This window comes from Miscanthus floridulus, chromosome 3, assembly GCF_019320115.1.
Source record: "Miscanthus floridulus cultivar M001 chromosome 3, ASM1932011v1, whole genome shotgun sequence".
Lineage (NCBI taxonomy): Eukaryota > Viridiplantae > Streptophyta > Magnoliopsida > Poales > Poaceae > Miscanthus > Miscanthus floridulus.
The window spans coordinates 6207229-6279317 of NC_089582.1; the positions used below are offsets into that span (position 1 = coordinate 6207229).

Sequence of the window (72089 nt, forward strand, 5' to 3'; positions counted from 1 at the left end):
GACCCCCTAAACCCCTTTGCAATAGTATCCTCCATCTCTAGTAGAAGGAGATCCCAAATGTCAAACACTATATGCTACATCAGAGAGTTCAGTAACCATAACTGTATGCGAGTCAAGCCCTCGCGATACCCCATCCTCGGAAGCAGTGTCCTCCTCATAATAGCATCTAGCACTCTAGCTATAGGAGTGAGATCACTGGGTGTCCTACTCGACCCCTCGCCGAATGGCTCTATAAAGCAATGGCAGACTAGATTTGTAGGGGGCACAATACGGCCGTGAGGGCATCTGGGAGGCGCTGTCTGTCCATAGCAAACCTCATGTAGCCAGATGGGCTGCTCCTAAAGTCTGAGTATCTCTCTGACCCTAGTGCTCATCAGCCTGTAATCTCCGCCTCTGAAAGCAAAGTGAATGAATCTATGCTGTGGGTCAATCCAGAGTGAAGCATAGAACTGACGGACCCAAGATGAAACATATAAGCCAGTCCATCCAAGTAAATCTGTCAACCCTGGTAGGTAAGATAGGTAAGGGCGAATATGCTTTCCAGCTGCTGCTACAATGGTCGCATTGTTACACACTCTCTGAGATCTTAATACTGCCCCACTGTTAAGATATGCATTATAAAAATCTTCCTACAGAGGTGTGTAGAAACCCTCTAAAGCACGCTCATCCTACCTCGGCGGGAACCACTGCTCAAAGTCCATAAATCTGAGCTGCTGAACCTGCTTGGCCGTGGCGGCCCTCAAATCTAAGTGAGTCACTAGAGGCAGACCCTGTGGTCTAGGCGGTGGACGTGAACCTCTCCGTTGTGTCTTTGACCTCAGTGTGACTAGACGACGAGTACGACTAGAGCGGCGAAGTTGTGGCTGAGGTGCCTGCTCTATCTCCTTGGCCTGCTCTCCCTCCTGAGTCTGCTCTGCTGGCTGTGGCTGCTGCTGAGGCTCCCCCTAAGACTAACTATCATCAATAGCAACATGCCGTCCTCCAACCATGAGAGTCCCAGCTGGACCACCAGGACGGTGCTCAACCTGCTCAAGTGCAGCCCTTGTAGATGGAGAAAGCTGATATGCAATAACAACACCACTCCGAACACCTCCTCTCTCTGTGCGCTTTGCTGCCTCTGCAACTATGGCTGCTCTCGCTGTATCTACATTAGGGTACTTGCGCTTCCTCATTGCTAGCTTCTTCATCGTCTTGCCTTTTGCATCTATAGGCTGGCGAGGTGGGGGCCTCGGATCCTCATCGCCGGGACCACCTCCGACATTCTTGACACGAGCCATATGACAAAGCTAAGAAGAGCAACTACCGTTGACAAGGATCAACTATCACTTTTGAGGCTTGGCCTCGATCCGTACTCACGAGCTTGGCCCCGAGTTAAGTGACAACTGCCAATGGGACCACAACGACACCGACTCGCTGCACGATAGAATGGATAGGATATACAAATAAATACAATATATCTAGAGATATGAAACCCTAAAAAAGCAAGCAATGAATATGAATTTGGAAACGAGGGCTTGCTACCTTACGAACCGGCGAATCGACGAGAAGAGGAACGAATCGGGGAACCACCGGGACGGCAATGCGAGGCTAGGGTTAGGGTTGTGGCGAAGTTTGGCGGCCGACCAATGCAATGAGGGCACTGGATGCGGCGCTGATATCCAGATCCATGGAGGATAGGGATGACTAGCTCGGCGACAGGTGGGGATCCATTGTGTGGCCTACCAAGGCCAGTTCCCTCCCTGGCCGACACCTCCACAGAACACGAAGAAAAAAAGAAGGCAAAGAGGGAAGGAGAGTTCCATTGACAGGCAGGTCCCATGTGTCAGTGGCTATAGGAAGGAATTTGGGGCCTTCGTTTGGGTGCTATTGCTGGAGTGGAAGCACAAATCTGGACCAACAAAAACGGAGGTGGGGACCCCAAATAAAAAATTGGGGCCTTCATTTCGGTGGTACTGCTAGAGTTGCTCTTAGGGATGCGAATTGTTGTCCTTGTCCACCCCTAAGACTATAGATTCAGTAGCCGTCGCCTAAGTCAAGGGGTTTTACTTTAGATCAATCCATCTTCGGACAGTCACCGTTACAGGTTTATATAAAACCCCACATCCCAGAGCTTAATCATACATATGTAATTGTCACTTTAGTTGAGTTGCATTTTACCTTGTCCTTGCCTGTGTTCTTTGATTCTCAGTAGGGGCAACAAGTTTTGGTGTTTATACCTTCTCGGTGTGGTCAACCGGATTGTGCCATGGCTGTTAACTAGAGGAGACATGGTGCTAAGGTTGCAGTGTTCAAGTCTTTTGATCTGAAGATAGATTGGTGTGTCGCATCTCCACCCAATTGATAGTTATCTCAACCTAACAGAAGATCGGCAACCCCATCCCCATCGAATATTCCATGGGATCTTTCATGGTATAATTTAATTGTTTCCACTGCACATGAAATTTTTACATTTTCTAACACTGGACATGAATATTGTGTAATAATACCATTCATCCGAACATGGAAATTTGTTGTCCTATATCTGGAATATTATAATCTTATGAAGATAGGTATTTTTTCTTGTGAAGACCAAACATTGTTTCCTAGATTTAGAACATTACCTTGCTAAAGGACAGTTGGAGCTTGTTTGGTTCGCGTATGAACTCAACCTAGCTCGTATGGGAGGAGCCTGGCTCCTAGTAGCCAGGCCCAATGCATGAAAGAGTGGTGTTTGGTTGCCTGTTTGCACGAGCTAGGTTGTCCCAAGATCTTGTTTGGCTACTCGCATGAGGACGGATTGCATGAGATAAAAATATATAAATAATCATCATCATGACATTTATTACGGACAACTATTATCTTATAGCCCTTAGTTTATCTTATTACTCCTTAATATTAATCGAAATATGTTAATATCATCTAATATGGGCTAATAATGTCATTAGATGGCAAATTACCCACACCACTCAAGCCTGGCCCTGCAGAAACGGCTGATTTCTGCGTTCCTCCAGAGCCTGGCTGTGGGAGGTTCCTTTACGTGCAGAGCCTGGATCGACGGATACGTGAAACAAACAACGTTCTCGCACCCGCAGAGCCTAGCTGAGGGACGATGCAGGAAACCAAACACGCCCTTGGAGACTGAGGCGGAGCGATGAAGGGTTTTGGTGAGAGGAGGGTGCCTGTGTGCTGGTCCATATAGGGAACACGGGAAGACAGCGATTGGCCGCCAAGTAGTGCCCACCGTGCCCATTCGCAGTCCAGGAACGCTCAGTCCCTCACAAAAGACACTGCCACACAACTACACTGGTGGCCTTGTTTCATTGAGCATATTCTAGGAGAGACTACAGAAGAAAACAATGGTTCTGGTTTTTTTATGAACCAAAACGTGGTTCTCATGCGATGACTAATTTGGAGTTGCACTTGAATTTGGTTTTTTAAAACAAACTAGAAAAGGATTTAGAAAAAAAGAAAACCCTCTCTCCTCCCCTCTCTCCCTCTCGGCCTGCATGGCCCAATTTGTTTTTTTTTTTCCGCCGGCCTGTTCTCCTCCCACCAGCCCACCATCTCCCCTCTTTTTTTCTCTTCTCCACCGCTTCTCCCGCGTGGCCCGTTCTTCTTTTTCTCGCTCGCGGCCTGTTCCAGTCCCATGGCCAAGCTTCCCCACGTTGGCTAAACAGCCGCGTTGGCCCAGGTCTGCGCTGTCCACGCCTCTTCTCCCTCCTACCCGCTGACGCACCGGGCCCGCATGTCGGGGTCTCCTTCTTCTCCCTCACGTAGCTCCGTCGGAATCTACCGCCGCCGCCAAACGCTCCGTGTCTGCACCGCTCCCGTCTCCTCGGTGCCATGCACGCCAAGTAGCCCGGTCCCATATAAGCCGAGCCTGCGCCGCCTCCTTACTCCGCCCTCCAGTGTCAAAGCTACCCTCGTCGATCCACCGCCTAGCCCTAGCGCCACCGCCGTCGGGTCCACGCAGCCGCAGTGCGTCATCGTCGATTCCTAGCTCTGGATTTTGGACTCGGAGAGTTCGCTTTGAGTTTCTATCTCTCCCTGAGTCCTTGTTTCCCTCAGTAGTGTACTGTAGGTCGAGAATCAAGAACGCTGCCCGCTCCGGCCATGGCGTTGCCGTGCCACATCGGGCCACCCCGATGCCCTCATAGGGTTCTCCATCTCCTCCTCTTGCTCCCGGTCCTCTTCCCATGTCTCATGGGGCTCAGATTTGCCCAAACCGAGCTTGCCGCGAAGCTTCTCGTCGCCATCAATGGTGGGCCGCCGCGCCGTCCCTGTTTCCGGCCGGCCGCAGTCGTCGTTTTCCCCTCCCAATCCAATCACGACCATCCAACTCTAATCCAACGGTTCCAGATGGAAGATACCCCTTCGTCTTGGACTTTTTGCAAAAGAGCCCTTACAATTACTTGAGGTTTAACCCGCCATCCAAAACGTTTTTTTCCCGACTTCGTTTTGTTCTTTTGAAAGTGTATTTTGTTTCGGTTAAGTCTAAAATACGTTTTCAGCTATTTACAGATTTGCCACTGATTTTGTTTTAGCCATAACTTCTCCGTTTTAACTCCGATTTGACCCGTTCAAATTGCGTTAGGTTCGTAATTTCATAATCTATATGTTCATAATACTGTTAGATATGTTTTCAATTTTTAAAATTCAAGGTTAGATTGAATCTATTATTTTATTAAAGGAAATCTTGTTTATTTCATATCTTCTATGCTTTAACTCTGTTTTAGTCCATTCAAGTTGCGCTAGATTCATAGCGACGAGATCTACACGTTAGTAATAGTGGTTACCATGTCACTATTTCTAGAATTTCATGGTTTAAATTCTAATGTGAATAATAATTATGCAACTGGGTTTTATAAATAAAATATGATTTGTTTTACTTTAGTATTATAATTCAAACTTAAATTTGACTTAAATTATATTATCTATAAGATATCTTATATATGTTTTTATATAATTAAAACACATGAAGCTAATAGTTTTATGAGTAGATCTCTCCGTAGTTGTATTTTTTCAACCGCAGCTCCGATTAGAGTGCTTCTTGCGACTGTGTGATCGTAGCGATGCGTAGAATCGTGTTTCAAACTCTTTTACTTATTTTTCTATGATTGGTGTACTGTTCTAATTTATATCTATTGTTTGCTTCATGTATGATTGCATGAATGCTTGTGTGGTGCTTTATGATCATGTCCAGTCGGTGAGTTATACGTGGTGAATCAAGAAGCAGATCTTCAAAGTTTTGGACTTTGAGAAGGATCTAATTTTAAGGCAAGTGTAGCATGGGATCATCCTTGTTGCCTATACACCTTTAATCATTTAATTTATACTGCATGTGTCTACATTGACTGCCACTAAGGATTTCCTAGTACTTTGTTACCATGTACCTTGAGACCTTTGGGTTATTGCATTGGGTAGTATGATGCTAGTGCTCAATTGAAACCATGATCTTGTAACTTGACTAATGGTATATGCAATAAACACTAAAAGATGTTTTTAGCAACATGGAACAAGGGGGCTAGAGCATTGGGCTATTTATGGTGCTCTAGATTCCTCTCCCTAAGGACTTATCTGTAAGTGATCGTCCGGGACTTACAGTACAGCTATGAGGGCTACATTGCTCTGGCTTTAGCTTAGTATGAGGACATTTTCTAGCTTATTAGTGGTTACCTTTATTGGCGTAAGAATGGCTTGCCGAATCGGATATAGTGCGGCCTTTATCCCCTTGTATATAGGTTGCGCGTCATTGTACCATCGGGAAGGGGGGCTCTACATCTGTTTGCCAAGTGAATCTAATGCCCTAACTTGTTAGACGAACCTTTGAAATGCTTCATAGTGAACCCTATCGACCTTCCTTGGAAGTGGGTCAAGAGATTAGCTACCTCGGGTGAAAGGGTAAATCTCGACTCATAGTGAAAGTGTACAACCTCTGCAGAGTATAAAACTGGTATATCAGCAGTGCTCACTGTCACGAGCGGCCTTGGAACCCTTATAGAATAGATGATCACTAACGGTTAATGATGATGAACATGGATGATACTAATGATGAATATGCTCATTCGTTTTTACCTGATCATGTGTTTATGGGCTTGTGATAAACTTGTTGCTACTCCTTTGCTAAAATTGTGACCATTAAAAGCTAATCGCAGTTAACCAGTGTTAGCCTTTTGAGCCTCATGAACCCCATGTTATATTTGTTGAGTACGACATATACTTACGCTTGCTTTATTTTTCAATTATTTGGATAAAAATCCTGGATGGGTATCAGATTGCTAGAGTTTGAAGGAATTAGGCTTGTTATCAACCAGTCAGTTGTCCCTGTGGATTTGGAGTCTTCGCCTGAAGATCGGAGTTATCTTTCCGCTGTCTATACTCTGAGGTTATAATCTTTAATCTAATACGCTATGTATTTAAGCATTGTCTTTTGATATTACCCTTATTTGTAGCTATATGTGAGTTTGACTTCCTAGGCTCACACATGGTGTGTATCTGGTTTTGTTCTTAAAACCGGGTGTTACATTTGCACATTACTCATCAAGAACCACTCTGCCCAAAGTGACTTGTACCCATATAAGACATTCATTCTCATATTATCTTCATCCGATTTTGAAATGAGTATCTGGGACCCTAAACGAATTCAAATAAAAAAGTTTTTATCTGCAAAGTTGAAGATATCATAAGTTCTGCAACTTTGGTTTGTCATTTGAAAATTTTGAATTTCAAATGTGAGAAATTAAAACATTATTTTCTCTAGATAAATGATTTCAAATGAAAAGTTGTAAACTATAAAGTTATATAACTCTTCGACATCTACAACATTGATTTTAGTCATTTCTCCATCCAAGATCGTTTGAAAAATTAAAATTTTACTGTGCTACACCTATTTTTTAGACATGGCTCTAGGTCTAGTCGCCTCTACAAATTGTTTTTTAGAGGCGTCTCAGCCGCCTGTAGAATCCATTTGTAGAGGCGTCTAAATCTAGCTAGAGCCGCCTCTAAAGATATGGGCATTTGTAGAGGCGGCAAAAAATACCAATCGCCCCTACAAATATATTTCTAGAGGTGGCTCAGTTTGAGACCGATTTGTAGAGGGGGCTGTAGTTTGAGATACCTCTATTAAGAAGAGAAGGTTACTAAAAATGATATCTTTAGTAGGGAACATTTACAGCGTGTTTGGTTTGCATCGCCGCATGGTTTGGAATAATCTCATCCAAACACCAAAGCTAGCCGCACCATTTGGTTTGCATCAGCATTCGGACCGATCCATCACCGACTAACTCCTCGTTGGCTTTCCCACAAGTCAGTTTCTGTGACCATCCGGCTCCCCAGCAATCAGCGGATGATCATGTTCCCCTCATGTCTGATCCTAGAATAGGTGAACCCCTGAAGGATCAATTCATTCGGCATGAGATCATTCCTTAAACCAAAGGCGTTGTTAATCCCTCGTCTGCTGTTTGATGCATGAGATGGAGTGCAGCAATCTGTTCAGCCAAATTAAATTACACAGCATCAAGGAATGAGGACCGGGTAAGCACATTTTACCCTTGTTGAGACCAGTTCTTTCACACCCCTCACTGCGTCAGTAAATCCCTGGCCTGCTGTTTGATTTTAACGTCCCTAGTCTGACATCATCAGACTAGCACATTCATTAAGTTTACAGAGACATGCAAATTTGCTTCATCCACAAAAAATTGCAAGTGTGAGCAATGGAAGCCGCACACGCAGGTGTGGATGTTTCATGTGGTAAAGATGGAGCGACTCTTCTGGTTTCTGAGTTCCATATGTATGATGCTGCATTGATCAAAGGCCTTCATGTCACTTTGCTCTCCAATCAAACACATCAGTTACACGGGCACCCTCCGAATCATTTGATGTGGTGGCGACTATTCTGAAGACCTTGTTTGAATAATGATACATTGATGGTCTTCACGTCACTTCACCCCACAAAAAAAAGTTGTAGGTTTGGAAAACATTGAGACACTTCGATGTAACAAACCTTATATATGATTTTATTTTTAAAAATTAATATGATATTCCTAACACTTACATCAGATGGAGTTTTAGCAACTCCACACATGGTCTCTTTTTCCCCCCTAAGAGCAACTCCAAGAGATCATGGAAATTTAGCTCTCTAAACTGGCTTTGTAAAATAATATAGACTCTTAAAACAAATATGGTTCGCAATAGACTCGCTAAATTAGACTCTCTATTTTTTTAAGTGACCACGTCATCACTAATTCAATCAATTTTGGTTGGATCCGTCACTCTTTTTATCCTTCAAAACAACACGATAAGTGAGCCCTTGTTTAGTTTCTCCGTCAAAACTTTACACCCTGTCCCATCGAATGTTTGGACACATGCATATAGTATTAAATATAGACTAAAAATAACTAATTATACATATTGCAACTACTTTGTGAGACTAATCTTTTAAGCCTAACTAGTCCATGATTTGATAATAAAGTGATACAGTAACACATGTGCTAATTACGGATTAATTAGGCTTAATAAATTTGTCTCGTGGTTTACAGACAGATTCTATAATTTATTTTTTTATTAGTATCCGAACACCCCATGCGACACCCCATGTAACATCCGATGTGACATCTGATGTTTTTACACCCTGCCTAAACACCACCTAATTTGTGTTGCGTTCTTCATCACCATCACCAGATGTGAAGACATGCATGATACGAGCAATAGAGCGGTCACATGTGCCGCGCTTGATTGCTTTTATTGATTGGACACGTGAGTGATGAACGGTGCAGCAAAATTAATTGTCCCTGTCAGCCGAGTGGAGGTACAGAGGGAGGGGAAAAGGAGGCCACGAGGGCCTAAGAAATGGCCGGACAAGACGTATGGCTAGCGAAGCCCGCTGGCTTAATTTGTCGACCGGGGAAAACGGGATAGCTAGTAATGTATTTTACAAATGCTGATAGCGAGTCTCTTGGATCCTCTTTTTTCTTTATTTTGCTAATGACAAGTGAGATACAATGTCCCTTGGAGTTGCTCTAAGCTGTGGTTTTTTCACATCTCTTGTTTCTAAAGCTATAGCTACATGATACCAACCAGGGTTTTCTGAAACTACTATATCCAATTGACCTGTTCAACTTTTCACCATCTGATTCACGCTGGCCAGTTATGTTTAGACACATAATAAAACAAAACAAACGTTCCTGTCGGGGATGCCACCATTGGTTATGCTGTCACAATCCCCGCATCTGACGAAGAGTCGCTTTGCTTTTTTTAGGTTGCAGGGACAAATAAAAGGACGTGCAACAGCGGCGAAAAGGTCAAAGTACCTTTGACCTCCTGTCTGAATAGCACCTTCGCACTGCACAGGAAAGTACCTTCGCGCTGCAGCCACCAATAAGCTCCAAGGCAGCGATGTCCATCGCTGACGGGGTCTAGCCCATGAAGGAAGACTAGGGCAGACATAACACGTCATAGAGCTTGTAGTAGGTGATTCTACGATGTAAAATGGCTAAAATGCCCGGAAACCCTATAAATAGCCCATTAGCCCCCTAAGCTGTTTGTAACAACAGACTTATGGTCCATTTTATTATGTTATTGTTCGATCGATGTTTTGTCTATTGAGATGTCTCCCACCTCTTGATCCCTTGGGCACCTCGGGTGATTCAAGCGAGGATCCAAACTCAACAATTCTCGAGTTAGTATTCTTCCCCTATGAAGATTATTTCTTGCATAACCCTTGCTATTAGTCCCATAAATGTTCATGACCAGTTTACCTATCTTTGATGAAACGACCCTCCTTATTAATGACCTGCCTACCTTTTCGTTAGCTCTTATATGTTCTGATCTTATATTATCCCACGGTTCAATTTAGCATCCAGAATATTGCTCTCTGTACCCAGCATAGCTGCCTGGCTGTCCCTACTTTTAATGCAGTTTGGTCGAGGGTACATTCTTACAACCACTTAGCATACTTTCATTTATTGATTTTTCTTACCAGGTAATCAAAGCTATAGATTCCTGAATCCTGATGGCTGAGATGGTCAGTTCTGCAGTTATCCAAGAGTCATTTGGCCAGATACTATCTGGCCTAGTTAAAAAATATGATGGCAAAGAGGAAATAAATGGAATCAGAAACATAGAGAGGCTAGAGATGGCACACATCAGGCTGGAAGCTGCTCTTGAGACTTCTAATAAATGGCAGATCACTGATACATCCATGTTGCGTTGGCAAAAGAAGCTGAAGCGTGCTGCACAAGAGTGTGATGAGAAACTGCACAAATGTAAGCAGAGAATCCTCGAAGAAGAATGCATGGAACAGGAGGTAATGAATTCCTCCATTCCTAAACGGATTGGACATGCTACCAAGTCATTTGTTTTCTCCATCTTTAACCGCAACAACGATGAGTTGAACCCATCTGTTGTTAAACGATTTGAGTGGTATGCAGATGGTGCTAGTGAATTCCTAAGATTCATTGAGCTTGGCGGCACACCCCTTTGTCACATCATGCCCTCTTGCTCCCTTATCAAGAATCTTTTTTCAGGCAAGCAGCTTCACCATAAAATTGTTCGAGGAAGCCAACAGCCTTTGTGTCAACTATGGTTGATCCCCTTTAGTACTGCAGAGCGAAGAACAGAGGTTGCCCTATTTTTTATCAAGAAAGATGGTACAACAGAGGGTAATATCTACTTTAGTATGATAGTGCAGCTTTCAGAGAGTACAGACATAGTAGGGATTGCAGTTAGGAGTTTGCAGTTGTTTGCCCCTCATGTCAAATTTATAGTTGAAAATATTACCAATGAACTTACTCAACTACCTACTCAAGACTTCTCGTGGGCGCCATTTGCTTATTCATTCCGCAGAGAACATTTGTACAATCTTCACAGCATTGCATCTCAATGGTTTCGCCCGAAACCATTATGTTGCAAGCAACAGCAACACCATGAGGTTCCACATTTTAGCAACCAAAACATGGCAGAATTATCAGATGTTTCGCTAGAACCAGTAATTGAATTTAATTTGCAGTGGCAAGTCTCAAATTCAGTTTACATCAAGCGAAAGACCTCACTGTCTCAAGGCACAGTGTCTCTACAAAATTCTCCATATCTAAAAGCTGGAATTGCTTTTGCACCCCACGGCTGTTCTGAAGACATGCTACCAGTGAATAAAAGTTCTGAAGCAGTAGAGATAGTTGGTGGTCAGCAGCATATCTTGCATACGGACATCTCCTTGGAGCAACTGGAAGAGATTATGCTAGCAAAGGCCGTAGATTACTTCTGCCACAATGGCGAAGCATCCATCTACCAAATGATTTGGAGGTCTAAACATGGGGCTGCACGGATTCATGTTGAGAAGCCAAGCATAAACAAACAGAGAACAAGCATGAGAGCACAGAGAACTTTCGGAGGGCCTACAAATAGAAAGCGGCTTCGAGGACAGGGTCAGAACATTGGGAAATTTCTAGGTGTTCTCACTCACTTCCTCGACTTATGGGGTGCCCATGTACCCATCCAGCTGCAAAGTTCTCTCATGGGCTGGATGCAGAAACAAAAGGAAACTCATTTACCAGAAAGAAAAGCAAGACCTGTGAGAAACATATAAGCATAGATATCCTCGAGGTAGAGACTTATTGTTAAATGCTCCAAATACAAAAGCAAGAGGATCGAGCGAAGCTATAAATAGCATAAGGATCTGAATTTTACATTCTAATAGTCTTTACTGTTTGTCTTTGTAAGGAAGTAGTGAAGTACGTATGTTCTACATCAGGAACTTACGCAACTGTGTCTTAGTTTAGTTGTGTCACTGTCTCGTATATGAGATATTGTTTGTATGTCATCAGCTGAGATATGCTCGGAATTACTCAATCACATTGGAATCGTACTGCAGTGGATTTAGTGGAAGGATAAAATGTTAGGAATTTAGGCATTTTCATGTTAAAATTAATCCAGAAAAGTAATAGCAAATTTGTGATGACAAATATGTGCACGTGTGTGATTTTACTACTACTCAGATTAGCAACAAATATATTCGTGAACAACATACTGATCATAGCAAAAAAGAGATTGAATTTAACCAATTTGATAATAGAGATGTATCCTGCATAGGGACCCAAGCTCAAGGCACCGGTGGCTCCAGACCCACTCATGGTGAGTTGCTCGAAGTCGCGGACCACAGTAGGTGCAGGAAGATGTACGCAGTGCCGAACCGATCCGAGGAAGAAGGGGCACCATGATCCGATGAAGAAGAAGATGGCGAGAGGTGTGGTATGGCCGTAAAGCAACAGGGAGATGGGAGGGAAGCTTATGCCGGAGGGATCAGGGAGACGAAGAGTTGAAGTGATTACGAGTAATCACCGCCGTAGTGGATGGTAACTGACCTGTAAGTAACTCCTCCACATTAGTTCCTATACCCCTTCCTCTTCCTTAGCCAACCCAAGTGGCAAAACCAACCCACACCCGTGCTCGAGCAAGACACGACACGACATGCATGCATCGCTCGCTTGCTTGCCATGCCATGGCTCGGCTCGGCGGCTATGGCGGTGTGCGCGCGTGTGGTACGCCTTTGGTCTCTTTCAACTTCTCTATAGGTGCACACGTGTGTAGCCTATTTAAGTTGAGTCAACAATTAGTCAAAATCCCATACGGGACTAAAACTATATTGTACCACAATATTTAATATGGGCCTAGAATTAATTGATTTATTAAATAAAATATGGGCCTAAACCCATATAATATTCAACAATCCCCACCAAATTCTTGGGCACATTAGAAATGCTCCCAATTCTCTCTGTCGTTTGATACAGCAGTGTTTCAATAAAGACTGTTAAGTTGAACTTCCACCTAGAGCAAATGTTACGCTTACTCACAACTATACAATGGACTATGTCTTGAATTGACAGTTTTGTGCGAAATAAGTTTCACACAGGCCCTTTACTGATACTAGGTTGCAAAATGCATCCCCTCTGGTTGGAGCATATAAGTCATACTCATGGCCCATTCATGAGTATCTAGAGATCACCCAAATCTCATAGACTGTGACTAGCAGTCTAACTCACATAGGTGTGTTTCTCAAAAGATGTTCTATAGGACAACATCTTTGCTTCAACAAGCCACTTTGAAACACATTAAGGTATAAAACCAACCTGCCTTATAGAAAAGGAAAGAAGTGCATCTGACATGGGTTTAGTTAAGGGTCTTTCCTCACTGCCTACCCCTGGCTTGTTTCACCATCCTACTTCACAGGATCTTCGATCACATAGAATAGGTTACCACCATGATAGACTTCATGTGGGTCTCAAGCCCATTTCACTTGATGCACTATCTATCACATTACGTGACAGTCCCTTAGTGAATTGATCTACTAGATTTTTAGATGTGTGGACATAGTCCAACACTATCACTCCGAAGTTTCTCAATTTTCTGACAGATTTTAATCTCCGCTTAACATGCCTCGTAGACTTATGTTATCCATAGAACTGTTTACCTTAATTATCACAGTTTGGTTGTCACAGTTCATAAAAATAGTCGGTATATGTTTCTCTAAAACCGGTAAATCCAAAAGGAGTTCACGAAGCCACTCGGCCTCAACGCCAGCGGTGTCTAATGCTGTGAATTCTGCTTCCATAGTTGACTTTGATAAAACAATCTGCTTGCAAGACTTCTAGGAAACACCGCCACCTCCAAGCAAGAACACATATCCGCTTGTGGCATAAAGCTCATCAGCATCAGATATCCAGTTAGCATCACAGAAACCCTCTAGTACCTTTGGGTACCCAGTATAGTGAATGCCATAGCTCATAGTACCTTTGAGATAGCGTAGTACTCTCTCGAGAGCACACCAATAATTATCTCCCGGATTTGACATAAACCGGCTTAGTTTGCTCACAACAAACAAGATATCAGGCCTCATAGTGCTAGCCGAACACATAAGCGAACCAATAATTTGGGAGTATCTCAATTGATCCCTTGTTATTCTTCGATTTCTCCTTAATAGCACACTAGGGTCATAAGGCATAGGAGCAAGTTGATAGTCACTAAACCCATAGCGAGTCAATACCTTTTCCACATAGTGAGATTGTGAAAGTGTAATCCCACCATTGCCTTCTTTTAGCAGCTTGATATTAGGAATAACATCAGCTTCTCCCAAATCTTTTATCTCAAAATTATTAGACAAAAAGTTTTAACTCCTTAATCACATTAAGGCTGGTTCCAAAGATCAGTATGTCATCAACATATAAACACAAGATGACTCCTTCACCCCACCATATCGATAATACATACATGTGTCAGCTTTATTCACAACAAAGCCGGCATATGTCAAAGTTCTATTAAACATCTCATGCCACTACTTAGGAGCTTGTTTCAAGCCATATAAGGACTTCAATAACTTACACACCATGCCCTCTTGACCATTTGCTACAAATCCATCTGGCTGGTCCATAGAACCCCTCTTCTAACTCTCCATTTACAAAAGCCATCTTTACATCCATCTAATGAATGATAAGACCATTTGCTACAAATTTATCTGGCTTATCCATATAGAACCCCTCTTCTAACTCTCCATTTAGGAAAGTCGTCTATACATCCATCTGATGAATGATAAGACCATGAGAGGTAGCCAGAGAAAGTAACACTCGAATTGTGGTCAATCGAGCAACCGGTGAATAAGCATCGAAGAAGTCTTCACCTTCTTTCTGGGTATAACCCTTGGCCAAAAGCCTTGCCTTGTACCTCTCAATTGTACCATCAGTCCTAAGCTTTTTCTTGAACAATCATTTGCATCTTATTGGTTTATATCCATAAGGATGTTTAAAAATTTCTCAAGTTCCATTGGACATAATTGAATCCATCTCACTCTGTACTGCTTCCTTCCACAAGTCAGCATTAGGAGAGGAACATGCGTCTTCTATGTTTCTTGGTATATCATCCACAAGGTACACAATGTAGTCATCACCAAAAGACTTTACAGTCCATTGTCTCTTACTCTTTCGAGTGACTACAATGTCAACCCCCTCAAGATTGTGCACAAGGGGTTCCTCAAAATGTTCTATCGAAATAAATTGCTCATGGGGAATTATAGATTCATGACTAGTTGTGCTAGGTGCATTTTTCATATGAAATTCACTTCAAAAAAATGTAGCGTCTCTAGACTCCATGCTACTACCAACATGCATGTCAGGTACCCCAGAATTTATAATTAAGAATCTATATCCAATGTTGTGAATAACATAACCAAGGAAAACACAATCAACAGTTTTAGGTCCAAGTTTGCGCCTTTTGTTAATTGGCACATTCACTTTGGCAAAACAACCCCAAGTGCGCAAATATGAGAGATTTAATCTTTTCTTTTCTCATTCCTCTAATGGTGTGATTTCTTTATTCTTTATAGGAACTCTATTCATGACATGACATGCTACCAAAATAGCCTTACCCCACCATTCCTTAGAAAGACCCACTGTCTCCAACATGGCGTTAACCAACTCAGTTAGAGTGCGGTTCTTTCTTTCGGCAATCCTATTGCACTGTGGTGAATATGATAGTGTCCTCACATGAATAATTCCATGTTCTACACAGAATTCAGAAAATTCACTTGAAAAGTATTCTCTACCACGATCAGACCTTAACCGTTTAACTTTCCACTCAAGTTGATTTTCTACTTCAGCTTTATAGATCTTAAAATAATGCAATGCTTCATCCTTTGTTTTTAATAGGTACACATAGCAAAATCTAGTACAATCGTTAATAAAAGTCATGAAGCATCTTTTACCACCTTTAGTCAACTCTCCATTCATCTCGCATAGATCGGAATGGACTAGTTCTAATAACGCCAAGTTCCTGGACTCCGCAGCCTTATGAGGCTTACGAGGTTGCTTAGATTACACACATAAATGACACTTAGAACCTTTGACCAAACTAAATTTTAGGATTAAATTCAGATTTGCAAGCCAGGATATACAATCAAAATTAACATGACAAAGACCAAATATTTGACTCATCAGGGATAATAGCATTGTTCACAATCTTATTACACACATCATGCAAGGATAAGCGGAACAAGCTTCTGCAATCATAACCTTTACCAAAAAAAGATCCATACTTTGGCGGTACATATTTATTGGCTTCGAAGACAATTTCATAACCATCTCGACGACATTGAGAGCCACTAACCAGATTCTTTTTGATGGAGGGGACATGCTGCATGTTCTTCAGTAGCACCATCTTTCCCAAAGAGAATGACCGTACCAACATCAAGAACACACGCATGGGACCCATTCCCCATCAACAAGGCGCTAGACCCACCGACCTGATAAGAAGAACACAAAGAAGAATAAGCACACACATGAATATTAGCCCAGTGTCCATCCACAACTCAGGCAAATGACAAACTAAAAGAACAGTAGGTAATGAATTACCATACTCAGATGTTCCTCCTTCAGCCTCGCTAACAACCATGTTTGCAGATTTCTTCTCTTTCTTAAATTAGCTGTCTGGGCACAAACTTGCCCAATGCTCATCACTCCCGCAAACAAAGCAACCACTATCTTTGTTGTTCTTTTTCTTCTTAAAAGTGGTTGTTTGTTTAGGCTTCGAGTTGTTCTCTTGCTTGCTCTTTTTCTTCTTATTACGAGATGCATTTGAATTTTTCTTCTGCACCATATTGGCACTAGAAGACTCAACGCCTTTCCCACGCGTGTCTTTTGCTCTCGCCCTCTCCTCAACATCAAGAGACCCAATAAGCTCAGCCATGCTAAACTCTTGTCTCTTGTGTTTTAGGGAGGTAGCAAAATCCTTCCAAGAAGGTGGTAGCTTGGCAATAATACTACCGGGGACAAACTTGTCAGGCAACACACATGGAAACTGTTTGAGTTCCTTAGCCAGTGCATGTGTCTCATGAGCTTGATCGACCGCAGAACGGTTGTCAACCATTTTGTTGTCAAACAGCTACTCCATGATCTACAGCTCGCTACCGGCATCAGAAACACAAAACTTTGCATCAAGTGCATCCCATAAATCCTTGCCTGTCGTGCAACTGATGTAGTTGTTCTCATACATGCTATGAAGTGCACTAATCATGACGCCTCAAAACAGGTTATCGGCTACCAAGAACTTTTGCTCCTCCTCAGGAGTAAATTGTTTAGGCTTCGCCTGTGTGATGTGATAGCAGTTCATAGCAGTGAACCACAACACTATCTTAGCACGCCATATCTTGTAATTTGTTCCATCAAAATCATTTGGCTTCAAAGCAGCAGCAAAACCATTAACACAAAATTGCCTAATATCATATTTTTGGATTGTTAGGAATTTAGGCATTTTCATGTTAAAATTAATCCAAAAAAGTAATAGCAAATTTGTGATGACAAATATGTGCACGTGTGTGATTTTACTACTACTCAGATTAGCAGCAAATATATTCATGAACAACATACTGATCATAGCAAAAAAGATACTGAACAATTTGAGAATAGAGATGTATCCTGCGGAGGGACCCATGCTCAAGGCACCGGTGGCTCCAAACCTACTCATGGTGAGTTGCTCGAAGTCACGGACCACATTCGGTGCCGAAGCCAATCCGAGGAAGAAGGGGCACCACCAGGAAGGAGATGAAGATGATCCGATGAAGAAGAAGACGGCGAGCAGTCGCGGAGACGCTACCATTATAGAGATACACATGCATACAAGATCCCAAATATTTTGTCCTGAAATACTACTACTAGGAACAAATTGTTGTCCATAAATCAGGAATCTTAGGCAGCCACACGCGCATTGTAGCACCCGATTTTAAGAACAAAACCAAATACACACCATATGTGAGCCCAGGAAGTCAAATCTCACATATAGCTACAAATAAGGGTAATACCAAAAGACAATGCTTAATATATAATATATTAGTATAAAGAATACAACCTTAGATAGTAGATAGCGGAAAGACAACTCCGATCTTCGGGTGAAGACTCCAATTCCACAGGGACAACTGACTAGTTGATCACAAGCCTAACTTCTTCAAACTCTAGCAATCTGGTACCCATCCAAGATTTTTATCCAAATATTTGAAAAATAAAAACAAGCGTAAGTACATGTCGTACTCAACAAATATAATATGTGGTTCATGAGGCTCAAAAGGTTGACACTGGTTTAACTGTGATTAGATTTTAATGAGTCATCTTTTAGCAATTGGGGCAACAAGTTTATCACAAGCCCATGTAAACACATGATCAGATAAACATAAATAATGAATAGAATAAATAGTAATCATTAATGAGCATTTTTATCTTCAGCATCATCTGTGTTCATCATCTATTCCGTAAATGTTCTAAGGCCACTCGTGATCGTGAGCACGACTGATATAGCAGTTTTACACTCTACAGAGGTTGTACACTTTCACTGTGAGTCATGATTTACCCTTTCGCCCGAGGCGGCCAACCTCTTGACCCACTACCAGGAAGGTCGGTAGGATTCACTATGAAGCCTTCCAAAGGTTCGTCTAACAAGTTAGGGCCATTAGATTCACTCGACAAACAGACATAGGAACCCCTTTGTCGAATGGCATAATTCCATCATGGCTATACACATAAGAGTAGAGGTTGTCCTATACCCGATTCATCAAGACATTCTTACGCCAATAAAGGTAACCCATAAGAAGCTAGAAAAGGTCCTCATACTGAGCTAAAGCCAGAGCCATGTAGCCCTCACGGTTGTACTGTAAGTCCTAGATGATCACTTATAGATAAATCCTTAGGGAGAGGAATCTAGAGCACCATAAAAATAGCCCAATACTCTAGCCCCTTGGTTCCATGTTGCTAAAAAACATCTTTTAGTGTTTATTGCATATTCCATTAGTCAAGTTACAAGATCATGGCTTTAGTTGAGCACTAGCATCATACTACCCAATGCAATAACCCGTAGGCATCATGGAACAAGGTACTAAGTACTAGGAAATCCTTAGTGGTAATCAAGGTAGACACATGCAGCATGAATTAAATGATTAAGGGTGTATAAGACAACAAGGAAGATCCCATGCTATACTTGCCTTAAACTTAGATCCTTCTTCTAGTACAAACCTTCAATGAATTGTTTTTGGATTCACCGTGTATGCCTCACCGACTGAACATGATCACAAAACACCACACAAGCATCCATGCAATCATACACGAAGCAAACAATAGATCTAAGTTAGAATAGTACACCAAACATAAGAAATAGCAAGTAAAAAGGTTTTAAAGATGTTCTGCACATTACTATGAACACACAGACATGAAAAACACACTAATCGGAGCTACGGTGAAAAAGATACATCTATCGATAGATTTATTTTAAAAAGAAAACTATAGTCTTTATTTATTTTAGCTATATAAAACATGTATAAAATACTTCAAAGAAATGCCTTAATTGAGTTAAGTCAAATTATATTTGTATTAGAAAACCAATATAAGATTAATCTTATTTTATATACAAAAGACATAGGTGAAAAACCCTAAGTTACTTTTAATTAGAAAAATCCAATTGCAGAATCATTATTCAAGTTAGGCGTCAAACCATGAAATTCCAAAATTGGTAATAAAATTAACATTGTTACTAATGTGTAGTTTATGTCGTCACAAATCCAACACATCTTGAATGGATCAAATCGGAGCTAAAACAAATAAGTTACGATTTAAACAAGAATTCCTTTAATAAAATAATAGATTAAATCTAACCTCGAATTTTAAAAGTTAAAAACATACTTAACAATAGTATGAACATGTAGATTATACAATTATGAACCTAACGCAACTTGAACGGATCAAATCGGAGTTAAAATGGAGAAGATATGGCTAAAACAATGACAGTGGCAATTTTGTAAATAGATGGAACTTAATTTTCGAATTAAAATAAATAAAATCTGATTTTAAATCTGCCAGTGGACCACGGGCACTAATAGGAAAAAGGGCGGGGGCTAAAATAGAAAAACCAAGGGCCTAGATTTAATTATTTTCTCAAGAGATGGACTGTGGGTTTTATATCGCAGATCTATAGGGGCTTCTGTGCAAAAGAGTAGCGGTAGCCGGCGGTTGACCTGGTCTCCGGTGATGTGGCAGACCGGGGCTGGCTGGAGTGTGTGAGCCAGGTTTGGGCAAGGCAGAGATCGTGGCCTCGGGGTTGGGCGAGGTAGAGCCCGCCCCCGGAGGTCAGGCGAGGCAGAGATCATGGCCTTGGGGTCGAGCGAGGCGGAGCCCGCCCCTAGAGGTCGGGCGAGGCGGAGCCCACACACCTGGGGTCGGTTGGAGCTATAGGCGCGCTCTTGACTGCTCGATTGAATCAATGTTGATGCCCATTAGCTTCTCGTCTTTGGGTACCCTAGTATTGGTCCCCGACAGTAGCCCTCGAGCCTGTGGAGGAGTAGAATACTCCTTTGGAGGCTTTTCCAAATGGGAGGACTCTGAGGGCCTTGGCCTTTTCTTGTCGCCCAAGGCATGTCCTGGGGACGGCGATTGCCTTTTGTCGTGATCAGCTATTCTCAGATGGACGACTGAGAGAGGTTAGTGGGGATGGGGTTGCCAGAGCGGCTCTTCCAGGCTGTGCAGCCATGGCCGGTGACGACTAGAGCTCGGTGAAAACAGCGCAGAGGCCATCATTAACCAAACTAAGAGCTCCGGGAGACAGAGCGGAGCACGGAGAAATCACCTAGGCGCTTCCCGATGTCGGAGAGGCTACCGGGGTGGAGACGGAAGGCGGCGGGTGAACACAAGCTCGGTGAGATCCGAAACGCAGTGACAACGCAAAGCCAAGGCTAGAGCGGCGGTGCAGATGGATGCAGAGGGGCGAGATAGGAAGGTGGCGCGGTCATAGCCACTACTTATGGGGCGATTCGGCTTGGGCGGCACGGCGCGGCGTCGGCGTCGCGGCGGAGTCCGGGGTGGACACGCGCAAGGAAGATGGCACCGACAAGCTGGCCAATCGTACCAGCGAGAGAAGGGCACGGGGCCGCTGTGTCTACGGGTGAAATGGCAGGTCCTGGTTGTCAAACAGAGAGAGAGAGAGGGGAGGTGCAGTGGGGACGCATCCCCGTGGGCCTCAGCTCCGCTTGGGCCGGGGTGGCACGTTGGGCCTGCAAGGAATGGAGAGGGTGAGCAGGCTAGGCTGTGTGGGCCAGAGATGAGAGAGGGAGGGTTTTCTCCTTTTTTTATTTCAAAACCCTTTTTAAAAGCATTTGAATTCATTTACAGTTTTAGATAAATCCACACATTACAATAATTTCAATGCACCAGCATGTATGCACAAACAAGTTGCTACACCTTCTCATGAATTTTAATTTAATGAAAATGTTATTCTCCTATGTTTTCATCAGCATAAAATTTCAAAATTAAAATCATTTTATCTCTATTTCTAGAAATTCAAATTTTAGGGTGGTACACGCCATCACAATTCACAAGATTTTTTGCACGAAAAACATGTGCTTCGCAGCCGCGGGGGATTGAACCCACGACCTCAGGCTCTGCGCATTACTCATCGAGAACCACTCCGCCCAAAAGTGACTTGTATCCATATAACACATTCATTCTCATATTATCTTCATCCGATTTTGAAATGAGTATTTGGGACCCTAAACGAATTCAAATAAAAAAGTTTTTAACTGCAAACTTGTAGATATCATAAGTTCTGCAACTTTGGTATGTCATTTGAAAATTTTGAATTTCAAATGTAAGAAATTAAAATGTTATTTTCTCTAGAGAAATGATTTCAAATGAAAAGTTGTAAACTATAAAGTTATATAACTCTTCGACATCTACAACATTGATTTTAGTCATTTCTCCATCCAACATTGTTTGAAAAATTAAAATTTTACTGCTCTACATCTATTTTTTAGACATGGCTATAGGTCTAGTCGCCTCTACAAATCGATTTTTAGAGGCGTCTCAGCCACCTCTAGAATCCGTTTGTAGAGGCGTCTGAATCTAGCTAGAGCCGCCTCTAAAGATAGGGGCATCTGTAGAAGCGGCAAAAAATACCAATCGCCCTCACAAATACATTTCTAGAGGTGGCTTATTTTGGGACCGATTTGTAGAGGGGGCTTACTAAAAATCATATCTTTAGTAGGGAACATTTACAGCGTGTTTGGTTTGCATCGACGCATGGTTTCGAATAATCTCATCGAAACACCGAAGCTAGCCGCACCGTTTGGTTTGCATCAGCATTCGGACCGATCCATCACCGACTAACTCCTCGTTGGCTTTCCCACAAGTCAGTTTCTGTGACCTTCCCGCTCCCCAGCAATCATCGGACGACCATGTTCCCCGCATGTCTGATCCTAGAATAGGTGAACCCCTGAAGGATCAATGCAGTCGGCATGAGATCATTCCTTAAACCAAAGGCGCTGTTAATCGCCCCTCGTCTGCTGTTTGATGCATAAGATGGAGTGCAGCAATCTGTTCAGCCAAATTAAATTACACAGCATCAAGGAATGAGGACCGGGTAAGCACATTTTACCCTTGTTGAGACCAGTTCTTCCACACCCCTCACTGTCGTCAATAAATCCCTGGCCTGCAGTTTGATTTTAACATCCCTAGTCTGACATCATCTGACTAGCACATTCATTAAGTTTACAGAGACATGCAAATTTGCTTCATCCACAAAAAATTGCAAGTGCAAGCAATGGAAGCCGCACACGCAGGTGTGGATCTTTCATGTCACTTTATTCTCCAATCAAACACATCAGTTACAAGGGCACCCTCCTAATCATTTGATGTGGTGGCGACTATTCTGACGACCTTGTTTGAATAATGATACATTGATGGTCTTCACGTCACTTCACCCCACAGAAAAAAAGTTGTAGGTTTGGAAAACATTGAGACACTTCGATGTAACAAACCTTATATATGGTTTTATTTTTAAAAATTAATATGATATACCTAACACTTATATCAGATGGAGTTTTAGCGACTCCACACATGGTCTCCCCCCCCCCCCCCCCCCCCCCCCCCCCGTTTTTTCACATCTCTTGTTTCTAAAGCTATAGCTACATGATACCAACCAGGGTTTTCTGAAACTACTATATCCAATTGACCCGTTCAACTTTTCACCATCTGATTCACGCTGGCCAGTTATGTTTAGACACATAATAAAACAAAACAAACGTTCCTGTCGGGGATGACACCATTGGTTATGCTGTCACAATCCCCGTATCTGACGAAAAGTCGCTTTGCATTTTTTAGGTTGCAGGGACAAATAAAAGGACGTGCAACAGAGGCGAAAAGGTCAAAGTACCTTTGACCTCCTGTCTGAATAGCACCTCCGCACTGCACAGGAAAGTACCTTCGCGCTGCAGCCACCAATAAGCTCCAGGGCAGCGATGTCCATCGCTGACGGGGTCTAGCCCATGAAGGAAGACTAGGGCAGACATGACACGTCATAGAGCTTGTTTAAAATGGCTAAAATGCCTAGAAACCCCTATAAATAGCCCATTAGCCCCCTAAGCTGTTTGTAACAACAGACTTAAGGTCAATTTTATTATGTTATTGTTCGATCAATGTTTTGTCTGTTGAGATGTCTCCCACCTCTTGATCCCTCGGGCCCCTCGGGTGATTCAAGCGAGGATCCAAACTCAACAATTCTCGAGTTAGTATTCTGCCCCTATGAAGATTATTTCTTGCATAACCCTTGCTATTAGTCCCATAAATGTTAATGACCAGTCTACCTGTCTTTGATGAAACGACCCTCCTTGTTAATGACCTTCCTACCTTTTCCTAAGCTCTTATATGTTCTGATCTCATATTATCCCACGGTTCAATTTAGCATTCAGAATATTGCTCTCTGTGTTAGCCCACAAGATCACCGGCTCAGGTGAGTCAACCACTCACCAATCTTGCCGACCACGGCCGAGCACGACAGACGTTGTTCGACCACACACTATGGTCAGAGGTAGAAGAAGAAAGGGAGAACAGAGCACACACACAGTACAAGCACCAGTGTTGGCCAGAGCTATGTATAGGAGATGACAAATCTAAACTCTCATTACTGAGTTGCAGTGGCAAACTATATATATAACTCTATCCATCTAGTCCTAGTACAGCTGTCATACTACTACAGTGACTAGATAAACACATTAGGACTGACTTCTGCGTCTATCCCTGCTGTGGCTACAGTGCGGCTGGTGAGTCGTTCGGCGTCTGCCTCTACAGCGGCTATAGTACCACTGCAGGGAGCCTTTTCGGTGCCGCCTTCTCTTGCTATGTGTTCACACAAGGAAGCAGTAGATTATCTAATAATTCTTCCCCTAATCATACTGCTATGCCTTGTACCCCCTCCATGTCGATCATCTCCTTCAGCTCCCTGAGTCAAAGACGTTCGAGCGGCTTGGTGAGGATGTCCGTGAGTTGCTGACTAGTTTCGACGAGCTCGATGATGATCTGCCCTTTATCGACATAGTCCCTGAGGAAGTGGTACTTCACGTCGATGTGCTTGCTCCGGTCGTGGAGAACCGGATTCTTCACGAGGGCGATGGTGGGTTGGTTGTCCACCATCAGTGCTGGTGGGTGAGCTTTTGCACCGGTCAGCTCATCCAGCAGCCGGCGTAGCCACACAACTTGGCACACCGATGTGGCCGCGCGCTACGTACTCTGCCTGGTACATAGATAGCACCACCACCTTCTGTTTGAGCGACAGCCATGAATTTAGAGCTGACCCGAGGAAGACGAGCACTACAGAGGTGCTCCGCCATCCGTCGATGTCCCCCGCCATGTCTGCATCGCTGAACACAGTGAGCTGCAGCCTACTCCCGCTGGTCTTGGGAAAGATGATCCCCTTGACATAGTGCAGTAGCCGCTTCACCGCAGCCCAGTGATCCTCCCTGGGATCCTCCATGAAGCGACTAACGTAGCCCATGGCGAACGCAATGTCCGGCCTCGTGTGGACTAGGTAGCGTAGACCGCCGACGATACTCCAGTAGAGTGTTGCATTCACCTTCACCGCGGTGCTGGCCTTCGTCAGCTTTAGCTGCTCCTCCATTGGAGTCACGTATGGCTTGTACTCAGCCATGCCTCTCTGCTCCAACAGCTTCGAGGCATACGCGCTCTGACCGAGCATGAGTTCCTCCTTCCTCTGTCTCACCTCGATGTCGAGGTTGTAGGAGAGTACCCCGAGATCGCTCATTCAAAAATGAGCCGCCATCTCATGCTTAAAGTTGTCGATGTCCTCCGTACGCACGCCGGTGAGGATCAGGTCGTCTACATACACGCCGATGATGAGCTCCTCCTTCCCCCATCACCGCGTGTAGAGCATGTGCTCGGTTGCACACTGCTGGAACCCAAGCTCGCCCAGCATGGCGTCAAGCTTGGCGTTCCATGCTCATGGGGCCTACCGCAACCCGTAGAGCGCCTTCTGCAATCGGAGCACCTTGTGCTCCACTCCCTTGAGGGCGAAACCTAGAGGTTGCCTGACGAAGACCGTCTTCGCTAGCTCACCGTTGAGAAAGGCCAATTTAACATCCAAGTGATGGACACGCCAGTCCTTTGTTGCTGCCAAGGCTAGTAGCAAATGAACAGACTCCATGTGTGCTACTAGCGCAAAGACTTCCTTGAAGTCGATGCCCTCATGCTGAACAAAACATCGGCGACGAGGCGCGCCTTGTGCTTGATAATGGCACCGAGCTCGTCCCGCTTGACCTTGTACACCCACTTCAGGCTGATCGGACGGCATCCTAGAGTTGGATCGATGAGCTCCCATGTCTCGTTTTCCTCAATTGCCTTCATCTCCTTCAACATCGCCCATTGCCAGTTTCCATCGTGCTCGGCCAGCGCGAACGTGGGTGGTTCCTCTACGCTAACGAGCAGCAGCTCTTGATCATTGAGTAGCTGACCCACCAGGCCTGAGGGCCCTATGCCACCGACGATGTCATCTAGCCTGTGGAACCGCACCTCCTCACCTTCGTGGAAGGCATCTATGAACTTAGTGATGTCACTTGAAGGTGAGGCAAACTCGATCAGCATCGATGGAGTTCCCTGTTCCACCGAAGTGCTCGGCACAGCACCTGGAGTGCTTGGCACCCCGATTGTAGTGCACGACACTACTCCTAGACAGCTCGTCACCACTCCTAGAGTGGTCTGCACCCCTCCCGGAGTGCTCGGCACACATCTTGCAGTGGTTGGCACCACAGCAAGGCCCCTTGGCTCCGCTATGGGAGTGCTCGGCATCTACCCTGGAGTGGTCGCCACCACTGTAGAACCTCCCAGCACCACTCTTGGAGTGCTCGACACCTCCCCAGGAGTGCTCGGCTCTATTGCTGGAGTGCTCAGCACCCCATCTGGAGTGCTCAGCACCTCTTCCCCAACGTGTCCACCACCATGGATGACCAAGTGCTCGACGACGAAGGTGCTAGTGAAGCCGCCAACTTCCCCTGTGCTCAGACTGTTCTAGTCCCAAGCTACCTTATCGTTGAACACGATGACGCGCGAGACAAAGTACCTTGTCTTCGCATGGGTTGTAGAGCCGGTACACCTTAGTACCCTCCGCGTAGCCTAGGAACACCATCGGTGTGCTCCTGTCCTCTAGCTTGGTGAGGATCGGCTTCATCTTCCTGATGTGGCCGATGCAGCCGAATGTCCAGAGGAAGGACACGCTCGGCTTGCATCCATGCCAAGCCTCGAATGGCGTCTTGCCCTTCAGGGCCTTGGTGGGCACGCGGTTGAGGATGAACACCACCCTGGTCACCGCCTCACCCCAGAACCTTGTCGCCATGCCTTTGGCCTTCATCATGGATCGAGCCATGCCGACCACCGTCTGAATCTGCCTCTCCACCACACCATTCAGTTGTGGTGAGTACGGAGTGGTGTGGTGGCGCACCACACCCTGATCCGCACAATACATAGCAAACTCTACCAAAGTAAATTTGTCGCCGCCATTAGTCCTCAACACGTAGAGCTTTTTGCCACTCTCGGCCTCCTGCGCGCATCTTGAACTTCTTGATCGCCGCCGCTGCTTCGTCCTTGCTCATCTGGAGTTGCAGCCACATGTAGCGACTACAATCATCCACAAGCAGGAGGAAGTACCATCGACCACCATTTGTGGTTGGCGTGATCGGCCCGCAGAGGTCACCGTGGACGAGCTCGAGAGCGTCCTCCGCCAGATAGCTATCACATAGCTCGCTTCCGTGCTCGATGTGGGGTAGCCCTCAGACAGTCTTCTCTAGCCAACCAAGCACATCGAAGCTGAGATGTCCGAACAGGGCATGCCACAACCACGGCTCCTCGGTGTGCCTTGCCGCTAGGCACACTGGCTTCTCTACCTTCAGGTCGAGCAGGTACAACCAGTTCTAGGACCTTTTCACCTTGGCGAGAAGTCGCTGCTTCTGGTCCCTGATCCTATGGACTCCATCCTTGATTAGTACCTCGCTACCACACTCATCTAGCTGACCAATGCTGGTGATGCTTGAACGCAGCTGTGGGATGTAATATACATCCGTTAGCGCATGGTGCTCCCCGTTCTAGCACTTGAAGATGATGGTGTCGCGCCCTTGGATTGCCACCCTTGAGCCATCACCAAACTTCATAGTACCGATAACATCGTCGTTGAGCTCGGAGAAGGCTGCCTTGGAGCCCATCATGTGGTTGCTGGCACCAGAGTCTAGATACCAACGCTGCTCCTGGTCGGCGCCCAGACGTCAAAGGTGGACTTAGGCACGTAGTTCGTCGAGGTTGACAGCCTTCAGGGCCTTTCCAGGTCCTTCCACCGTCATCACCTCTTCCTTCTCCTCGACCTTGACATCGTGCAGTGCACAGAACATCGCCATCAGGATAGTGGCCTCATCATCATCATTAGCTTGCGCCAGATGAGCCTCAGCCTTCTTCTCCTGTTTACGATTTGGGCACTCCCATGCCCAATGGCCCGTCTTCCTGCAACGCCAGTAGGCGTTGGGGTCAACCTGCTTCTTCTTCTCCGAAGAAGCCTTGCCGTGGTGCTTGCCATCGCCGCCATGGCTGGAGGAGGCTACCCCGGAGTTCCTCCGAGCAGCCCACTCCTCCTCTATCAGTAGCAGTTTGCCACTGTCCTTTTTTGCTATCGCCTATTCTAGACGCTCATCCACTGCCTATAGAAGGCCTGTTACATCCTCAATGGTGAGGGTGGACAAGTCTAGCATCGTCTCTATGGAGAGAGCGATCTGGATGTACTTTGCCGACACGTAGTGGAGGTACTTGGAGACCGCCTCCTCTTCGTCGATGGTGATGCCGTGGCTCTTCAGTTTGCTAATGAGTGCCTGCAGACTAAGGGAGAAATCCTCCACCATTTCACCATCCTTGAACTTGAGGTTGGTGTACTCCTGCTTCAGAAGCTGGGCCGTCGCCTTCTTTGCACGGTTGAAACCGACGCGCATCACCGCAATAGCCTCCCACTCCTCCTTAGCAGAGCTCTTCACCCCCAACGGCTCCCTGTACTCCACTGTTACAGCAGCGAGGATAGCCTCCAACGCTGACATATCATCTTCCTCATTGTCGGTGCCCTTGTCAATAGCATTCCAGAGCCGTCGGGCTCAGAGCTTGACCTTCATGGTCACCGACCACTCTCCATAGTTGGTGCGAGTCAGCGTCAACCAACTGGTGCCGCTAACCTCCTGCACCATGTGAACAATGACCTCCTGTCATGGCTAGGCAGCCACAATAGTGCCACTGTTGTCGCCCATCTCCGAACCGTCCGTCATCGCCAGCGGATAGTCCGACGATGGCGCTTGTACCGGCTCTAATACCACTTGTTAGCCCACAAGATCACCGGCTCAGGTGAGTCGACCACTCACCAGTCTTGTCGACCACGGCCGAGCACGACAGACGTTGTTCGACCACACACTATGGTCAGAGGTAGAAGAAGAAAGGGAGAACAGAGCACCCACACAGTATAAGCACCAGCGTTGGCCAGAGCTCTATATAGGAGATGGCAAATCTGAACTCTCTTTACTGAGTTGCAGCGGCAAACTATAAATACAACTCTATACTTCTAGTCCTAGTACAGCTGCCATGCTGCTACTGTGACTAGATAACACAGCAGGACTGACTTCTACGCCTATCCCTGCTGTGGCTACAGTGCTGCAGGTTAGCCATTCGGTGACTGCCTCTATAGCGGCTACAGTACCACAGCAGGGAGTCTTTTCAGCGCCGCCTTCCCTTGCTGTGTGTTCACACAAGGAAGCAGTAGATTATCTAACACTCTGTACCTAGCATAGCTATCCGGCTTTCCCTACTTTTAATGTAGTTTGGTCGAGGGTACATTCTTACAACCACTTAGCATACTTTCATTTATTGATTTTTCTTACAAGGGAATCAAAGCTATAGAATCCTAAATCCTAATGGCTGAGATGGTCAGTTCTGCAGTTATCTAGGAGTCATTTAGCCAAATACTATCTGGCCTAGTTAAAAAATATGATGACAAAGAGGAAATAAATGGAATCAGAAACATAGAGAGGCTAGAGATGGCACACATCAGGCTGGAAGCTACTCTTGAGACTTCTAATAAATGGCAGATTACTGATACATCCATGTTGTGTTGGCAAAAGAAGCTGAAGCGCGCTGCACAAGAGTGTGATGAGAAACTGCACAAATGTAAGCAGAGAATCCTCGAAGAAGAATGCATGGAACAGGAGGTAATGAATTCCTCCATTCCTAAACGGATTGGACAAGCTACCAAGTCATTTGTTTTCTCCATCTTTAACCGCAACAACGATGAGTTGAACCCATCTATTGTTAAACGATTTGAGTGGTATGCAGATGGTGCTAGTGAATTCCTGAGATTCAATGAGCTTGGCGGCACACCCCTTTGTCACATCATGCCCTCTGGCTCCCTTATCAAGAATCTTTTTTCAGGCAAGCAGCTTCACCATAAAATTGGTCGAGGAAGCCAATAGCCTTTGTGTCAACTATGGTTGATCCCCTTTAGTACTGCAGAGCGAGGAACAGATGTTGCCCTATTTTTTATAAAGAAAGATGGTACAACAGAGGGTAATATCTACTTTAGTATGATAGTGCATCTTTCAGAGAGTACAGACATAGTAGGGATTACAGTTAGGAGTTTGTAGTTGTTTGCCCCTCATGTCAAATTTATAGTTGAAAATACTACCAATGAACTTATTCAACTACCTACTCAAGACTTCTCGTGGGTGCCATTTGCTTATTCATACCACAGAGAACATTTGTACAATCTTCACAGCATTGCATCTCAATGGTTTTGCCCGAAACCATTATGTTGCAAGCAGCAGCAACACCATGAGGTTCCACATTTTAGCAACCTAAACATGGCAGAATTATCAGATGTTTCGCTAGAACCAGTAATTGAATTTAATTTGCAGTGGCAAGTCTCAAATTCAGTTTACATCAAGCGAAAGACCTCACTGTCTCAAGGCACAGTATCTCTGCAAAATTCTCCATGTCTAAAAGCTGGAATTGCTTTTGCAACCAATGGTTGTTCTGAAGACATGCTACCAGTGAATAAAAGTTCTGAAGCAGTAGAGATAGTTGGTGGTCAGCAACATATCTTGCATACGGACATCTCCTTGGAGCAACTGGAAGAGATTATGCTAGCAAAGGCCATAGATTACTTCTGCCACAATGGCGAAGCATCCATATACCAAATGATTTGGAGGTCTAAACATGGGGCTGCACGGATTCATGTTGAGAAGCCAAGCATAAACAAACAGAGAACAAGCATGAGAGCACAAAGAACTTTGGGAGGGCCTACAAATAGAAAGTGGCTTCGAGGAGAGGGTCAGAACATTGGGAACTTTCTAGGTGGGCTCACTCACTTCCTCGACTTATGGGGTGCCCATGTACCCATCCAGCTACAAAGTTCTCTCATGGACTGGATGTAGAAAGAAAAGGAAACTCATTTACCAGAAAGAAAAGCAAGACCTGTGAGAAACATATGAGCATAGATATCCTCGAGGTAGAGTCTTAGTGTTAAATGCTCCAAATGCAGAAGCAAGAGGATCGAGCGAAGCTTTGAATAGCATAAGGATCTGAATTTTACATTCTAATAGTCTTTATTGTTTATGTCTTTGTAAGGAAGTAGTGAAGTACGTATGTTCTACATCAGGAACTTACGCAACTATGTCTTAGTTTAGTTGTGTCACTGTCTTGTATATGAGATATTGTTTCTATGTCATCAGCTGAGATATGCTTGGAATTACTCAATCACATTGGAATCGTACTACAGTGGATTTAGTGGAAGGAGAAAATGTTAGGAATTTAGGCATTTTCATGTTAAAATTAATCTAGAAAAGTAATAGCAAATTTGTGATGACAAATATGTGCACGTATGTGATTTTACTACTACTCAGATTAGCAACAAATATATTCATGAACAACATACTGATCATAGCAAAAAAGAGATTGAATTTAACCAATTTGATAATAGAGATGTATCCTATGGAGGGACCCAAGCTCAAGGCACCGGTGGCTCTAGACCCACTCATGGTGAGTTGCTCGAAGTCACGGACCACAGTAGGTGCAGGAAGATGTACACAGTGCCAAAGCCGATCCGAGGAAGAAGGGGCACCACGATCCAATGAAGAAGAAGATGGCGACAGGTGTGGTATGGCCATAAGGCAACAGGGAGATGGGACGGAAGGTTATGCCAGAGGGATCAGGGAGACGAAGAGTCGAAGTGATTACGAGTAATCACCACCGTAGTGGATGGTAACTGACCTGTAAGTATCTCCTCCATATTAGTTCCTATACCCCTTCCTCTTCCTTAGCCAACCCAGGTGGCAAAACCAACCCACACCCGTGCTTGAACACGACCCGACACGACTCGCACGCATCGCTCGCTCGCTCGCCATGCCACGGCTCGGCTCGGCACGGCGGCAACGGCGGTGTGCCCGCGTGTGGTACGCCTTTGGTCTCTTTCAACTTCTCTATAGGTGCACATGTGTGTATTGAGTCAACAATTAGTCAAAATTCCATACAGGACTAAAACTATATTATACCACAATATTTAATATGGGCCTAGAATTAATTGATTTATTAAATAAAATATGGGCCTAAACCCATATAATATTCAACAATCCCCACCAAATTCTAGGGCACATAAGAAATGCTCCCAATTCTCTCTATCGTTTGATATAGCAGTGTTTCAATGGAGACTGTTAAGTTGAAACTTCACCTAGAGAAAATGTTACGCTTACTCACAACTATACAATGGACTGTGCCTTGAATTGATAGTTTTGTGTGAAATAAGTTTCACCCAGGCCCTTTATTGATACTAGGTTGCAAAAAGCATCCCCTCTGGTTGGAGCATATAATTCATACTCGTCGCCCATTCATGAGTATCTAGAGATCACGCAAATCTCATAGACTATGACTAGCAGTCGAACTCACATAGGTGTGTTTCTCAAAAGATGTTCTGTAGGACAACATCTTTGCTTCAACAAGCCACTTTGAAACACAGTAAGGTATAAAACAAACCTGCCTTACAGAAAAGGAAAGAAGTGCATCTGACATGGGTTTAGTTAAGGGTCTTTCCTCACTGCCTACCCCTGCTTGTTTCACCATCCTACTTCACGAGATCTTCGATCACATAGAAAATGTTACCACCATGATAGACTTCATGTGGGTCTTAAGCCCATTTCACTTGATGCACTATCTATCACATTACGTGATAGTCACTTAGTGAATTGATCTGCCAGATTTTTAGATGTGTGGACATAGTCCAACACTATCACTACAGAGTTTCTCAATTTTCTGATAGATTTTAATCTCCGCTTAACATGCCTTGTAGACTTTATGTTATCCATAGAACTGTTTACCTTAATTATCATAGTTTGGTTGTCATAGTTCATAGAATTAGCTGGTATAGGTTTCTCTACAACCGATAAATCCATAAGCAGTTCACGAAGCCACTCGGCCTCAGCGCCAGCGGTGTCTAATGCTGTGAATTCTGCTTTCATAGTTGACTTTGTTAAAATAGTTTGCTTGCAAGACTTCTAGGAAACACAACCACCTCCAAGCAAGAACACATATCTGCTTGTGGCATAAAGCTCATCAGCATCAGATATCCAGTTAGCATCATAGGAACAATCTAGTACTTTCGGGTACCCGGTATAGTGAATGCCATAGCTCATAGTACCTTTGAGATAGCGTAGTACTCTCTCAAGAGCACACCAATAATTATCTCCCGGATTTGACACAAATTGGCTTAGTTTGCTCACAACAAATGAGATATCAGGCCTCGTAGCACTTGCCAGATACATAAGCGAACCAATAATTTGGGAGTATCTCAATTGATCCCTTGCTATTCTTTGATTTTTCCTTAATAGCACACTAGGGTCATAAGGCGTAGGAGTAGGTTAACAGTTACTAAACCCAAAGCGACTCAATACCTTCTCCACATAGTGAGATTGTGAAAGTGTAATCCCACCATTGCCTTCTTTTAGTAGCTTGATATTAAGAATAACATCAGCTTCTCCCAAGTCTTTCATCTCAAAATTATTAGACAAAAGGTCTTTAACGTCCTTAATCACATTAAGCCTGGTTCCAAAGATCAGTATGTCATCAACATACAAACACAAGATCACTCCTTCACCCCCACCATATCGATAATACACACATGTGTCTGCTTCATTCAAAACAAAGCCAGCATATGTCAAAGTTTTGTCAAACTTCTCATGCCACTGCTTAGGAGCTTGTTTCAAGCCATATAAGGAATTCAATAACTTACACACCATGCCCTCTTGGCCATTTGCTACAAATCCATCTGGCTAATCCATATAGAACCCCTCTTTGAACTCTCCATTTACGAAAGCCATCTTTACATCCATCTAATGAATGATAAGACCATGAGAGGTAGCTAGAGAAAGTAACACTCGAATTGTGGTCAATCGAGCAACCGGTGAATAAGTATCAAAGAAGTCTTCACCTTCTTTCTGGGTATAACCTTTGGCCACAAGCCTTGCCTTGTACCTCTCAATTGTACCATCAGTCCTAAGCTTTTTCTTGAACACCCATTTGCATCTTATTGGTTTACATCCATAAGGACGTTTAAAAATTTCCCAAGTTCCATTGGACATAATTGAATCCATCTCACTCCGTACTGCTTCCTTCCACAAGTCAGCATTAGGAGAGGAACATGCGTCTTCTATGTTTCTTGGTATATCATCCACAAGGTACACAATATAGTCATCACCAAAAGACTTTGCAGTCTATTGTCTCTTACTCTTTCGAGTGACTACAGTGTCATCCTCCTCAAGATTGTGCACATGGGGTTTCTCAAAATTTTCTATCAAAATAAATTGCTCATGGGGAATTATAGATTCATGACTAGTTGTGCTAGGTGCATTTTTCATACGAAATTCACTTTAAAAAAATGTAGCATCTCTAGACTCCTTGATAGTACCAACATGCATGTCAGGTACCCCAGAATTTATAATTAAGAATCTATATCCAATGCTATGAATAGCATAACCAAGGAAAACACAATCAATAGTTTTAGGTCCAAGATTACGCCTTTTGCTAATTGGCACATTCACTTTGGCCAAACAACCCCAAGTACGCAAATATGAGAGATTTAATCTTTTCTTTTCTCATTTCTGAAACGGTGTGATTTCTTTATTCTTTACAGGAACTCTATTCAGGATATGACACACTGTCAAAATAGTCGTACCCCACCATTCCTTAGATAGACCTGCTGTCTCCAACATGGCATTAACCAACTTAGTTAGAGTGCGGTTCTTTCTTTCGTCAATCCCATTGGACTCTGCTGAATATGGTAGTGTCCTCTCATGAATAATTCCATGTTCTACACAGAATTCAGAAAATTCACTTGAAAAGTATTCTCTACCACAATCAGACCTTAACCGTTTAACTTTCCTCTCAAGTTGATTATCTACTTCAACTTTATAGATCTTAAAATAATGCAACGCTTCATCCTTTGTTTTTAATAGGCAGACATAGCAAAATCTAGTACAATTGTCTATAAAAGTCATGAATTATCTTTTACCACCTTTAGTCAACTCTCCATTCATCTCGCATAGATCGAAATGGACTAGTTTTACAAGGTTGCTTAGATTGCACACATACATGGCACTTAGATCCTTTGACCAAACTAAATTTTAGGATTAAATTTAGATTTGCAAGCCATGATATACAACCAAAACTAACATGACAAAGACCAAATATTTGACTCATCGGGATAATAACATTGTTCACAATCTTATTACACACATCATGCAAGGATAAGCGGAACAAGCCTCCGCAATCATAAATTTTACCAACAAAAGTTCCATACTTTGATAGTACACATTTATTGGCCTTGAAGACAATTTTGTAACCATCACAACAACATTGAGAGCCGCTAACCAGATTCTTTTTGATGGAGGGGATATGCTGCATGTTCTTCAGCAGCACCATCTTCCTGAAGAGAATGACCGTACCAACACCAAGAACACGTGCATGGGACCCATTCCCCATCAACAAGGTGCTAGTGCCGCTGACCTGATAAGAAGAAAACAAAGAAGCATCAGCACACACATGAATATTAGCCCTAGTGTCCATCCACCACACAGGCGAATGACAAACTAAAAGAACAGTAGGTAAAGAATTACCATACCTAGATGTTCTTCTTTGAGCCTCGCTAACAACCATGTTTGTAGATTTCTTCTCTTGCTTAAATTTGTGGTCTTGGCACGAACTTGCCCAATGCTCATCACTCCGCAAACAAAGCAACCACTATATTTGTTGTTATTTTTCTTCTTAAAAGTGGTTGTTTGTTTAGGCTTCAAGTTGTTCTCTTCCTTGCTGTTCTTCTTCTTATTACGAGATGCATTTGAATTTTTCTTCTGCAACATATTGGCACTAGAAGACTCAACGACTTTCCCAAGCATGTCTTTTGCTCTCGCTCTCTCCTCAACATCAAGAGACCCAATAAGCTCAGCCATGCTAAACTCTTGTCTCTTGTGTTTTAGGGAGGTAGCAAAATCCTTCCAAGAAGGTGGCAGCTTGGCGATAAATATAGTCGGCTAGAAGCTTGTCAGGCAACACACAAGGAAATTGTTTGAGTTCCTGAGCCAGTGCCTGTATCTCATGAGCTTGCTCGACCACAGAATGGTTGTCAACCATTTTGTAGTCAAACAACTAGTCAATGATGTATAGCTCGCTACCAGCGTCAGAAACACCAAACTTTGCATCAAGTGCATCCCATAAATCCTTGCCTGTCGTGCAAGTGATGCAGTTGTTCTCATACTTGCTATGAAGTGCACTAATCATGGCGCCTCGAAATAGGTTATCGGCTGCCAAGAACTTTTGCTCCTCCTCAGTAGTAAATTGTTCAGGCTTCGCCTGTGCCATGTGATAGCAGTTCACAGCAGTTAACCACAACACAAAATCATTTGGCTTCAAAGCAGCAGCAAAATCATTTGGCTTCAAAGCAGCAGCAAAACCATTAACACAAAATTGCCTAATATCAGGTTTTTGGACTGTTAGGAATTTAGGCATTTTCATGTTAAAATTAATCTAGAAAAGTAATAGCAAATTTGTGATGACAAATAAGTGCACGTGTGTGATTTTACTACTACTCAGATTAGCAGCAAATATATTCATGAATAACATACTGATCATAGCAAAAAAGAGATTGAATTTAACCAATTTGAGAATAGAGATGTACCCTACGGAGGGACCCATGCTCAAGGCACCGGTGGCTCCAGACCCACTCATGGTGAGTTGCTCGAAGTCGCGAACCACAGTCGGTGCTGGAAGATGTACACAATGCCGAAGCCGATCTGAGGAAGAAGGGGCACCACCAGGAAGGAGATGAAGACAATCCGATTAAAGAAGAAGATGGCGAGCAGTCATGGAGATGCTCCCCAAAAACCTAATTACCCGCACACACCCGTGTAGGTGTCCCGATGCGAATGCCGGTTCCAGAGGCCTGCTCTCCCACACTCTGTGCGTGCAGAGGATGGGATGGGGAGTACTTGGATGCAACTTGACAGAAGGAAGGTGTGGTATGGTCGTAAGGCAACAGGGAGACAGGAGGGAAGGTTATGCCGGAGGGATCAGGGTGATGAAGAGTCAAAGTGATTACGAGTAATCACCACCGTAGTGGACTGTAACTGACCGTAAGTAACTCCTCCACATTAGTGCATGTACCCCATCCTCTTCCTTAGCCAACCCAAGTGGCAAAACCAACCCACACCCGCACGCATCGCTCGCTTGCCACGGCTCGGCTCGGCGGCGGTAGCACGCGCGTGTGCGTGGCACGCCTTTGGTCTCTTTCAACTTCTCAATAGGTGCACACGTGTGTAGCCTATTTAAGTTGAGTCAACAATCAGTCAAAATCTCATACAGAACTAAAACTATATTGTACCACAACATTTAATATGGGCCTAGAATTAATTGATTTATTAAATAAAATATGGGCCTAAACCCATATAATATTGAACAAAAAATATATAGTTAACTCTGTGCACTGCATTTGTCTTTCTTTATTGCTATGTTTGTCTTTCCTTTCCTTTTGTTTTGTTGTCTAGTTTCCTTTTTCTCTGTTGGTTGTGCATGCTGCAATTGTTATACTTTGAGGCTTCCTTTGCCTTCTACTATAATAATGTATACTGCACTACATAAACAATTTTAGGAGACCAAAACTACCGTCTCTAGAGTTCATTAGAGACTTCACGCCCAACAACTGCCTTTGTATATCTTTTTATAGAGGCGGATGGGTAAACAAGAATGCCCCAAAAATCGGCCCATTCTCAGAGTTGGACTTTCTTACCCCACCATCGCTTTAAATATGACAAAGTCCACAGGCAGGCCATCCCAGTCGAATTAAACCTAGGATAGGGTTCCACCAACGGCATCCTTACTCTATCCTCTCTTCCATTTCTACTTGTCTTCATCAAAGCCAGTGGTGACCCACCTCGGACCCTCTCCCTACTCACTCATTTCCCTCCTTCATCTTGCACGGCCCCTTCCCTTCTGTCTTAGCATCAAGCCATGTGAACCAGGTAAACATTATTTATCCTTGTCCAGACCTTCCACACCCTTCACTATCAACAATTAATCCCTGGCCTATAGTTTGATTTAATTTTAATATGCCTAGCCTGACCTAGTCCGATTAGCGCATGCCATAAGTTTACTACAGAGACTAGTATATTTGCTTTATCAGCAACAAATTGCTAGCAAAGGAAGTGGCACTTTCAAGATGTAATCTTTCATGTTGTGAAGATGGAGACTTTTCTGACTTCTGAGTTCCTTGTGAAATGCTACTTTGATGAAAGGAGTCATGGACTCTATAATCTGACAGTTATAGGACCACCCTCCTAATAATAATTTATAACACAACTTAGGCTCCATTTGGATATAAACTTATTTAGTTTTGGAAAAACAATACAGTTTTTCAAAATAATTTGGTTTTGGAAACAATAAGGTTCTTGGATTCAACAAATCTTATTTTAATTTTTTGAAACCACTATTACAAAAATAATGTGTTTTTGAAATTTGAAAAACTCCATCCACCTGGTGTGTTTTCTAAGCTATGGTTTTTCACACCTATGGTTTCTAAAGCAACATTATCGTGATATCACTTCCTATATTTGTGGAAAAACAATCACCATATATGTAGTCTACCATATAGAGATACATATATTTTGTGAATTACGTAGGCTACCATATATAGATACATATACCAGTACCTATATATAGTACCCATGATTCAATACCTCGTGTGCAGTTTGATGCATCAGATGTAGTCTAGTCCATTTTCCTAACAACAATCTGTTTAGCCAAATTACACAGCATAAAGCAACTAGGACTAGGTAAGCATTATTCCCCTGTGGAGAAATTTTTTTCCACAACCCTCACTATTATCAATTAATCCTTGGCCGGTCGTTTGATTTAACATCCCTAGTCTGAACTTTTCTCCAAACCATAGCTTTCCACACCTCTGGTTCTAAAGCTACACATTCCGGCTATTAGTGTCTTTTGAAACTGACATCCAAAGAGGCCCTCTTCACGTATTAATTCACTACTTAATTCATTCTTGCCATTTAATAAAGTCAAATACCCCTAGCAGAAGACCATTTCTTCCACACCCATTGCTATCAGACTCATAAATGTTGATGATCTACCTACCTATTATTGTGGGACTAGTCCCTTCACATTTTTTTAAGACATCACCGATGGGGGGGGGACGACAGGTCCCCACCTGAATAATTTTTCACTAATGCCAGCGAGGCCAGGAATGGAGGGCGTAGAGCACCTAATGTAGGGGTGACCCTTGAAGGTCAGAGAAGTACATGACAAGTGTGAGAGAGAAGGATTACAACATTAACGAAAACAACATGGTTCAGGTACCGGCACAACCTACTAACCGGAGTGAGTGCAAGCACCAAAGACAGACTCTAAAGAACTCTAAACCACATGCAACTATAAGGCATTGAGTCAGAGCCAAAAGGTAGCAGCCGTGAGTCGCATCGCCCATGTAATCATCTGGGGTCCAACAAACGCCCACCTATGCCATTTGGGGGAAGGAAGCCTCAAAGTGGGTGGATCATCAATAGGAGAATGAGGAGATCCAGAGGAGGAGATCAAGATCCTATACCCCATCATATGATGAGGTGAAGCACTCAAGTGAGCTAGAGAACGACACAGCAAGTCGTGTGTGCAAAAGCCAATGGGTAGGAGGGTATTTAGACAAAAAACATGATGGGGCTAGGAGAGCGACCAGAGAGAGCGCAAGGTCGCGCTAGGCGTGGACAGAAGCAGACATGCTTGTATTGATGCCTCCAAGAAGGGAAGTGGCATCCACGGACACAACCATCGATGATCGGAGCTCTAGGGCTCGTAAAGGGCTTTTGCCCTGAGACCTACCCAGCTGATGCAACAACCTCGAAATGGCTTCCACAATGGTAGGAGATGAAATCTACAATGACGCCTCTAGGGAGGGATATGTTGCCATACGCCCAATCATCGCTAGACTAGTGTGACCAAGCAGGTTTTCACCCAGGTTCCACTCGCCTGTGGAAGCCCAAACAGAGCGCAATGCAGCAAAACGAACTTGCTATCGATGAGAAGTAGCCAGCCGGCTACGAGTCGGCCACCACTCCGACCATCCATGCCCAGCCAGAAAGTCCGGCAGCCATAGCCTTGGCGTGAGGACAAATCAGACGAATCAATCCAGGCTTGAGGCTGCTCTTGAGACATCAGAAAAGTGGCACATCACTGACGCATCCTTGTTGCACTGGCGTAAGAAGCTGAAGCGTGCTGCTCAAGATTGTGGTGACACACTCCACAAAGGCAAACAAAGAATCCTAGAAGAAGAAAAGATGGAATAGGAGGTAATGAATTCCTCGTTTCCCAAGCAGATCGCACATGCTACCAAGTCATTTGTTTTCTCCATCTTTAACCGTGACAATAAGGAGTTGAGCAGATCAGTCGTTAACCAATTTGAGTGGTATGCAGATGGAGCTAGTGAATTCCTAAGATTCATAGAGTTTGGTGGCACACCATACTATCACATCATGCCTTTTGGCTCCCTTATCAAGAACCTTTTTGCAGGCAAAGAACTACACCATAAAATCGTTCGGGGAAACAATCCTTCATTACTACTATGGTTGGTGTCCTTCAGAACTACAGATCATGGAGCAGAGGCTATCATGGTATTTATAAAAAAAGAAGGCATTGCACCAGAGGGTAATATCTACTTTAGTATGATAGTACAGCTTTCAGAGAGTACAAACATAGTTGGAATTGCAGTTAAGAGCATGCAGTTGTTTGCCCCTCATGTCAAGTCTACAGTTGAAAATATTACCAAAGAACTTACTCAACTACCTACTCAAGACCTATCATGGGTGCCATTTGTTTATTCATACCAGAAAGAACATTGGGGTAATCTTCATAGCCTTGCGACTCAGTGGTTTCGCCCAAACCCGTTATGTTGCAAGCAGCATGATCGGCATTGTGCTCAACCTTTTAGCAACCAAGACATGGCAAGAATATCATATGTTTCGCTAGAACCACTAATTGAATTTAATTTGCAGTGGCAAGTCTCATGGACTGTTTATAGGAAATGTAAGACCTCTCTATCTGGAGGTATAATGTCTCTGCAAGATTCTCCATATCTGAAAGCTGGAATTACCTTTTCACCCCATGGGTCTTATGTAGACATGATACTAGAGAATAAAAGTTCTGAAGCAAGGGAGATAGTTGGTGGAGATCAACCTCTCTTGCATACAGACATTACCTTGCAACAACTAGGAGAGATCATGCTACCAAAGGCCATTGATTACTTCTACCAGAATGCTGAAGCAACAGTGTACCAAATGGTTTGGAAGTCCAAACATGGGGATGCACGCATTCAGGCTGAAAGGCTAAGCATGAGAACATTCAGAACAAGATTACGAACATGGAGAACTATTGGGGAACCTACAAAAAGAAAGTTGTTTCAAGGACAGGCACACGAAGTTTGGAGCCGGACACATATGATCGGTCACTTGCTCGACTTATGGAGTACCCATGCTCCCATCCAACTACAAAGGCCAGTCATGGACTGGATGTAGAAAGAAAGGGAAATTCAGCTTGCAGAAAGGAAAGGAAAATCTTTCAGAAAGGATATCCTCAGTGATAGAGTTAGTATCACATAAAGGTTAGATGGTTACTTGACAATAGTCTTTATTCTGTTAGTCATAGTAATGAAGTAGTGAAGCACTATGTTCTATGTTAGGAAAATATGCAACTGTACCACACCACCTTTTCTTAGTTTCAATTTCTATCTTTTACATGTGATGTGTTTCTTTCACACCAACTAAGCATTTTCTGGGGATTACTAAATTATGCGGGACACAATAATGCAAGGCATTTGTAAGGCGAGACATACAAGTATAGGATAACAATTGTAATTTTTTCTATGTTAATTCTGTCTATCTACTTTTTATCATTTATTCTCTTTTCTCTTTTCCTTACTCTTCCACACTACTATGTTTTGGCTCTTTTGGGTCGGTAAGAAATGCTTTTCAGAGGTGGGTAGTGTCGCAAGGTCAAAACCACGGCAACCATGTTGTTCGAGTTGGTGTCAGAGTATGGGATCTTCGGTGGCTCGGGTGGACTCAAGAACACAAGAATCACGCAGAGAAGATGCAACGGTTATCCTAGTTTGGTCCAATTCAGTCCCTATGTCTAACAATTGATGATCCTTATACTCAAAATCACCCAAAATCTGGGGGTTACAACAGAGTGTAAAGGAAGAAGAGTTTGGTAGGGGGTTAGCTCGGTGCTAATCCTAAGGTTGCCTCACCACCGGTGGAGTCTCCCCCTCATCGGAGAGGAAGGAGATGGTGGGATGTGGTGGAGGAAGGGCTCTTGGTGCCTTTCTCTAGGTTGCCTTGCCCTCTGTGTAGAGTGGTGGCAGATGGAATGGAATGGAGATCGAATTGGGATACTCCCCCCTCTAGGTTCGACCTTATCCCTTATATAGCGAGATAGGTCGGGTATAAGGCGGTTTGAGGTTTCTAGTCTATGGTCTATGTGCGCCAGAGTCTAGGAAGGTCTTGCAGCGGTGTGCCATGGACCGTCGAGGTGTCTTGGAGCCGAAGAAGCCTGGGCGTCGTCCTGCTGCCTAGTTCTAACACTCTGCGTGTCAGGCGGTGTCAACTTGGACCAGCCTCCCCTGGGTGAGACCTTCTAGAGTCTTCCTGGTAGTAAGGGAGGCTGGCTCCAGGGACTGGCATGCGGGCCCAGAATCCCCTGAGCGCCCGGAGGCCGAGGGAAGCTTTGTCTTCTTGTGTCACGCCCCGGACGTGACCCTATCAGAGGAGTAGTTGGCAGGGGCATGCCTTGAGAGCGATGCCCAGGAGCCCCCTGGCATCTCTAGCCTGGGGCTTGTCTTCTTGCACTCAGTCCTTGGCTAGTGTCATTAGCTGGGAAGTAGCCAAGGGTCAGGACTAGAGATGTCGTAGATCGAGAGATCGTAGATCGAGAGCCCAGATCTCAGCGAAACCCCTGAGCCTTATGCGGAAGCTACGGTCGAGTGAGGTTCAGCTGGGTCTCTTTTCTAGAGGGTGCGCGCGAGCATGCCTGATGGGCATAGCCCCGAGCCCCCCGGATATCCTAAAAGGGTCGGTAGAGGGGTCTTCTTTGTTCGGGAACCATTGGACTCGAGGCTTAACATACTCATATGTTAGGATCTCGTCGGAGCCTCTGAGCCCTTCGTAGCCTAACCAAGCGTGATCGTTATGAAGGGCTGAATTCAATTTTCTAGTGACCAAACCCTCCATGGCGGGGATGGCTTCCACTGGTGAGAGTGTTGTGCCCTGCTTGGGGTCTTCTTCTCTAGTGTGATAGATGGTGCTCGACTGTCGGGGTCAAGCAGAGATGATGCTGATCCCTTCATGAGTCTATGTCACTCAGGTCTTCAACTCGAGCGAGGGCTCAGTGAGCTTGTCTAGGAGTCACTAACCATAGGTAAGGGCTGCAAAAGTAGGTCTAGGTCCTCTCGAGCCTCCCTTATGGGGTTGACCCTCTATAGCCATAGATCAGGGAAGTGGTAGCATGCCGAGGCTCCGATAGAAGCCCTTGTTGGGCCCACTACTCAGCGGCTCTCGGCCCAACTCCGAAGAGTTGGTTGGTTTTGGGGGGATGTGCCACCCGAGCACCCGTCTAGGGAGCTAGTGCAACCCTTGAGGACATTGCGGGGCCTCCTTACCAGCAAAGGGGGTGGCTTCTGGGCGCATCCCTTTCGCTGATGCCTTACATAGGCGGTTCATGGCGTCTAGGCCATTGTGCCTGGTGGAGTTATGATGCGCATGTGTGCCCCCATGGCATCCCATCTCATCTGGGAGATGGGGCCTCAGGGCCACTAGAGCAGATCTGGTGGAGGAGGAGTCGCGGCGCCTGGTGTAAGTGGATCTGAGCCATCGATGGAAGCTGATGGGCCTAGGGGAAGAGGGATCACCCAAGTCTAGTGAGGAGGCGTGTGTGGAGTGGGCGGCGTGTGTGGCAGAAAGTGGAGCGAGGACTTTACTCATTGCTAGTGGTTCCCTGACTCCGCCTTTACTACGTGGTCATCATCACCCAACTGCCTGGGGCCATGTTGCGGGGATTGAAGGGATGCCTAGCCGGTTCTCTAGGGTCCTTTGTAGCCGCTGATGGCTGATTCGAGGGCCCTAAGCCACTCAAGCACACCACATTTGGCTATAAAGGGAGGCCCCTAGGGGACACGGTGTCTTTAATCCTTTCCTCCGACCCCTTCTCTTCTTCTGCTTTCTTAGATCCATCTTCTTCGGTGACAACGGCGGTGGTGATAAAGTGTGATGCTTCCCTCTGAGTGAGAGCTTGGTGTTGTCCACCGAGCAACTGCTTCTTTGAAGGTCGAAGGCCTCTAGCGATGGGGAGCCGATGGCAGGGCATAGAGGTAGCTGTAGGACTGTAGCGCTAGGCGGGAGACCAAAACCTCCATTATCGCCGCCGGACTGAGCATCTACCGTCTTGTCCTGAGTTGCCAGCACCAATGCCTCCCTAGTGCCGAGGGCCACCGAGTCCCTGCTTTGCTGCCCTTCCTTGAAAAAAGGGGAAGGATCCCGGTGCCTCGAGCTGCCGGGGTCTTTTCGCTTTGTTAATGGACGAGTTAGTGGCCTAGGGGCTCCATGGTCCTTCACACCGGTGGGCTTGGTCGAGCGCCGCCAATCCTGCCATCACTATGCCTATCTATGTGCCGTGGAAGCTTGGTCGGGGGGTCCTGACCAAGCGACTACAGCCTTGGCACTGTAGCAGTGGTTTGGTAGCGGTTTTTGCCACCGTATATTGTGATTGGGTCATTCCCAATCAATGAAATTACTTCTGTGTGTAATCCCATTTTGCTCTTGAGTCATGCTCAGAGACTTGATCCCTCGTTGAGATGGGCTGTTACAATGATGACCTTGTTGGCCAAGATCATTGCGACCATGCTGCTAGCGGGTAAGTCCATGAGAACCCATGGTTTATGGTCATTCCATGCCCCAATCATGTCCCCCAGAGGGGAGATCCTCAGCTTCTCGACCAAGCCACTCGTACAGTTCCCGAGCCCATCTATCGATGCTCAGGGGCTCGCTGTCTCCCTTGTTGGGTCACTACGAGTGGCTCAAGTCCCATACTTGGACATCGTTTGTCAAAACAGTCAGGGCACTTCTAGGTGCCCTAGCTACAGCCACGTGGGCTCGCCTCTCGAACGTCCCTCGTGCTTTTGGTTGCTTCGAGTGACCTTGAAGCCCAATGGGTCAGCCTTGAACCCTCGACGATGCCCCTTTTGGGGGGCCTCCATACTGGCATGCGGTGGGGTGGAATGATCCGATGAAGGATCAAGAGATAGGCAAATAACTGTAGAAAAAATGGAATGGACACATGAGAGGGGAAAGAGGACATAGCTGGTAAAGCGATGGCCGAGGCCGCTCCGTTAGCACCTTGCCGATCTTTTGCCTGCTCCTCCTGCTCCCACCGTCCCATCCTTGCCCTACTTGGGGACCTTCTATAGCGGTCCTCCTTCAGAAAAGGTCAATAGGTGGTTAGCTTGGTCGATCCTCCGATGCAGCCAAGCCATCGCTGGGATTGCTTGGGTCAAGGAAGATAGCAAATAGAGCAAACATGGATAAGCAAAGTAAGAAGGTCAAGAGGACGGGACTTATCTTAGTTTTTTTTGTTGGAGAGGTAGGCCAGCGAGGAAGGTCGGCAGGCAGGCCTTGGCTCAGGAGGCGTCACTTCTGGGCAGATGGCTCGACGATGGCCTTCCCTCATGGGCAAAGGTTGGAACTCACCTCGATCAGGTCAGCCCCTTCTAGGGAGCCGATCGCCAGGATGGAGGGGCCAGCCGAGCCATCCGCTATTGCCAGATGTCTTAACTACCTTGCCGATGCTCGGTCGGTCGAGCACCATCGCCATCTTGGTTGCTTCCTCCGTCGGCGCCCTTCCTACATCATGGCTAGGGCCATCGGGAGCACAAGGGGTGATGAGAGCGGCCCCTTGGGTGACGCGGTCTTGCTCACAGTAGTAGGCTTGCTCGAAGTTGCCTTCGACGATGACGACCCCCTTCGGGCCGGACATCTTGAGCTTGAGGTAGTTATAGTTGGGGATGGCCATGAACTTGGTGAATCACGGTCGACCAAGGAGGGAGTGGTAGACACTAGGGAAGTCGATGACCTAGAAGGTGAGTGGCTCCTTGTAGAAGTTGTCCAGCTAGCCAAAGGTGACACTGAGTCGGATGCGCCTGAGAGGCACAACTTCCTTCCCAACCACGATCCCATAGAATAGCACCTTGCTGGGGCGTAGGCTGCTCTGAGGGATGCCCATCTTGTTGAGGGTGCTCGTGTAGAGTATGTTGAGGTTGCTGCCTCTGTCTATCAGGACCTTGGTGAGGCGTGTGGTGCCCACGATTGTGCTGACCATGAGCGAGTAAGACCCGGATGAGGGACGCAATCAGGGTGATCCTCTTGGTTGAAGGTGATGGCCATCTGGGACCACTAAAGCCACGTTGGGGTGGCAAGGGTGTGAACAACATTCACCTCCTGCTCTATGATGTGGCGCTGCTGGCAGGATTCATATGCCTGGGAGCCCTCAAAGATCATGAGGCAGTGCTCGGCCTTGGGGAACTCATTGTCTTCCTCCTAGCCATCATCCGCCGGGTCACCGATCTTTGGGGCAGGCTTCTGGGCCTTGCCTTGTTGGCCGAGGGTGCTACGGATGTAGCCCTTCATGGTGGTGTAGTCCTTTAGAAGATGCTTTGGCTGCCCCCATGGAACGGGCAGGGGGACTCGAGTGTCTTCTCAAAGTGTTCTAGGTGTGCAGGGCACCCGTGGGGCTAAGGTCTAGCGTCGTGGTCGGCCGCAACGACCATCTCCTTCCCACGACACTTCCAGTCCTTGTTACACCAATCGCGGCATCGTTGGGATGAGGCGGGGTCGTCAACGCCATCACCACCACTAAAGTTGGCCTGGATGGCCTCCTCACTGGTGGCGTACTGGGTGGTAATGTTTAGGAGCTCCCGTGTCATGCATAGGGTCTTGCAGCCAAGTGCCTCGTAGGTCGTGCCACAGATGAAGGCGTTGATCACGTTGGCATCGGTGATGTTTTGGAGCTCATTGTGCTTCATGGAGAAACGCTAAATGTACTCCCAAAGGGTCTCATCATCCCTCTGCTTGTAGTTATGGAGATCCCAAGAGTTCCTCAGGCAGGTGTAGGTGCCCTGGAAGTGGACAATGAAGATCACATGGAGATTGCCCCAGTAGCGGATGCTGCCAAGCTCAAGTTGCTGGAGCCAACCTCTGGTTGAGCTTGATAGAAGTAGAGGAAGGTACTAGACGGTGAAGTCAATGTCTGACCCCCTAGCCTTCATGGTGAGGCGGTAGTCCTCCAGCTAATGGTCCAGGTTTGTCTCGCCGTTGTACTTGGAGATGTGTGTTGACGGTCAAAAATGCCTAGGGTAGGGGCCGCCCCGAATGCCAGTATTTAGAAGAATACTAAAGCGTGACTTAGCTTTAGACAGAAAGTCTGGTCGGTGACGTATGGCGTTATCTAGTCGGCATTGACGGTGAGCACCTGACGTCGGCATATTTGCTGAGTTGGCAGAGTATTAACGAAGAGGAGAGAGGAGATGAGAGTTTCATCAAGATCAAAAATCCTTCATGGTTATCTGCATAATGATTACATAGTTAACAATAATCTAACTATCTTTACATGCATCAACAATGAGGGTCTCATTGTGATCAAGCCGTATGTAAGCAGGTTTGTCACCCTCTTGAAGGATAGGTAGGGGTATGTTCGCCCCGAATGGAGGCATTTCCTGATAGCCCCTGTAGTCTTCTTCGTCAATCACTCCATCGACATCGACAATCTTCCTTTTTCCCTTCTAGGACTACTTTTAGCCTTCCTTTTGTCTTGTTGTCCATTGCATAGAAGACTTGCATAACATCCCTTGCAAGGACGAAGAGGTCGTCTCTGCATGCGGTCTTAGTGAGATCAACGGTAGTGAACCCTTCGTTGTCAGTGTTGATTTCCTCGAGCCGGAGCCACTGGCAGCGAAAAAGAGCTACCTTCAACGGATCGCAGGCTAGCTCCCATATCTCCTCTATGAAACCATAGTATGTCGCCTGCACGTTGTCATTTTCATCGTGAGCATCAAAACGAACACCACAATTTTGGTATGTGCTCTTTCTATCTTGCTTTTTTATGTAAAATGTGAATCCATTGATCTCATACCCTTAGTACTTAAGATATGTACTCGAACGTCCCTTGGCTAAGGCATCCAGTTGATTACCCAACTTTATTCCAAGCAAGCGACGTCGCAACTAGTTGACAAATTCCTCCTTATGTTTTTTATCCAACCAAGCATGTGACCTGCTCGGATACAGAGTTTGCAACGACTGCATGTGCTCGTCAATGTATGGCATCACACCCTCGGCTTGCTGGAGAACAGTGAACTATGCCTGTCTAAAAGAAACAGGGTCGTCTACCGTAACAGATTTCTCCCCAATCATTCCTTTGTCACGTAGTCTTCCCTCATGACGAGATTCTGGAACTCTGACCCTTTTGATGTCTAGATAATATGTGCAGAACTCAATGGCCTCCTCCGTTGACCATCCTTCAACCATGCCCCCTTCTGGCCTAAATCTGTTCCTAACATACCTCCTGAAAACTTTCATCAATCTTTCGAAAGAGAACATCTGATGCAGGTACATTGGGCTAAGGGCTCTAATTTGGTCAACAAGATGAATGAGTAGATGCAATGAGATATCAAAGTAAGTCGGCAGGAAATGCATCTCAAGCCTAATGAGAGTTTCGACTATGTCCCGCTACAGCTGCTCTAGTGTGGACACATCAATGACCTTTTGAGATTGCGTTGAAATGAGCAAAGCTTTATGATTGGGGGCGCGGACCTTTGGGGGGAGGATACCACACAGGGCAATAGGGACCAGCTGAGTCATAATGACATGACAGTCATAGGCCTTCATAGGGCCATAGTTGAACTTGAGTTCTCTCATGTTCACTAGCCTCTTCGGGTTCGCACAGTATCCCGTCGGGACTTTGAGTTCATTGAAGAAAGAAATAAGCGCACGCTTTTCTTCCTTCTTCAATGTCCATGACACAACCGGAAGTTCGAACTGGCCATTCTCTAGCTCCACGGGATGCAGCTCCTTCTTGATTCCCAAGTGTTGCATGTCCAGGTGTGTGGCTAGTGAATCCTTCGATGTCCCCCTGGTGTCCATCAAGGTGTTAAGAGTGTGAGTGCACACGTTTTTAGTGATGCGCATGGGATCAAGACAGTGGCGTATACTCAAAAATGGCCAGTAAGGTAGCTTCTAGAAAACCGATTTTTTCTTCCAAACGCTCCCATCAGGCACTACTACTGCATTGTCCCCTTCCCAAGGACAACCTCCAGTTTGTTGAGTTCTCGAAGTATCGCAGGCCCGTCTCGATATTTTGGAGCTAAGCGTTTCTCAATAGTACCGTTGAAATCTTTTCTGTTCCTGCGGTAAGGGTGATCCTTAGGTAGTAACCTACGTTGTCCCATATAAACTATCTTTGAGTTATTTGGCAGATTTACCGCATCAGTGTCGTCCAAGCACTCGACACATCTAGTATAGCCTTTTGTCTTCTCTCCAGATAACGAACCTCGACCTGGCAGGTCGGTGATTGTAGCGATAAGTACTCCCTTGATCGTGACATGTTCCTTTTTGTACTCATCCCAACATCCGGCACACCCTTTTCAAACATCTCCACTAGTTCACATCGATCACTGGTTCCAGAAACACATCGATGTCATTCCCAGGTTGTCTTGGCCCTTGGATCAGTAGTGGCATCTGGATGTACGACCACTTCATACAGATCCAAGGTGGAAGGTTGTATATACAGAGCGTCACTGGCCAGGTGCTATGATTGCTTCTAACCTGGTCGAAAGGATTCATCCCATCTGTGCTCAAAGAAAACCAAAGGTGCCTTACCTCTCCACTGATGTCCTTATAGAACATAGTATTGATAGTCCTCTAGTCATGCCCATCGGTGGGGTGCCTCATCATTGTGCATTTCTTACGCTCTTTCGCCATGCCAGCGCAACAGCTTGACTGACTTTGCACATGCAAACAGCCTATGCACCCGGGGAGCTATAGGGAAATACCAAACGACCTTTACGGGACCTCCTCTGGTCTTGGTACCCTCATCTGACGGCCCTTCCTTCTATCATGGAGCTTCACACTTGGGGCACTTGTTCAAGTCTTTGTATTTTTCTCCACGGTACAATATGTAATCATTGGAACATGTGTGGATTTTTTCAACCTCGAGGCCGATAGGGTAGATCATTTGCTTGGCCATGTATGTCTTTTCTGGCAACTTGTTTTTTTTCTAGGAGCATTTTCCTTATTATACCTAACAACTGATCGAAGCCTTTATTGCTCAATCCGTTTGTCGATTTGAACTCTAACAGCATGATGTCGGCTCCCAGTTTGCTCATTGGATAATTCCTATACAATGGTGTTTTGCCATCTTGTCTCATTTTCTCTAGCTTTCTCAGCTGTCTTTCACTAAGACATCCGGTCTCTACATTACGTAGCAGCTGAGAAATGCCATCGTTATCCTCCGGTGTCATCAGCTAGCGTGTTCCTAAACACATTATTAATTGTGGCCATAGGTTCCGTATTGATACCGGGTTCCTCGTCAGCATCGTGGATGGCTATGTCAGGCATGTCCACATCATCATCGTTTTCCTGCAGAACATTCACACCAACCTCACCATGCATAGTCCATATCGTATAGTTTAGCATGAACCCCCTGGTAATCAAGTGCGATCGTATAGACTCAATTTGACATAAGTTCCTATGATTCTTGCAATCTTTGCATGGGCAGAAGACAGGGTTCCCATTCCCAGCATAGGCTTTGGCATTGATGATAAACTGGCTGACGACATGCATGTACCGCTTGTTCGTTCGGGACACATGCATCCACTCTCAATCCATCTCTGCACAACAAAAATACTGAGAAAGTAATTACAAAGAATTAATAAAAAATCGAGCTTCATGGGCAATAATTGTAGCTCAAAAGTACCATTTTTGGAAAACATTATTGTACACTAATTATTAGAAAATTGAAATTGGTAGCCCCGGCCTGTAAATTAAAAATCGTAGTAAAAAACAATTATTGCGCAATAATGAAGAACATCTATTCTACTCTACTTCTAAGAACTAATTATAGCATCACATACTAACAATGATGATCTTGACCACCATGGAATAATTAGCTAGGAATTTAAATGTGTTCATAGACACCAACCGTTTGGATGATGGATTCACCATAATTTGAGCCTTACACAAATGTTCAATTAGAAAAGTGCTCTCTAGAATGGAGAAAGAACTAGAATGAGAATCAAGCAATGTAGCCATCAAAACGAAGCTAATTAAGCAACAAAATCAAAGGAGTGGATGTTTGTTACCAACCTTAAAGTAAAAAGATCAAACCATTCTTCAAAATCCAAGCATGAGCTTCATGGTGAAGAGCAGCCGCAACAATGGAGGGAAGGGTCTAAACGCGCGCCTCTGTTCTCGGGATGGAAGAGATGAGGAAGGAGAGGACGGCTGCAACCTTTTTGTGTTATAGGCTTATCACCGTCGGTTCTTGGCTAGAACCGACAGTGATAGAGCCCAATCACTGTCGACTCTTGGCTTAAACCGGCAGTGATGAGCAGACGCCAAAACACTGCCGGTTCAAGCCACAAACCGGCAGTGATGTGATCCTTCACTGCCGGTTTTAGCCCAGCCCCAATCATTTTTTATTTTTAAGCTCATAACCGATAGTGAAGGTACATCACTGCTGATTCTCACAAATCCGGCAGTGATGATGCCGGTAGTGATGTGCAAATCTGGTGTAGTGTGCCCTATATGCATATCTAGTTTACACATCGGGATGTGTGCATAGGAGAGAGACATAACATCATTTTTTACTGGCCTTTGCTGCTGTACTCCAGATGACTGTGAGTTGTTTATTTATTTTGATCGAACGGTTACAATCACCTATTACCTCCTAAGAGGTAATATGTGAAATATATATTTATTTAATTTTTCAATTTATAAAATAAGCTAAATAAGGAAAGTTTTTTATATAATTTTTTTCTAGATTCGATTGATGCATGCGTGATCTGTCAAATATGGTGTTTTTTGTAACTATATACTTTGATTACCATGTATTTTTGTAGGTGACTTACATGTGTGTAGCGTGTGTGTGCGTGTTAGTGAGTGACCGGTAACGTGAATACGTGTAGGTGACTTACATGTGTGTGTTAGCATGTGTATACGTGTTACACGAGAGGCCGGTAACGTGACTTGCCTTTGTGTAGAGTGAGTCCACTGTTTTGTCACTCTAAAAAAAAGTGTCATGTCATATATCTCCTACAACTAAAAAGAACAAAGAATGGACATTTTTTGTGCGACATTTGTTTCGGTTCGTCCGTCTGCCCACGCCTGCGATCCCCGCCTCCCGTCCACGCGCAAATCGCTAAAACGCCCCAATCTTCGCCCCCCACCCACCGTGCAACCCGCTGGATCCCACGGGCCGCCGCGGCACGTGACGCTCCCCATCCCCGCACCACTGTCGCCCCTCGCCCCTCGCGCGGCCACGCCCGCCCACGCCCGCGCCGCGCAGCCCTCCAGCTCTGGTGGGCTACTCTGGCTCGTCGACGATCGCCGGATCTAGTGGCCGGAGTCACAGATGCTCCTTCCCTTCTTCTCCCCCGGATCTCCACCCCTCCCTCTCTCTCCCGAGGCTCACGGCGGCGAGCGCAGGGCAGCTGCACCCCCGCGGGTGGTGCGTCAGCGCGAGCGGGCCCTGATGGCCCTCCTCCCTCATCCCCACGCGGGCGGGTCCCATCCTAAAGGTCCACGGCCAGGCCACCATCGCGCGCTAACCATCCGTGTGACCGTCTCTGATGTTTGGCGACCGGCGCGCGTCCTCCCCGATTCGGCAACCCCAGCGGTCGTCCGGGCCACCGCTTCCACTGCACATAGAGCTGGGCCGGTGTCGTTCCCTACTGTGCTCGGAGCCACCGCGCCCTGCCCATAGCACCCGAGCTCTGTCGGGCTCCTATGAGCACCCCAACACCGGCGGCATGAGCTCCCCGAGCGGTGTCGCGAGCTCCCCCAAACGGCGTCCCGAGATCTCCGGCGGCGGCGCGAGCTCCCCCAAGCAGCGGCACGAGATCCCCCGATAGCGCGAGCTCCCTTGGCGGTATGGTTGAAGTAAGCACCCTTTTTCCTTCCTTCCTGCTGTGCCAAGCCGAGAACCAGACGAACCCTAGCTTAATCTATTTGGCAATTTGTATTTCGATCTGATCTAATCACAAGACTATGTACGCATTAATTCTACTACTAACTCTGATTTTTTTTTGCGAAAATTATGGGTGCTTTTCTGGGTCCACCTCTGATGAGCACCCGGATTTCGTGTTGTTTGCCATCTTCTTACCAGAAGCAGGCTGTAGAAAATATGCTAATTTGCTTGTCTACAATATGACTGTATAAATGTTTCAATTTTATCTCAGATTTCTTAAAAAGAGTTTCTTAGTTTAGTTCTTGGCTAATTATGGAGTCATTTTATTAACTGTCATTTTGACTTTGAAAAGGCCTTGTATTTAGTCGTGAGATTGATGTGAATGTCCCCTGTTTGATTGTCACAGGATACTGGGATGGATTGGATCATTCACCTTGATACTGATGAGTTGATTCACCCAGCTGGTGCCTGAGAGTACTCCCTGAGGTGATTGCTTTTAGATGTTCCTGACAATGTTGACATGGTTATCTTCTCCAATTATGTGAGTCACACAAGTAACATGTTTGTTGAATATGGTAACGTGCTTCACATCTGATTATTGTATATATTTCTTTTTTCCAGGAGAGCAGCATTGAGCGTGATGACATTAAAGATCCTTTCACTGAGGTATAGAAGCTACTGTTATCTGTAACATGTATGCAAAAGAAAGGAAAAATTGGCTATGTATGCTAATGATGATCCACTGGCTTACTTGAGAAGCAAAGTGCGACCTGTAGATAACCAGATATCGACTCACTGTCTAGAAAAAACTATACTTTAGCAAACACTGCACAGAACTACTCATTAATGCATTGAAGGAAATAATAGGAATGGTCTGATTATCGTTGTCTGTGTTTGATAGCTTGCATCATTTATACAGTCATATTGTTTTGTGCCTGCAGGTTTCCATGTTTAAGAAAAATTATGATCATCTTCCGAAGGATACATACTTTGGTCTATACAAAGAAGCAACACGTGGTAATCCAAACTACTTCCTTACTTATGGTAATGGGAAATCGGCTGCAAGGGTTCAAGAGCATTTGCGTCCAAATGGTGCTCATAGATGGCATAATTACATGAAATCCCCAAAGTAAGATATCTCAATATGTGGAGGTTTTTTTGCTAAAACAAATGGTCAGTCAACAAACTACAGTTCTTTCTACTCGATGGTTTAGTTATATATTTCTTTTGTAGTGAAATCAAATTGGAGGAGGCTGCTATTCTGCATTACACCTACACAAAGTTCTCAGACCTAACCTCAAGGAGGGATAGGTGTGGTTGCAAGCCAACTAAAGAAGATGTGAAGCGATGTTTTATCTTGGAATTTGGCCATTTGGTGAGCTATCTTTTCTTCCCTTTGCTGTATCTGCATAGCATCCATTGTTGTACTATGCGTACAGGCCACCTTGTCAACATCATAACTGTTTCCTGGCTGAAACGTTGAAATAATACATTTATTTCATTTAAGTGATATGATATAAAGAATGAGATGGGGAGAAAAAATGGCTAGATGATTTATTATACTATGGAAATGCTTGTGGAAACTGTCGTGGGTGGAAACAATCTCAGTTTACACAATATATGCATGTAATATCTTTTTTTAATTGAAAGTGGATGAGTGGATATAGTTATGTCTGAATCAGATACAGGGGTGATGGGGCATTGCACAAGCACAATATTGTACCTTGTTCGAGTGCCTTATACTAATCACATAAATGTTTCCCATGGTCTATTCTCCATTGTACAATGTATAGCCAGTCATGCCAGAGAACCATATAACTGTCTTTTTACCAAAAAAAAAGAAAGGAAACTGCTATTAGTCTTATTAGGTATCATTGTGCATAGGTAGCTAACTGGATAACTAACTTGGGATAGCTAATGAATCCTCCCTTGTACTCTGTCATGGCAGGCCTTTATAATTGCATCAACAGCGACTGAGGAGGAGATGAAGAACTGGTAACACCCTTAGCCTTCTGTGTACCAAGCACCAACCATTCCTCCCTATCCTGCCTGAATTAAGAGAGATCACATTGGTCTAACTACCTTTGTTTAGGTACCGGGAACATGTTGTATGGACTGATAAAGACACCAATTTGAAACTTTTGAGGAAGGGTGTCTTAACACGTATATATGCGACCATGGTTAGTCTAGATCTCAATCTTGTAGGCTTTCATCTCGTGGAAGTTGTTTCTTATTGCTGCTACATTTTATGCCCAATCTTTGCAGGCTATCATCCGTGGCCTCAAGGAATCCGGTGTCTTTACCAATGCAGTAACATCAGCGAAAGCACAGTCGAAAATAAAGTCACCGAACATGGGTCTTGAAAACGAGGCCATCCAACTAAACAGAACAACTGGTCAGTCCACACTGGTAGGTGGCCACGAAAAGTTGCAGGCAACCGTAAGAAAGATCCTGGAAATGGTTGACGCCCATGAAGAAGCAATGCCGCCAATGTCGCCCCCGGGTTTTCTGGAGCTCTCTGAAAGCGCCACTGCTTTGTCATGACTTTCTGGAGGCATTATTTAGTATTGACTCGGGTTTAACCATGCGTGATGCATGCAGCCTTGAGCATATGGATAACATAGGCTTGTTTGGTCGTCGTTGCTGTATTATTATCATGTATTTGAATTGTTTTTATTAGCAGAGAAACAGATCTTTTTATTAGCGGAGAAATAGATGAATTGTTTGTGCATTTTTAAAAAAAAGAACTATACTGTTTTTTGTGTGTGAAAATGAAGCGAGAAAAAAGGGTAGGCAAGGCGAGAGTGAGTGGGCGACCAATGGGAACTCTGGAATCTGCCATGCTCTGGCCCGCTCCGGCCCCTGCCCCCCCCCCCCCCCCCCCACCAACTTCGCCGCCACGCAAAACCCCACCTCTCCCTCCTTCGTTGCCGTTCCCTCCGGGTTTCTCCCCTCCGCCTTTCCCCCCCTTTCCCCCGCCATTGCCGCCCCCATGCAGCCTCCGGATGATGCCCCGGCCGGAGGATGGTATGGAGATGCGACGGAACTTATTCGTGGATTTATTGGCGCACAAAAGAAATAGATATCGGAGATTTCTTCCTGCCAATATAAAACATTATCTTAGGCGCATCACGGAAAGGTCTATAAAGTAGAGTTTGTAAGCCTGTGACGCCGCGTTCTCCGTGACTGTTAATTTGACGCCGCGTTCTCCGTGACTGTTAATTTCACAAACTTTGCTTTTTGGATTAACTGTAACTTTAACATTGGTATTTAATTTTATAGTATTGTTATCTTATCGTGCAATCCATGTGTTTTTAAGTACAAAAGTTTAGTTGTCCCATAGGAACACATAGGCACACTACCTAGTATACATATAATAATCCTCTGCCCATAGTTGATTGATATATATACATATAATCCTCTGTCCATAATTGATTGTGGTAGGCTACCATATATAGATACATATACCGGTACCTATATATAGTGTCCATGATTCAATACCTCCTGTGCAGTTTGATGCATCAGATGTAGTCTAGTCCATTTTCCTAACAACAATCTGTTTAGTCAAATTACACAGCATAAAGCAACTAGGACTAGGTAAGCATTATTCCCCTGTGGAGAATTTTTTTTCCACAACCCTCACTATTATCAATTATTCCCTTTCCTGTAGTTTGATTTAACATCCCTAGCCTGAACTTTTCTCCAAGCCATAGCATTCCACACCTCTGGTTCTAAAGCTACACATTCCGGCTATCAGTGTCTTTTGAAACTGACATCCAAAGAGGCCCTCTTCACGTATTAATTCACTACTTAATTCATGCTCGCCATTTAATAAGTCAAATACCCCTAGCAGAAGACCATTTCTTCCACACCCGATGCTATCAGACCCATAAATGTTGATGATCTGCCTACCTATTATTGTGGGACTAGTCCCTTCACATTTTTTTAAGACATCACCGATGGGGGGGGGGACGAAAGGTCCCCACCTGAGTAATTTTCCACTGATGCCAGCGAGGCCGGGAATGGAGGGCGTAGAGCACCTAATGTAGGGGTGACCCTTGAAGGTCAGAGAAGTACATGACAAGCACCAAAGATTACAACATTAACGAAAACAACATGGTTCAGCTACCGGCACAACCTACTAACCGGAGTGAGTGCAAGCACCAAAGACAGACTCTAAAGAACTCTAAACCACATGCAATTGTAAGGCATCGAGTCGGAGCCAAAAGGTAGCAGCTGTGAGTCGCATAGCCCATGAAATCATCTGGGGTCCAACCAACGCCCACCTATGCCATTTGGGGGAAGGAAGCCTCAAAGTGGGTGGATCATCAATAGGAGAATGAGGAGATCCAGAGGAGGAGATCAAGATTTTGTAACCCAGCATATGATGAGGCGAAGCACTCAAGTGAGCTAGAGAACGACAGAGCAAGCCATGTGTGCAAAAGCCAAGGGGTAGGAGGGTAGCCAGACCAATAACATGATGGGGGTGGGAGCGCGACTGGAGAGAGCATAAGGTCGCGCCGGGCATGGACGGAAGCAGGTGTGCTTGTATCGATATCTTCAAGAAGGGAAGTGGCATCCACGGACACAACCATCGACAACCGGAGCACCAGGGCTCGTAAAGGGCTTTTGCCCCGAGACCTACCCAGCTAATGCAGCAAGCTCAGAATCGGTTCCACAATGGTAGGAGATGAAATCTACAATGACGTCTCTAGGGAGGGATATAACGCCATATGCCTAATCGTCGCTGGCCTAGTGTGACCAAGCAGGTTTTTCACCTAGGTTCCACACGCCTGCGGAAGCCCAAACAGAGCGCAACGCAGCAAGACGAACTTGTTGTCGATGAGAAGTAGCCAGCTAGCTACGAGTCGGCCGCAACTCCAGCCATCCACACCTAGCCAGAAAGTCTGGCAGCCATAGCCCCGGCACGAGGACAAATTAGACGAATCAATCCGGTAGCCATAGCACCGTGTGAAGACCTTGGAGTAGATGAGGAAGCTGGTCTCCATGCCCAAACCATCCAGTCCTTGCCCAGCATGAACTAGACCTTGCCAACCCTGAAGGAGACCTAGGGGTGCTGTCCTAGTGGCCAAGACGAAGACGAGCAGCAGAAATGTTGCACTGGACCTCTCCACGCCACCTGGAACATGATGCGGCAGTAGGGGGCCTTCGCCCGCTCCAGTCGCCCAAAACTAAGCTAGCCACCGTCGAGGAGCCCGTGGAGTGTAGCCACTAGAAATGGACACAAGGTCTGGTGCCATGGGGGCTAGATCCGCTCGACCCCCGCTCATCCTGGCCGTTGCTGCTGCAGTCCAGTGCTTGGGCCAAGCCTGCCTGGCCACCATAGGTTGGCTCGCTGGGGCGAGGCCACCTATCGCCGACTGGCTCACTAGGGCGAGGCTGCCTGCCGTCGGGTGCCGCCTGGTCTACCAGCGTGTCTATCCATCGCTTGCCGTGTGCTGGACCGCCAAGCAGGTAGATCCTGGGATGGGATTGCCGGATATGGGGCGAGGGGGCGCTGATCTGGCTAGCCGCTAGCCACCGTGCTCGCCGCTAGGCATCCATGCCGCCGCTATGCTTGAGTTGAACAAGGGAAAAAGGAGGAGAGGAGATAAGGAAGTAGGTGGAAAGTGCTGCGGAGGGAGGCCTTGTTGGGCGCCGCAGTGGGCTGCCACGCCACCACTAACCGGCTGGAGAGCAGGCGCGATGGGAGGAACCGGCGATGGTGGCTAGGTCTCCCCAACTCACCATGTACGGACGACGCGGGGGGGGGGGGGGGTTCCTTCACATTAATGACCTATGTACCTCTTTTTCCTCCCAAATTATCGGGTATTTCTACCACAACCCCTCTATGTTTGTTAATTGTGTCACTATTTTTTTATCCCACGTCTTGGGCCACTCTATCATCTTACGAAGTTCTCACCATATTTTACTCCATAGTGGAAATATAATATCCACAATATCTCTCTCTGTACCCAGGAAAGCTGTCCACAGTTTTCATGCAATTTGGTTGAGGTAAATTCTTGCATCCACACTTAGTTAATCTTTGCTTCGTATCCATGTTCATATTTTTTTTTTTGCAAAACAAGTTCACATATGCAATCTCTTATGCATACTGCTATATTTTTTTCATACTAGGATGGAGTGCTACAGACGCTTTAATCCCAATGGCAGAGATGGTCAGTTCTGCGGTTATCCAGCATTATGAGGAGAAAGAGGAAACAAATGCAATCAGAAACTTAGAGAGACTAGAGATGGCACACATCAGGTTGGAAGCTGCTCTTGAGACTTCTAACAAATGGCGGATCACTGATACGTCCATGTTACCTTGGCAAAAGAAGCTGAAGCGTGCGGCGCACCACTGTGATGAAAAACTGCATAAATGCAAGCATAACTTTATTATAAATGAAGCTTCCCTAAAAAAAAGTGTTTTGACCACAACATTTAATCCTTTACCTGAAGTTTGATGCATCAGATGTAGTGTATTTCTTTTTTGTAACAACAATCTATTAAGACAAAATTACGCACAACATCAAGCGATGAGGACCGGGTAAACATTGTTTTGCCTGGACCTTCTACACTCCTCACTGTCATCGATTAATCCCTGGCCCGCAGTTTGATTTAATTTTAACATCCCTACTGTGACCTAGTCTGACTAGCACATGCCATAAGTTTACAGAGATTTGTATAAGTGCTTTATCAAAAACAAATTGCCAGCAAAGGAAATGGCACTTTCAAGGTGTCAATCATTCACGTGGGGAAGATGGAGACTTTTCTGACTTTTGAGTTCCTTATGAAATGCTACATTGATGAAAGGTCTCGATGTCACTTTCCTCTCTAATCGGACAGTTACAGGACCACGCTCCTAATAATTTCTCACACAACTTAGGCCCTGTTTGGATACAATTTTTTTTTAGTTTTGGAAAAATACTACAATTTGAAAACAATTTGGTTTTGGAAAAACAATGATGCAATTGGATGCAACAAATCCTATCTTTATTTTTTGAAACTATGGTATTACAAAACTAACATGTTTTTGGAAATTTAAGAACTCCTTGCTGGGTTTTTACTTAAGCCACAGTGTTTCACACCTCCGGTTTCTAAAGCAACACTATCATGATTTCAGTTCCTATATTTTGTGGAGAAACAATTACTCTATACGTAACCTGCCAAATACAGATACATATACAAGTTCCTATATATAGTGCCCAACATTCAATCCCTCGACAGCACTTGGATGCTTCAGATGTAGTATAGTCCTTTTTCCTAACAACAATCTGTTTAACCAAATTACACAGCATCAAGCAACGAGGACTGGGTAAGCATTATACCATTGTGGAACATTTTTTCCACACCCCTCACTATCATCAATTAATCCTTGTCCTGCAGTTTGATTTAACATTCCTAGTCTGACCTTTTCTCCAAGCCATGGAGTTTTCACACCTCTGGTTTCTGAAGCTACACTTTTTGGCAATCAGTGTCTTTTGAAACTATGACATCCAAAGGGGCCGTCTTTATGTTTTGATCACTTGATTCATGCTCGCCAATTATGTTGGAATACATAATTTATTCAAATAATGCTTCTCGAGTTCTACCCGTGTGAAGACCAGTTCTTCCACACACCTTGCTATCGGACCCATAAATGTCGATGTCATACTACCTATCATTGCGGGAATGGTCCCTTCATATTAATGACCTGTTTACCTCTTTTTGCTACCAAATTATCAGGAATTTCTATAAGAACCCCTCTATGTTTGTAAACTGTGTGCCTCTTTTTGTTTCTCCCATGCCTTGGCTACTCTATTATCTTCTAAAGTTCTGACCATATTTTACTCGACACTTCAAATATAACATTCAGAATCTCTCTCTGTACCCAGGAAAGCTGTCCTCAGTTTTCATACAATTTGGTCGAGGTAGATTCTTCCATCCACACTTAAATAATATCTTTGCTTCGTATCCAAGTTCACATATCTATTCTTTTATGCACACTGCTATATATTTTTTTTCTTACTAGGGAAGGAGTGCTACAGAAGCTTGAATCTCAATGGCGGAGATGGTCAGTCCTGCGGTTATCCAGGAGTCAATTAGCCAAATTATATCTAGTCTGGTTCAAACATATGAGGAGAATGTGGAAACAAATGCAATCAGAAACATAGAGAGGCTAGAGATGGCACACATCAGGCTTGAGGCTGCTCTTGAGACATCAGAAAAGTGGCAGATCACTGACGCATCCTTGTTGCATTGGCATAAGAAGCTGAAGCGTGCTGCTCAAGATTGTGGCGACACACTCCACAAAGGCAAACAAAGAATCCTAGAAGAAGAAAAGATGGAACAGGAGGTAATGAATTCCTCCTTTCCCAAGCGGATCGCACATGCTACCAAGTCATTTGTTTTCTCCATCTTTAACCGCGACAACAAGGAGTTCAGCAGATCAGTTGTTAAACAATTTGAGTGGTATGCAGATGGAGCTAATGAATTCCTAAGATTCATGGAGTTTGGTGGCACACCATACTATCACATCATGCCTTTTGGCTCCTTTATCAAGAACCTTTTTGCAGGCAAAGAACTACACCATAAAATCATTCGGGGAAACAATCCTTCGTTACTACTATGGTTGGCACCTTTCAGAACTGCAGAGCATGGAACAGAGGCCATCATGGTATTTATAAAAAAGAAGTCATTGCACCAGAGGGTAATATCTACTTTAGTATGATAGTACAGCTTTCAGAGAGTACAGACATAGTTGGAATTGTAGTTAAGAGCATGCAGTTGTTTGCCCCTCATGTCAAGTCTACAGTTGAAAATATTACCAAAGAACTTACTCAACTACCTACTCAAGACCTATCATGGGTGCCATTTGTTTATTCATACCAGAAAGAAAATTGGGGTAATCTTCATAGCCTTGCGACTCAGTGGTTTCGCCCAAACCCGTTATGTTGCAAGCAGCATGATCGGCATTGTGCTCAACCTTTTAGCAACCAAGACATGGCAGGAATATCAGATGTTTCGCTAGAACCACTAATTGAATTTAATTTGCAGTGGCAAGTCTCACGGACTGTTTATAGGAAACGTAAGGCCTCTTTGTCTGGAGGTATAATGTCTCTGCAAGATTCTCCATATCTGAAAGCTGGAATTACCTTTTCACCTCATGGGTCTTCTGTAGACATGATACCAGAGAATAAAAGTTCTAAAGCAAGGGAGATAGTTGGTGGAGATCAACATCTCTTGCATACAGACATTACCTTGCAACAACTAGGAGAGATCATGCTACCAAAGGCCATTGATTACTTCTGCTAGAATGCTCAAGCGACAGTGTACCAAATGGTTTGAAGTCCAAACATGGGGATGCACACATCCAGGTTGAAAGGCTAAGCATGAGAACATTCAGAACAAGCTTACGAACATGGAGAACTATTGGGGAACCTACAAAAAGAAAGTTGTTTCAAGGACAGGAATACAACGTTTGGAGCCGGACACATATGATCGGTTACTTGCTCGACTTATGGAGTACCCATGCTCCCATCCAACTGCAAAGGCCAATCATGGACTAGATGCAGAAAGAAAGGGAAATTCAGCTTGCTGAAAGGAAAGGAAAATCTTTCAGAAAGGATATCCTCAGTGATAGAGTTAGTATCGCATAAAGGTTTGATAGTTACATGACAATAGTCTTTATTATGTTAGTCATAGTAATGAAGTAGTGAAGCACTATGTTCTATGTTAGGAAAATATGCAACTGTACCACACCACCTTTTCTTAGTTTCAATTTCTATCTTTTACATGTGATGTGTTTGTTTCACACCAACTAAGCATTTTCTGGGGATTACTAAATTATGTGGGACACAATAATGCAAGGCATTTGAAAGCCGGGACATACAAGTATAGGATAACACTTGTAATATTTTCTATGTTAATTCTGTCTATCTACTTTTTATCCTTTATTCTCTTTTCTCTTTGCCTTACTCTTCCACACTACTATGTTTTGGCTCTTTTGGGTCCGTAAGAAATGCTTTTCAGAGGCGGGTAGTGTCGTGGGGTCGAAACCATGGCAAGCATGTTGTTCGAGTCGGTGTCAGAGTACGGGGTCTCCGGTGGCTCGGGTGGACTCAAGAACACAAGAATCACGCAGAGAAGACGCAACAGTTTATCCAGGTTCGAGCCACTTTGGTCCCTATGTCCTACAACTGATGATCCTTATACTCAAGAGCACCCAAAATTGGGAGGGTTACAACAGAGTGTACAGGAAGAAGAGTTTGGTAGGGGGTTAGCTTGGTGCTAATCCTAAGGTTGCATCGCCACCGGTGGAGTCTCCCCCTCGTCGGAGAGGAAGGGCTATTGGTGCCCTTCTCTGGGTTGCCTTGCCCTCTGTGTAGAGCAGAGGCAGATGGAATGGAAAGGAGATCGAATCGGGATCCCCCCTCTAGGTCTGACCTTATCCCTTATATAACAACATAGGTCGGGTACAAGGCGGTTTGAGGTTTCTAGTCTATGGTCTACGTGTGCCGGAGTCTAGGAAGGTCTTGCAGTGGTGCACCATGGACCATCAAGGTGTCTTGGAGCTGAAGAAGCCTGGGCGTCATCCAGCTGCCCTGTTCTGACACTCTGCGTGTCCGACGGTGTCAGCTTGGACCGACCTCCCCTAGGTGAGACCTTCTAGAGTCTTCATGGTGGCGAGGGAGGCCGGCTCCTGGGACTGGCATGCGGGCCCAAAATCCCCCGAGCCCCCGGAGGCTGAGGGAAGCTTTGTCTTCTTGTGTCACACCCTAAACGTGACCCTGTTAGAGGAGTAGTTGGTAGGGGCACGCCTTGGGAGCGATTCTCGGGAGCCCTCGGGCATCACTAGCCTAGGGCTTGTCTTCTTGCGCCCGATCCTTGGCTGGCGTCGTTAGCCGGGTAGGAGCCAAGGGCCGAGACTAGAGATGTCATAGATCAGGAGCCCCCAGGATATCCTGAAAGGGTCAGTAGGAGGTTCTTCTTCATTCGGGAACCATTGGACCTGAGGCTTAACATAGTCATATGTTAGGATCTCATCGGAGCCCCCGAGCCCTTCGTAGCCTCATCAGTCATGATGGTTACGAAGGGCTAAATTCAATTTTCTAGTGACCGAACCCTCCTTGACAGGGATGGCTTCCGCTGGTGAGAGTGTTGTGCCCTACTTGGGGTCTTTTCTCTAGTGTGATGGATGGTGCTCAGCTATCTAGGTCAAGCAGAGATGATGCTGATCTCTTAGCGAGTCTATGTCACTCGGGTCTTTGACTTGAGCGAGGGCTCGGTGAGCTCGTCTAGGAGTCACCGACCATAGGCCCAGGGGCGCCCTCCTTTCTGATCAGAACCTATCGTGGGCCAGGTGATCCAGAGCATAGGGCTCTGGCTCGGGGCCGTCTAATCATCCAGAGCTCCACGCCCTTCTAAGGGCTGCGATAGCAGGTCTCCATCCTCTTGAGCCTGCCTTCTAGAGTTGACCCTCTACAGCCATAGATTAGGGAAGTGGGAGCGTGCCGAGGCTCAGACGAAGGCCCTTGTTGGGCCCACTACTCAGTGGCTCCCGGCCCAGGTCCGAAGAGTTGGTTGGTTTTTGGGGGATGTGCCACCCGAGCACTCGTTGATTGGGTGGTCGGGCTGCTCCGTCTAGAGACCTAGCGCAGCCCCCGAGGCCATTGCGGGGCCTCCTTGTTAGTGAAGGGGGCTGCTTCTGGGCGTGTCCCTTCCGCTGACGCCTTGAGCAGGCGGTTGATGGCATCTAGGCCGTCGTGCCTGGTGGAGGAGTTATGACGTGCACCCGTGCCCCCACGACGCCCCGTCTCGTCTAGGAGATGGGGTGTTGGGGCCTCATGGAGTAGATCTGGTGGAGGAGGAGTCACAGCGTCTGATGTAAGTGGATCCGAGCCATCGATTGTAGCTGATGGGCCCGGTGGAAGGGGGATCCACCAAGTCTGGTGAGGAGGCGTGCGCGGAGTGGGCGGCGCATGCGGCGAAAAGTGGAGTGGGGACTTGACTCATTGCCAGCAGTTCCCTGACTCCGCCTTTACTGCACGGCCATCATCACGCAACCACCTGGGGGCGTGTTGTGGGGATTGAAGGGACGCCTAGCCAGTTCCCAAGATCCTTTGTAGCCGTTGATGGCTGATCGGAGGGCCCTGAGCCGCTCATAGCACACCACCTTTGGCTATAAAGGGAGGCCCAGGGGACGCAGTGTCTTGAATCCTTTCCTCTGGCCCCTTCTCTTCTTCTTCTTCTTCTTCATTAGATCCATCTTCTTCGGTGGTGATTGGCGGTAGCGATGAAGTGCGATGCTTCCCTCCGAGTGAGCTTGGTGTTGTCCACTGAGCGACTGCTTCTTTGAAGGTGGAAGGGCTCCCAGCGATGGGGAGCCGACAGCATGGCATTGAGGTAGCTACAGAACCACGGCACTGGGCGGGAGACCGGGGCCTCCATTGCCACCGCCGGCCTGAGCGTCCACGGTCTTGCCCTGAGTTGCCAGCACCAACAGCTCCCGGCGCTGAGGGCCACCGAGTCCCTACTCCACTTGCCCTTCCTTGAAAAAAGGGGAGGGATCCTGGTGTCTCGGGCTGCCGGGGGTCTTTTCGCTTTGTCAATGGACGAGTCAACGGCCTAGGGGCTCGGCGGGTCCTTCACGCCGGTGGGCCTGGTCAAGCCACAGAAGCTCGGTCAGGGGGTTATGACTGAACGACTGTAGCCTTGGCCGCTGCAGCGGTGGTTCGGTAGCGGTTTTTGCCGCCGTATATTGTGATCGCGTCGTTCCACAAACAATGAAATTACTTCTGTGTGTACTCCCATTTTGCTCTTGAGTCATGCTCAGAGACTTGATCTCTCATTGGGATGGGCTATTACAACGATGACCTCATTGGCCAAGATTGCCGTGGTCGTGCTGCTAGCGGGTAAGTCCATGAGAACCCTAGGTTTATGGTCGTTCTGTGCCCCGGTCATGTCCCCTAGAGGGGAGATCCTTGGCTTCTCGACTGAGCCACTCGTACAGTTCTCGAGCCCGTCTATCGATGCTCAGGGGCTCGCTATCTCCCTCGTTGGGTCACTATGAGTGGCTTGAGGCCGATACTCGGACATCGTCGTCAAAACGGTCAGGGCGCTTCTAGGCGCCCCGGCTACAGCCATGTGGGCTCGCCTCCCGAACATCCTGTGCGCTTTTGGTTGCTTTGGGTGACCTTGAAGCCCAGTGGGTCGGCCTTCAACCCTCGATGATGCCCCTTTTGGGGGGCCCCCAGACAGCATGCGATGGGGTGGAACGATCCGATGAAGGATCAAGAGATAGGCAGATAACTACAAAAAATGGAATGGACACAAGAGAGGGGAAGAGGACATAGCTAGTAACGCGATGGCCGGGGCTGCTCCATTAGCGCCTTGCCAATCTTTCGCCTGCTCCAACTGCTCCCTCCATCCCATCCTTGCCCTACTCGAGGGCCTTCTACAGTGGTCCTCCTTTAGAAAAGGTCAGTAGGTGGTCAGCCTGGTTGATCCTTCAGTGCGGCCGAGCCATCGCTGGGATGCCTTGGGTCAAGGAAGATAGCAAATAGAGCAAACAGAGATAAGCGAAGTAAGAGGGTCAGAGGATGGGACTTATCTTGGTTTTTGTTGTTGGAGAGGTAGGGCGGCGAGCAAGGGCGGCAGGTAGGCCTTGGCTCAGGAGGCGTCACTTCTGGGCGGATGGCTCGACAATGGCCTTCCCTCATGGGGAAAGCTTGAAACTCACCTCGATCGGGTTAGCCCATTCTAGGGAGCCAAGCGCCTGGATGGAGGGGCCAGCCGAGCCATCCACTGCCACCAGAGGTGTTAACTGACTTGCCGATGCTTGGTCGGTCAAGCACCATCGCCGTCTTGGTTGCTTCCTTCACCGGTGCCCTTCCTGTGTCATGGCTAGGGCTGTTAGGAGCACAAGGAGTGACGAGCGTGGCCGCTTGGGCAACATAGTCTTGCTCAAAGTTGCCTTTGACAGTGATGACCCCCTTCAGGCCGGACATCTTGAGCTTGAGGTAGGTATAGTTGGGGACGGCCATGAACTTGGCAAAGCATGGTCGACCGAGGAGGGTGTGGTAGACACCAAGGGAAGTTGGTGACCTAGAAGGTGAGTGGCTCCTTGTGGAAGTTGTCCAACTGGCCGAAGGTGATGCTGAGCCGGATGCACCTGAGGGGCACGGCTTCCTTCCCCGGCACGATCCCATAGAATAGCACCTTGCTGGGGCATAGGCTACTCTGAGGGATGCCTATCTTGTTGAGGGTGCTGGCGTAGAGTATGTTGAGGCCGCTGCCCCCGTCCATCAGGACCTTGGTGAGGTGCGTGGTGCCCACGATCGTGCTGACCATGAGTGGGTAGAACCCCGGATGAGGGATGCGATCAGGGTGATCCTCTTGGTCAAAGGTGATGGCCGTCTGGGACCACCAAAGCCATGTCGAGGCGGCAAGGGTGTGGACAGCATTCGCCTCCCTGCTCTATAATGTGGCGCTACCGGCAGGATTCATATGCCTAGGAGCCCCTAAAGATCATGAGGCAGCACTCGACCTTGGGGAACTCATTGTCTACCTCCTGGGCATCGTCTATCGGGTCGCTAGCCTTCAAGGTAGGCTTCTAGGCCTTGTTCTGTTGGCCAAGGGTGCTACAGATGTAGCCCTTCATGGTGGTGCAGTCCTTCAGAAGATGGTTCGCCTGCCCCCATGGAACGGGCAGGGGGACTCGAGCGCCTTCTCGAAGTGTTCCAAGCATGTAGGGCACCCACGGGGCTGAGGTCTGGTGGTGCAGTCGGACACGGAGACCATCTCCTTCCTGTGGCACTTTTGGTCCTTGTTCCACCTATCGCGACGTCACTAGGATGATATGGGGTCGTCAGCCCTGTCACCACCACTTAAGTTGCCCTAGACGGCCTCCTCGCCTATGGCATACTGGGTGGTAACGTCCAGGAGCTCCCGCGTCATGTGTGTGGTCTCATGGCTGAACACCTCGTAGGTCATGCCACAGATGAAGGTGTTGATCTTATCGGCGTCGGTGATGTTTGGGAGCTCATTGTCCTTCATGGAGAAGTGCTAAATCTACTCCCGAAGGGTCTCGTTGGCCCTTTACTTGCAAGTGTGGAGATCCTAGGAGTTCCCTGGGTGGGTGTAGGTGCCCTAGAAGTGGTCGATGAAGATCTCGAGTTGCTCGAGCCAAGCTCTGGTTGAGCTTGATAGAAGCAGAGGAAGGTACTAGATGGCAAAGTCATTGTCTGACCCCTCGTCCTTCATGTCGAGGTGGTAGTCCTCCAGCCAATGGTCTGGGTTGGTCTCACCGTCGTATTTGGAGATGTGCATCAATGGCCGAAAACACCAGGGGTAGGGGGCCACCCGGATCGCTGTCCCAAACATCAAGGGGCTAAAGTGATCTAGGTCAGGGCCCCTGCCCCATCGCTCTAGGGTATGAGACTACGCCTGAGCGTGGTGCCCAGCCTCGATGGTGTCATGTACGTTGCGGTCATCGTCGATCCGATGCAACGTGGGGGACGCTAAGGAGAAAGTTCACGCCTTCTCTCTTATCGAGGCTTGGCGCCCTAGGCCTATGGCTGATCAAAGCTATTGCTAGAGGATTTGCTACCACTCCCCACTGCCTGCAGGGTGTGAGCGTTGGAGCGCCCCCCATTGGTGGTGGTCGTCATCTTGGATGGTTAGGAGAGCGTGGCATGGCACCGAGAAGCTAAACTCTTGGCTTGCTGCTCGAGGGCAATGCAGAGGAGCTGCTTCTCCTCAATCAGCCACTCATTGGTCTTTAGGTCTGGCATGTCGGAGATGTCATCTAGGTGGCAAGCGGCAGCCGCCATGTTGTACGCCACATGGGGAAGCAGAAGCTGTCAGGAGCCCTGTGCGGGCATTGTCGTCATCGAGAGGGTGCACGGTTTGCTGCCGCACAAAGTTTTGCCTTTGACACTCGAGCTCTGCCTCGGTGGCCTCCAAGTCCACCTACCGAGCACGCAAGCAGTCTGCCTTGTCCTAATGGTAGGGCACATGGCTACAGGGCCTCTGGTCCAGCGGCGTGAGCCCAGGCACTTCCTCAAGCTGAGCCTCCCTATTGATGTAGTAGCACATGCATGGCGGGGTGCTGTAGTCGATGTCATCGAAGTCATACTCCGGTCTGTTCCCCGAGAGGATCTTGAGGAAGGCACGGAGTGAGGGTACGTCAATCCCCGCTGCACTAGAGAGGATGATGCTCCATGGCGCCTCACGACTGATGAGGTGCTCTAGCTCCAGCTAGAAGGACACTATCGCATTCTGTATCACGAAAGGCAGGTCTAGGAGGTAGCACCAGAAGCGATCAAGTGGCAAGAGCACCTCACCGGTGGTGATATGGTGGAGGACATTGGCCATCATGTAGAACATCTGGCAGCGGTCCGACACAGTGGGGTTCGTGCCTAGACCGCATCAGATCTGGCAAGCCAGAACCTCGACATCTACTCCCAAGAGTCCTGGCGGAGGGGAAGACACTGGGGACTCATTGCCCATTGGTGCAGCCCCGTGGAGCGAAAGAAGCTCACCATAGCAGTCGGTGATGTAGGCTAGGCTCCCAAAGTTGAGGACCTGGCATGGAGCGAAGGCGTCGGCCATGATGGAGAACTTGTCGGGGAAGCGGACATCGCATTCTGGGGCGGTGCCGCTCGCTTCGGCGACAAGGCGGGTGGCTCCAACAAACATAGAGCCAGAATCACACTTGACACTACCCCCTACCTGGCACGCCAGTTGTCGTGGGGTCAAAACCGCGACAAGCATGTTGTTCAAGTTGGTGTCAGAGTATAGGGTCTCCGGTGGCTCGGGTGGACTAAAAAACACAAGAATCACGTGGAGAAGACACAATGGTTTATCCTAGTTTGGGCCAATTTGGTCCCTACATCCAGCAGTTGATGATCCTTATACTAACGAACACCAAAAATCTAGGGGGTTACAATAGAGTGTAAAGGAAGAAGAGTTTGGCAGGGGGTTAGCTCGGTGCTAATCTTAATGTTGCATCGCTGCCAGTGGAGTCTCCCCCTCATCGAAGAGGAAGGAGATGGTGGGATGCGATGGGGGAAGGGCTCTTGGTGCCCCTCTCTGGATTGCCTTGCTCTTTGTGTAGAGCGAAGCCAGATAGAAAGGAATGGAGATCAAATCGAGATCTCCCCCCTCTAGGTCCGACCTTATCTCATATATAACGAGATTGGTCGGGTACAAGGTGGTTTGTGGTTTCTAGTCTATGGTCTATGTGCGCCTGAGTCCAAGAAGGTCTAGCAGTGGTGCGCCATGGACCGTCAAGGTGTCTTGGAGCTAAAGAAGCCTGGGCATCGTCTAGCTGCCCTGTTCTGACACTCTGCGTGTCAAGCGGTGTCAGCTTGGACCAGCCTCCCCCGGATGAGACCTTCTGAGTCTTCCTAATGGAGTGGAAGGCCACCTCTAAGGACTGGCGTGCAGGCTTGGAAGCCCCTGAGCCCTTGGAGGTCGAGGGAAGATTTGTCTTCTTGTGTCATGCCCTGGACGTGACCCTATCGGAGGAGCAGTTGGCAGGGGCACGCCTTGGGAGCGATGCCAGGGAGCCCCCGGACATCGGTAGCCTAGGGCTTGTCTTCTTGCGTCCGGGCCTTGGCTGGCATCGTTAGCTGGGCAGGAGCCAAGGGCCAGGACCGGAGATGTCATAGATCAGGAGCTCGGAGCTTGGGGAAGCCCCTGAGCCTCAGGCGGAAGCTGCGGTCAAGTAAGGTCAGCCAGGTCTCTTTGCCAGAGGGTGCATGCGAGCATGCCCAATGGGCATATCCCCTCAGCCCTCGGGCGATCCTGAAAGGGTCGGTCGGGGGGTCTTCTTCATTCGAGAACCATTGGACCCGAGGCTTAACATACCCATATGTTAGGATCTCGTCAGGTAGTCTGCCAGCCTCTATAAGATGGTCACAATTAATCATTGTTAACCAAGGCAGTCCTGGTGCATGCCTATAAAAATGATGTTTTGAGAGGCGAGTGACTTGTGATGCCCGCTTCTAGTAATAAAAAATAACAAAAAAACAACAACTTCCACCACCATTACTCCATGCCCCCAATCACCACCTATCCAATGCTTGCCCTTGGTTGTTGTGAGCTTCTGCTTTTGCTTTTGCCACCGCACCGTCGCTCCTCAACGCCCCTAGCCAGAGGTCGGATCTATGTTGCCCTTGGCCCCAAGGTTGGAAGGCTATCCTGTGCCCTGCACCGTCGCTCCTCGACGGTTGCAACTACAGAGGCTGAAGCCAGTGCTGCCCTTGGCTGCCACATAGGGATGGCAACGGGGTGGGTTCTGCTCAGGTGGAGTATCTGTGGATCCTGCCCTGAAACCCTTGAGGAAAACCCGCATCGACCCTGAACCCCAATTCGGGTGGTAATCTGGACCCACCCCTGAACTCGGCGGGGACCAAAAACCCGAGTTCCATCGACATAGGAGCATAAGTTGCACAACATTTAGTAGGATTGTATTACAAATTTGCAACCAATTTCATCAGCAAAGATCACATATCATAAGAGCACAATATTCAACATCAATAGGACAACTAAAAGAGAGCGGTCACCGCCTAAGCAAGATGAGTCAAAGCAAATTGTGCTAGCTTTGGCTCCAGATCAGCAGAGGCATGCTCCTCATGTGTCTCGTTGTGGTCCTCTAGTGAAACATCCTACTCATCCTATGCGCTGGACTTATGTGTGTGGGTGCCGTATCCGCCAATGGCACCTATGATGCAACAAATGCAAGGAGTTGCTGCTGCAACAAAGTCCACGAGGGCTTGGGATTTGATTGTTGTTCTGGAGCCTCGCGCTCCTGGAGCTAGTGAAGTCACTTGTCCTATTGTGTCCCAGTCTCTTGAGACTTGTTGTGCCTATGTAGGACTATGCAGGCCGAGGAAGTATCCGCGGGGGCCTTCTTTTTCGATCACCCCTTCACCG

The 72089-nt window shown here is 46.2% G+C and overlaps 3 protein-coding genes and 2 pseudogenes across 3 annotated transcripts; 4 read left to right on the plus strand and 1 right to left on the minus strand.

The window, feature by feature from the left end:
- Positions 1–9531: 9531 nt before the first annotated feature.
- On the plus strand, positions 9532–11813 carry LOC136544851 (uncharacterized). Its single transcript, XM_066536907.1, has 2 exons — positions 9532–9655; positions 9959–11813. Exon 2 carries the CDS (start codon positions 9989–9991, stop codon positions 11558–11560), a length of 1572 nt encoding a protein of 523 aa, XP_066393004.1. The 5' UTR covers positions 9532–9655; positions 9959–9988; the 3' UTR covers positions 11561–11813.
- Positions 11814–24489: 12676 nt separating this feature from the next.
- On the minus strand, positions 24490–24969 carry LOC136543037 (secreted RxLR effector protein 161-like). The gene has a single exon (XM_066535612.1). The coding sequence runs from the start codon at positions 24967–24969 to the stop codon at positions 24490–24492; it is 480 nt and encodes a 159-aa protein (XP_066391709.1).
- Positions 24970–29263: 4294 nt separating this feature from the next.
- Positions 29264–30835, plus strand: LOC136543038 (uncharacterized; annotated as a pseudogene).
- A 22727-nt stretch (positions 30836–53562) lies between these two features.
- LOC136543039 (glycosyltransferase-like KOBITO 1) lies at positions 53563–55808 on the plus strand (the record flags this gene model as incomplete). The annotated part of the gene is given in 7 exon segments (XM_066535613.1): positions 53563–53706; positions 53787–53831; positions 54107–54294; positions 54399–54540; positions 55114–55160; positions 55258–55345; positions 55431–55808. Coding segments are annotated over 7 exon segments (933 nt in total), but the record flags the coding sequence as incomplete, so codon positions are not given.
- Positions 55809–60920: 5112 nt separating this feature from the next.
- LOC136544852 (uncharacterized) lies at positions 60921–63061 on the plus strand (annotated as a pseudogene).
- The last annotated feature ends 9028 nt before the right edge of the window (positions 63062–72089 follow it).

What these genes read in the sequence shown, in the direction of transcription:
- LOC136544851 (XM_066536907.1), top strand. Translation starts at nt 9,989, where the DNA reads ATGGCTGAGATGGTCAGTTCTGCAGTTATCCAAGAGTCATTTGGCCAG.
- LOC136543037 (XM_066535612.1), bottom strand. Translation starts at nt 24,969, where the DNA reads ATGGCTGAGTACAAGCCATACGTGACTCCAATGGAGGAGCAGCTAAAG.